We start from the raw sequence: 69,574 nt of genomic DNA on the forward strand, positions 1-69,574 counted from the left end.
CTGGCCACCATCGTGTGGCATGCTGCACCCTCCATGTGCCAAGCACCAGGCCAAGCTGCAGAGAGACCAAGGGGAGCAAGGTCTCACCGGGGCTCGGCATGATAGCCAACTTTGGATAAGGTCCCTGTAAGAGCATACCTGTTCCCGGGTGGACCAGTCAGCAAGAGGCAGTGGGTGCCCTAGCCCTGTCAGGGCCGGGCCTCTAGCTGGACAGAGAGAGGGGACAGCACCTGCAACCATTCCAGCTACCCTGCCCCAGCCCGGCCCACCAGGAGAGGAGGGAAGCCTTGAAGTGCCAGGCCTTTGAATCGGTGTCTCCATGGCAACGCGTGGGCACAAAGGGCCGGGCCAACAAGCAGGCAGTGGCTGCGCAAAGCTAGAAGGAGGAAGGGAATCTTTTATTTATGGGGAGGGAGTGTCGGGGAGCGGGGCTGCGCCCACACCCATGGCTAGGCCAAGATCTTGAGGCTGTGCTTTCTGCCCCATAGCCAGGCCCCTGACCTAGCACCCTCCCGGCACCACTGAGATACTCTGCCTGGTTAGGAGGATGGAACGTGGGCAAACGGAGGGCAAAGCCAGGGGCAAGAGTCCAGCATGCGCCCAGCCTGAGAAATGACCCCAGAGGTCCCCCGGGGGGCAAGGGAGCCCCTTTCTCCACTGCACTCCAGTCTCTATAGGGCACACGTGCCAGGGCAGGTGCGTGCAGGATGTTAGGGCAGGTGCAGGCAGTGAGGAAATACAACTGAACGGGATGCTGCAGAAACAGAACTTGGCGGGGGGGTGCGGGCGGGAGACTGCTTTACTAGGTACTAAAGAAGGATCGCTCAAAAGAGATCAGAAGGAGCCAGACAGGAGCAGAAGATCCAGTGTGCAAGGGCCCTGCGTCAGGACAGGGCTGCCAGTGTGTGAGGACAGGCAGGAAAGCCAGGAGTGAGGGGGGCAGATCCACCCACTGCAGCCTCTCCTGCCCCCACTCCTGGCCGCAAACTCCATGCCGCCGGCATCAGAGGCCTTGGGCACCGGGTGCCTTGGGTCCTGACTACTTCAGGTGCAGCTGTCACCCACTCCTGGTGTCTCGGTGCCAGTCCCACCTTCTCCTCAGTTCTTCTGAGCCCCCAAATTGTAGGAAACTGCACATAGGGTGCCATGAGGGGGAATTCTGACCCCAGAGACCCAGGACGCAGTGCAGAAAGCACCATTATGGAGCAGAGATTTTCATTTAAAAAAATATCTGAGCCAGATTGAAAGAGAGAGAGAGAGAGAGAGAAAGAGACAGAGACAGAGAGAGAGGAAGAGAGATGAGTGTCATAACCCCATACCTGCTCCCCCCATGTCCACCTACAACAGCCCCATTTCCTTTCCTTGTAAATGTCTCGACTGGGGCATTAGCTTGTGAAATTGGAGGAGCCACACTGGAAATTCAAAACCAACCGTACAGTGAGCCACGCACACATTTTCTGGTTTGAGCTGAGGGAGGGATGTGGGAGGGTGTCCACCCCCATGGTCTTCACAGTTTATTGAGAAGCCAAATCATGGAGCTTAAGAGGGGCTTGTAAGAAATGCTGTGTCCCCCAACCTGCGACCTGGCCTCGGGGTTCCTGAGAAGCTGCAAGTCCTTTGGCGAGCCTGGAGCCTGAGACCCGTGTGACCCGTCTGAACTTTTGGTACCTTCCACAGTGTTCCCCCCAACTCCGGACTCCCTGAGCACCAGCCTCAGGGCAGTTTAGGGTACTCAGAGCTTTCATTCTATCACATTTGGAGACAACGCCGTCCCACTCCCACCTCTGCCCTGAGCTAGGCTGCCTCCCTTCCCGTGGGTCAGTTTGGTCTCTCATGTGTTTGACTTTGGGGTCTGAACCATGAGGCGGGGGAGGGAGAGCTCCAGGGGACCAGGCGGGACCAAGGGGAAAGGGGGAGGAGAAGCTAGCAGACAGGCTAGGGGACACGGGCTCAGCGAGCACGGATCAGCACACAGTGGGAGGAAGGTGGCCAAGGTGGAGTGGGCAGCTAGCCCAGAGCCCATTCTCCCCATGGGCACTGTGTCTGGAAGAGCCCCTGGCCCCTTCATTCCAAAGATGGGACCCTCCAGCCCAGGGAGCCTAGAGGATGTTCCCCAAACCACACTGCCAGTAGCAACAAATGGTATCTCCCAGCTGTAGCCACTGTCCACCACTGCAGGGCTCCAGCCCAGACAGGCCCAACTCCTCCTGATGCTCAGGAAAAAAAAGGGTTGTGGCTACCGAATGCTTCCCCCCCGGTTCCCATCCACCCTTCTCCGATCCCCCTGAGGGCTTTCCCTTGCCGGGCCTGTGATGAGGCTGGGACCCTGTCCCAGCCACAGATATGCTGGGGGGAGTGTCGCCGTCAATGCCACCCAGGGCTCGCCACACCCCTGTTGGCCTCTGGGTGGCCAGACTCTCCTTTGGACAGCCGCAGCCCCCCCCCCCCCAACCTCCTCTCCCAGAGGTGCTGCTAACAGGCTGCCAGGGTGGGCGGTCTTGCCTCCTCCCCACCCTCCCGGAAGCCACCCTGCCTGGAGATACTCTCAGCTGCTGGGAGACCATGACCACTGCCCTGCACCAGCTGGAGTCCCCAGTCGGCTGGGGTTGTGGAGAACGACCCACTGCTGGGGACAGTAGAGATGAGGGGGTCCGGGAAACCCAGTGACAGGCTGAGAGGCCCAAGGCTGGTACCAGGTGCAGAGGGGGGCAGCAGGGTTACCTTACCTCCTCCAGGGAGCAGAGCCAGGTAGGAGGCCTCTGTTTGCATGCAGAGCCTGTAGCGGGGGCTCTGTTCAATTTTTTGTAAGTGAGAATTTGTTTCTGTTACTCATCAGACCCTTTCATTACAAAATGTCCTTCTCCTTGAAAACACTGTGCTTTGGAAGGAGCAAGGTGAAGCTGGGTTAGATCTGTTCCCTGTGGAGAAAGCTTCAGGTGACCACCCTGCCGAGCCCTCACTCTACGGGGCTGACAGAAGGCCTGGCGTCACCAGGATCAGGGGCCTGGGCTGGGCCCCGAGGTGCACCTCTGGGCTCATTCACCACCATGGGCTGTCACTTACTCTGCAAGTGTTTACCAGGGGGTGGGGGGGCCCACGTGGGGTAGGGGGTATCAATCCCAACACCCTGAGGAGGGAGGTGGGCTTCGGAATTTGTTTGTACCCATTCTTAAAGGGAGCTCATAGGTTTTACCAGCTTCTCAAACTCATCGGAGACCCCGCCAAGGCCATTGCTCCGCCGACCTGCCCGGCCACAGACCCAGCGCCACACACGGGGCACATCAGGCCTGGCCTGTCTTCCCGGTGCTCCCTGTGTGGGGTAGGGGGCTGCAGACTCTTGATGTGGGCCCAGGAGGGTGGACAAAGGGTGCTGTGGGGCTGTGGGCCCTTGAGGACGAAGGTGTGGATCCAGGTGCGGCAGTGGGCACAGCCAGGGGGCGTGGAGGGGCAGCCTTCCCTGGATAATGGAACAGGATGGGGGGACGGTAGGGGTCCCTCCAGAGTCTGGACCTGAGGGCCTGGGTTGAGGGCCTTCTTCTCTTCTATGCAATGACTTCCAGATGGACATCCCTGTTGGTTGGCACTGGGCCCTTGAGGGCCAATGGGCACCTCTGGGGCTCATTGTGGGCCAATGTGATTGTTCTGGGGTGGGCACCACCCAGCCCCCGCCCCGCCCCTGCTTCCTCTGGAGGCAGAGGACCTCGCAAAGAGCTGCAGGGAGCCAATTATCCCCAAGGCAAGAGGGCTGCAGATAATTGGGAAGACAGGCTTTTAACGAGGCCGTGGAACCGAGCACAGGCGTGCGTCCTCCCGAACTGGGACTCGGGGATTCAGCGGCTCGCTGTGCCCCATGGCTAATTGGGAACCCTGGTGTACCACTTTCCGCCTAGGGAGGTGGCATTTTCTTGGCGACTGAGGTGTGGCGGAGCAGATGCCTGGGGACCCTGGAAGTGAAGTCGGTACCCCCATACTCTCCTTTCTACCTCCCAGAAGCCTCCACTCTGTTCTTTCTCAGAGAACTACAGTGGTCCTTAAACCAGAGATCACCATGGCCTAGAACAGCCCCTTGTCTGTGGAGGGGATATTTGCATTTCATCCTGCGGACCATGGGGCCAGCAGCCACATTCCCTCCTAGGCCTCCTCGCTCCTAATTGGGAAACAGAAAAGGAAAAACCGAAACACGAGTTTCCTATTAAAACAGATGGAACCCTCGTCCCCTGCCCCTAACATGATTCCCCTGAATTGTCACAACACCCCCAGGCCCCCAAGAAGAGAGAAGACCAGCATGGTGAATCCCAGCATGGGTGGGTGAACCTCTGACTGCAAACCCCGGGGCTCCAGGGTGGGGGTGCAGTGCTCCAGCTCACTCTACCTCCTGGGGGGCATGGCTCTCCCAGGGCAAATCCAGTCACCTCTGACTTGAGAGGGATGTGAGAGATAAATAAGGAATGACTAGCACTCAGCAAAGACCCTGGCCAGAGTGGGGGAAGAGTGGGCATGGAGCCAGTCAGGTCTTTGGGCATGCTCCAGACCAGGACAACAAGGGCAAAGGTATTGCAGTTGGAGCTCACTTGGCATGCTGCGGAGGGAAGAAGCTTTGGCCTGGGGTAGGGGTGAGGTGGGGGTGGACGGTGATGATACATCCACAGTGAGCTTTTGGCTCCAAGGAACAGAAAACTCACTGGAAACCGAGTACGATGGTGAAAGGAACTTGTGGGCTTATGTAACTGGGAGGATTTGCTGCAGGGTGGGTTTCAGGTGATGCTTGATCAGGGCTTAGCTCTGCTCTTTGGGTTTCCCTCAGCTGTGTTGCCCTGTGGGCCCAACTCATCCCAGTAGCCCCCAGTCTGTATCTCTCACCTAGCCATCCAGTAGCCACCCTGGGCTCCATTCTTGTTGCACCAACCTGGACCATCACTGTACCCAGGGCAGGACACAGTGACTTGGCTCGCCTGGGTTCTGCCTGATCTGGACCAACTGCTGTGGCAGGGACAAGTCTGTGCTGATGAGCGGAGCCAGCCAGGCCCTGGTCCTCATAACAGGAAAGGGTCGGGCCCAGCTATGTCACAACTGCTATAGGCAGGGTAGGGGTGGTGCTGATGTGGCTAGAAGGGGGGAAGCTGAGGCTCATCCTAAGTGCAGCAGGCGGCCCTGGGAGGTTTCTCAGGCATAGGTGGCGGCAGTGGGACAGTTAGAAACTTCTGTCCAGAAAAGAGGCCAACCAAGTGAGAAGGGGGAAGAGGGGGGCAGAAAAGGTGATGATTGAAGGAGAATGGGGTGGGGGGCAATGTCTCTAGGGCCAATAGCGCTGTTTAGTGGCTGGGGAGGACAGGGCCAGGGCTAGTTTTAGAAGAGTCAGGTGTGGTGTGGGGCCAACTGGGCCCAGGGGTGGGTCCTTCGAGTGGCCAGGCTAGAGATAGGACCGTGGACCTCACTAGTGATGGTGGTAGATCCTAGTTAAGGCCAAGACACTGGATGTGTTCACCACAGAAAGAAGGTGGATGTTGAAGGGAGGGGCCTAGGACCGAGGCAGGGCCAGCAGTGGAAGCAGGGAGGAGGAGGGCTTGAGGGTATTAACAGCAAATTCTGGAACACCATCCCTGAGGCTGAGGGATCTGACCGAGCAGAGCTTGGGCTGATGGGAAGGAGCTATGGAAGGTCCTGGAACCAGCAGCCTCAAAAGGGTGAGCTCCCCTTCCCTGAAGGATGAAAAGGGACTGATCATCAGCTGAGCCAACTAAGCTCTGCAGCCCTCAAGATGCTGGGCAGGAGGGAGCCGCACGTGGGCCCAGCCCGTGGTTACCTCTGTTGGGACCCTCGCTGGCAGAAGTTGGACCCGTGGAGGCTGTCTTGCTCCGTGAAGTTGCGCCCCTGCCTATGGAGGAGGACCTAGGGTCTGTCTACAAAGAGCACTGTTGGTGCTACCAGCTCAGCTGCCAAGCAGCGGTCTCTGTGCTGTGGAAGCTGCATTCTTCGGGATGCGTGGTGCAGCAGCAACGTAGATGTGCTGTGTGGCCCCTGGGACGCGTTTGTCATGAGCACCGCCTGAAACATTCTGGAGCCTCACCCCACCCTCTGGGGCTCAGGAGTGCAGGAGGGAGACCCTGAGTGGGGCTCCAGGCTTGGCCAGGACTGTGTCCCGGAGGGTGATCCGTGTGTGTGTGTGTGTGTTACGTGTATGTGTGTGTGATGGGAGCAGGCAGCAGAATGGCCTAAAGGGGAGGTAGTCCCCAGGCTAGCAGCTTGCCTGGGGTGGGGAAAGGAAAGGGTGAGCCTTGACATCCCCCTGCAGCTATGGGTCAGGGTCTAGATGTCCTGGAGGAAGGACAACGTCCCGGTGGGGGTGGGGTGGGGCAGGGGGCTCTGCCAGGGTGGCTCCATAACCCTCTGCTGCCCTCTGCTGGCCAGCTCTGTCATTGTGGGCCTGGACCCTGCCCGCTGTGGCCCTGGATCCTTGGAGCTGGAGCCCAGGGGCCAGCGTGGGGTTGAACTGCTGAGGTCTGAGGGGGCTGGGAACCTGTGCTCAGCCCTGTGCCCAGCCTTACTCCCGCCAGGAGCTCCTGATGGATTCTCTCTGGCAGACCGCAGGGGCCAACCTGGCATGTGCCCTCTGAAGAGAGGCAGCGGCCGGAGGACCTCTTTGTGGCCAGAGCCGGGGGACCGGAAACATCACCTTGTGTGCCCTGCACTACGGCTCCCCATTCTTGGTCCTTGAGCGGGGCTCTAAGGGAGGCTAAGGTCAGGACCTCCTGCCTTCTGCCCTCAACTTCACCTTGAACTTGGGCCAAGCTCCTCCAGCCCCCTCGCATCGCAGGGCTCGCCACCCAGACCTACTGTGTGAAGGGCAGCATATCGAGGGGAGAATGTTTGAGTGCCCAGAGCTCTATGCATGAAAAAAATAAATTCCACCAATCTTAATGGTGTTTTGTCCACAGTTTTAAAAGGCCTGTGGGCTGTTCCAGGACTTCGATGCTGAGCCTGGTGCCCAGGTCCAGTGCATACTCAGTGAGTGGCACCTGCTGTCACAAGGTAGTAACTACTGTTCTCCATCTGTGTCTGTGGGGCTCGGTGGCTCTCGGCAGCCAGATGCTGAGCCGAGGCTTGGTCTTTACCTGTGGGCACAGTGGTGGGGTCATGAAGGGCTCAGGGTGGAGGCACTGGAACTCAGACAGAACCCACTAGCTGAGGAGCACTTGGTGCCCCAGGACATCCCTCCCCTTCCATGTAGTTATCACCTCCGAGGCTCCTGCTCTTCTAGGACATCGCGCAGAACCTGCCCTGCTCTTGGAGGGCTGACGTGTCACAGGTCCCCATTGCTCCAGCTCCTGATCCCACCCACCCTTGCTGGGTGGAGGCCAGTCCTACGGCAGATCCCCGGAAGGCAGCTGGGTGGGGGGCAGTGCCGAAAGGGCCTCTCGGCATTCCTGGGGCCTCTGCACCCGCCGAGCTACTATGAGCTGGCACAGGGCTGTCTGGTCCCTTGAGAACTCATCCTGGAACAGCCCCCCCTCCAACTGGGACTTGCCGTGGGTTGCAGGCAGGCCCCTGTGAGGATCAGGATGCTGTGAAAGCAGCAGGAGCATGGGAGCTGGGAGCCAGGAGGGGTGGGAAGTCCCAGAAAGGAAGGTGCGTGTGCACACACGAGCGCATGCATGATGCGGGGTGAGTGTGCTAAGTGGGCACAGGCAGGTGTGCGTGGATCTGTGTGTGCACCTGCCCGATGTGTGTGCATGCATGTGTGTCAGGCCTGCAAAGAGAAGAGACTGGTGAGAGGTACACCCGAACTTCGGCTCTGGCTTCCCACCCTGGGTGCCGGGGTCTCAGACGATGCTGCTAGCTCTATAATCAGAGAGGAAATGAGCTTTTTCAAAACATCAGGTCGTGTTCAAAGCAAGCCAAGGCCTGTGAGAGGCTAAGGGTGAGGGCTGGGTGATCCAGAGCCAGGTTCCTGGAAACTGGGGTGGAGATTAAGGCAGAAGTAGGGCGGCACTGAGGGGGGGGGGACCCTGCAGGGCTCTGTTTTAGAGCCATGTGTTTGTGTATTACATTTCTCCCCCAGCTACCCCACAACCTCTGAGCTGCCAGTCTCTGCCAGGGCTCCTCCTGGCTGCCCTCCTTATGGCCCAGAGGTGGGACCTCCCCACTGGGCCTCACAGCCCCACTCTGCCCTAAGGTACTCACCCCAGTCCTCCAGACCCACCCCTGGCCCCAGGCTCAGGCGCCCGACAGGACACAGGACCATGGTTTCCTACTTCCCCTTCAGCCTCACCAGCTGGCAGCCTCTGGGCTGGCAGGGGACACAATTCTCCTCCCCTCTGCCTCCCCCTGACCCCCTGCTTTCCCCCTACCCCACGTGTGTTTAAACATTAATCGGAGGAGGGGGAGGCCCAACCGCAGGGCTTTCTGTGATCACAGAGTCTAACACAGATTGCCAGCGGGCCGGGTCGTTTATTGCCTCTGCGGGACAGTGGCAGGATGCACGGGTGGACGTCAGCCGTGTGCTCTGCCGGGGACAAGGAGGCCAAGGTCAGCATCGCTCAGCACCTGGAGGTACAGTGTGTACCAACATCAGAGCGTGGCCGGAGCAAGGAATGAAAATCAATGCTGGGCTGAGAGACTAACCGTGGCTTCAGACGCACTCGTGCAGCGACAGGAGCAGGGACGGGGGTGCGGATGCGGAGGGGGCGCCACACCAGCCCGGGCTCCGCATGCCCGGAGAGCCTTTCCACTGACCCTGGGCACCTGCAGAAGGGGCAGCCAGTGAACAGCCCTGGGGGAACCCATCCACCACGCAGGGAGCAAAAGTGCTGACTGTGCCCTGGGGCGTTTCCCAGAGAGCAGCCAGAGGCCTTGAACAGCATCCAGAGACATCCTGGACAGAGCCAGCCAATCAATCTCAGATAAGCTACGGAGAGCCTGGGCTGAAGGGCACCGGCTAGGAGTCTGCCTGGTGGCCCACATCTCCAACTGGTCCAAATGATCACACATTGAAAAACTAAGCTGTAGGGTTATTTTATGGTGTTATTGCTTTTATAAAACAAGGGTCATCCCTAGTCTTGCCTTCCTTAGCTCGTGTGTTCTTGCCCCCTTCCCACTGCCTTTGCGGGCACACAAGTTCACCTGTAAGGGTGTTCCCTCCCTGTGTATCAGTGACGCGCCCCAACACCCAAATAGATGCTCATGTTATCATCATGAGGATGCCCCATGGTGCTCCGAGCCCTTCAACCCCAGTGGTGACATTTATTTTATTTTCTAAAAAATATTTTATTTATCCATTTGAGGGAGACAGAGAGAGAGAGAGAGAGAGCACAAGTCGGGGAGGAGCAGAGGCAGAGGCCGAGGGAGAAGCAGACACCCCGCCGAGCAGGGAGCCTGACGCGGGGCTCGATCCCAGGACCCTGAGATCATGACCCGAGCTGAAGGCAGACGCCTAACCTACTGAGCCACCCAGGCACCCTTAAATGTCACCAGTGGTGACATTTAAGGATGTCCTGAACCACCTTTATCAGCAGGTGCAGGGAGAGGCCCTGGTCCAACCCCCCCACCCCCAAGGACCCAGTGAGCCAGGCCTACTCTGCCCCTGCCTCTAGCGACCCTCAGGAAGACCTGGGCTGAAATGCCTCCCAAGCAGCTCAAGGAGCCTGCCCTACAGGAGGCCTGAAGCCCTGGGAGGCACTGGGGCAGCAGGTAAGACCAGAGCCCTCAGCCATGCTATGTAGAGTAGGGAGCCCCTTACCTCCCCCTATGCCCAGAGCACCACGAAAGGCTGTGGTTTGGCACCCTTAGTTTGGGAGCTAGGACTGATGGTGACTGCTGGGGTTGGGCTCATCCCTGCGCGGCTGGAGGGAGCTAAAGGGCATGGGGTACCCATAGCAAAGGGTCAGAAATCAAAAGCAGAGACTGCGAGCCACCCCCTCCCCCAGGACACTCTGCTGGCTAGAGGGGCAACTCAGGTTGAGTTTGGCTGGTAGTGGAGGGGTACCAGTTTCTCCATCTCCAAGTTTCACTGTGACCCCCCCCCCCGAGGCCCCAGCTCTCCCTCACCAAGCCAGAGTCCTCCTTGTCTCAACTCAGCTGTCGCCTCCACCAGGAAGCCCTCCAGTCCCTGTATGGGTACCCAGGAAACACAGTCAGCACTGAGGCCCTGGCTACCAGCCAGTTTGGCATACACAGCCAGACTGGGCCCTGGGGACAACGGACAAGCTTATCCCTGTACACCAGGGGCCACCCACCTTGGGACAACAGACTGTCCCAGCCAGGGAGCAGGACGTTCTACCTGTGCAAGGCAGCTGGCTGGATGAGGGCCATTTCCACCAGTGTCCAAAGCTATGAAAGGCTGGTCATGTAATCCAGACTCAGGCCAGCCCCTCACGAGTGTCTAGGACTTCTGCTTTGCCTTTTTTTTCTATGGCTATTATTTAAGCACATTATATATATTTTATCACAGAAGTCACTCATGCTTGTTGGGATAAAAAAGCTCAAAGTAGGCAGAGATATGCCAAGTAACAAGTGGCTCTTTCTGTCCCACCACACCTCCCAGGAGACCCTACTGGGCCTGCATTCTGGCTCCTGGTCGACCCCACAGGACACGGGTGGCACATCTACGACACCCTGCCCAGCTCTGAGGTCTCTCTCTGTAGGGGGGGCCCTTCAGAAAGGGCTGCAGGGAAGCCAAAGTCAAGCTTCTCAGGATGGCTTTGTCTCTAAGACTTGACCCAGAACCTGTCAGCCCCTCCAAAGGTCCAGGTCCTTGGTGACCTGCCACCACCCCTCAGACAACCAGCCACCATACAGGAAAGCTGTGGGTGGCTCTGCCCCACTCGTGTCCTCAGGACTAGCGCCAGCAGCAAGTATCCTCTTCCATGTGGAGTCCCCGACCTGTAACCTGCTCATCTTCAAGCCCTGCCTGGATCTCTCCAAGGCAGCAGCTAGCTTTCCCCTGAAGCTCCGCCCAGCTTGCGGGGAACCTGGTCTCCTGAGGCTTCCCTGTCCCTCTCAGGCACCCCACACAGGTGGCAAAGGCACAGCCCTGATTTGTCAGCTGCTTAGCGGGTGCCAGGCCTGCACTAAACACCTTTGGGGCCCATTGAATCTTGGCAATGACCCCAAGGGATGGGTACTGTTACTATCCTCATCTCCCCGTAGAAGTCCCAGACTCTCTCCGGTCCTAGATGCCATCTGTGGCCTGGCTCTGCTAGCCATGTGCTCCCGGTGCAGGGCTGTGCCCAGGACATAATGGGAGCTGGGGTGGCCCCTGCTGTACTTGTGTTATTCCAGTCTTCATGCGGCACACACCTACTTGGTCCTGTTAAAGGCATCTTGAGCCCTGAGCCTGCCACCTTCTTCATGTGCAGGATTCTATTTTGTCCACCACAAAGATGCACATGTTTATCCAGCCTCAACCCTGTCATTTTTTTTAAAGATTTTATTTATTTATTCATGAGAGACTGAGAGAGAGAGAGAGGCAGAGGCAGAGGGAGAAGCAGGCTCCCTGCTGAGCAGGGTGCCCGACACAGGGCTCGATCCTAGGACCCCGGGACCATGACCTGAGCCGAAGGCAGACGCTTAACTGACCGAGCCACCGAGGCACCCCTCAACTCTGTCATTTTTGCTTCCCTTCTGTTGCCAGGGGCTGAGCGTCCCTCCAGCTTGGCCCCCTTTCAAGGCCTGTGCCCATGCTGGGCTCCCACATTTCTGCTTCCCCAGCCACCGCCAGCCAGGGATCCAGTGGGAGGTGGCAGGCTCTGTGGACCTAGCACACACCTGACAATTGGAAAAGGTGATAGGAGGCTCTGGGGGCAGCCACCTTGGTTTCAAATCCTGCTGTGGGCCCGTGGGCAGGTGGCTCCTCCTCTGTGAGCCTCAGTCTCCCCCACATAAACTGGGGCGGTAATTGTAGCTCCTGTAGGGGAAGGTTGTGATTGCCACACTTGTCAGCATATGGAGTACACCCTGATTTTACAAGGAATCTGGTGGGGGAGGGATCTAAGTGCCTTTTCTCACACATGCATTGAAAGTGACCATACAAAGTCACTGGTGTGGCAAAGTGTGACTGCATTCATGTAAACATGGTACAAAGGATCTAGCAGACAATCTTAACTTCAGGAAACACAATCATGTTTTACTAGCTCTGAAAACAATGAATAACATCCCTTAGCTAAATAAAGCTTGAGCAGAATCTGTGAATGCTGGCGTGGAGTGGATAAGGGGATAATGTGCTGATGAGGGAATTTACACGACGGGGGAGCAAATACTGGCCAGTGTTTGGTGTAGGCCGATAATGGGAAAACAAGCCCCAAATTAAACAAATGTGAATGAATTCCTCTGCGAGCTGACAGAGCAAATATATCAGCAAAAATGGGTACAGAGCAAGTGGCAAAATGCAATAAATCAGAATGAATTCTGACGCGGGGGCCATGATCCGGGTAGACAGATATTCCAGGAAATATGGGTAAGAGGCACACGGCAAAATAATAACTTTGACAGAGTTCCAATGTCAAGTTCATGGCTGAAGTGAAAATAAATATTTCACCGAGTATCCATATGAGAATGGACACAGGAGGAATTCAGAGGGAGGGCTGTCTGGGAAGAGCGATGGCACATGACTGCACCAAAAGGGGGTCTGTAAGCATCCTGAGATGGCTGGGCAGGCTGCCTGCTAAGGTCTGTCCCCTGGTTGCTTCCTCCCTGGGATCCCCTGGCCCTGCTGACTGGCCCAACCTTGGGGGTGGGGGTGGTGACCAGCAGGTGACTGCCACATGACTGAATCCACTGAAGTCTGGCCCTCTAGGGTCCACCTCGGTCTTCTGAGCTGGAGGACAGTAGCCCAGCCCTCTGCCTCCCCGCCAAACTCCCACCAGGATCTCTGGACCAGGGGCCATCCTTCTTTCAAAATGTGCCAGCAGCTATTCCCAGTAGATCTGGAGTCTTAGCATTGACTGAGCACCTGTGAAAAACTCAGTTGTTTTACTTGTGTTCGTATTTGGCTGGCATCTTGCAGGCCAGCCTTGTCTCTGCAGGCACAGTCACAGGTGGGTCATCCTCATCCTCCCTGGGGACCTGGTGCGCTGTGATGTTCATCCCCATCCTGCCTCAGCCTGGAGGTGAGCGGACTATCTCAGCGAACACTGTGTGTGCCCTGCGTCTGTGTCCTCTCCCCAGGTCATAGGCTTCCTTAAAGCAAATGGCCTGACTGTGAACCCTTTGCCTTTTATAACAATTCGCATAGTATACAACTCACCCATTTTGAGGGTACAACTGAATGGTTTTTAATATAATTTGCAAGGTTGAGCAACCATCACCACTATCTAGTTCTGGAACAATTCATACCCAAAGTCCATACCTATTAGTAGCAACCACTAATTTACTTGCTGTCTCTATAGATTTGCCTATTCTGGACACTTCATAAAAATAGAATCACACAGCCCGTGGTCCTCGTGCCTGGCTTCTTTCACCTAGTATAGTGTTTTCTGAGTTCGTCCACATTGGAACATGCGTCAATACTTCATTCCCTTTTTATGGCCGAATAACATCCCACCGTGTGAGTGGGCCGCACTTTGTTTCTCCATTTGCTCATCAGTGGACACTTGGGTTGCTTCCACATTATGGTTATTGTGAATAGTGCTGCCAGGAGCCAGGATTACTTGTCACGGTCCCCAAGGCTGCTTGCCCCTGGGTGAGGGGTTGGTAGATGCTGTGAAGAAGGTGGAAATTGACTAAAATGGACTGAAATTTACCAGCTTTTTCATCCAGCTGTCCCCTGGAGACTGCAAGTGGTTTACTAGGCTCCAGAGTCCCCAAATAGTTGCCTAAGACAGTTCAATTGTTCATTCAGTGGAGAGATGACTTCCTGGAGCTTCCTACTCCACTGTTTGACTGCCACCATCTTCGAATCCTTTGCTTATGAGCCACAGGCTACAGAATGAATGTTTTACTCTAAGACATGAGGTGATAAACCCAATGTGACCTTCCACCTGCCTGAGGCTGGACTGAACAGCCCTAGAGACAGTCCCGGGTGGCTGGGGTGCCGGTGCCAGGACAGGCCCCATCACTGACCACTGCATGACAATGGCCACCTCATCTGTGAGTTTTGCCTGGACCTAGCCTTGACCTTGTCAGCTTTGTTTTGGCTTAGACTCCACTCTGGTATTTCCTGAGTCGGAGCAGGAATGGAGATGCCTGGTAGGTCGGGGGAAAGATGCATGAGACCGTTAGACTGTGGGCTGACCTGGCATTTCATGTGCTCGATCATTTTGCCAAAAGTATACGTGATACGGATAGTTGTGAGCCTTCTCCGTTATCAGGGCAGTGACAGGTGGCACAGCTGGTGGTGCCAAGGTACTTCCTTCTCCCTGCTCCTAATATGAGTGTATCAGAGGGAGGTCGCTGGGCAGGAGCAGATAAAATCAACAAGATTATCCCCCAAATGGGCTGAGCACAGTACTGGCTCCTGGTGGGGAGGATCAGGGTTAGGGTCCACTCTTCCCACCCTCCCCAGCCCTGGGTTTGCATGTCACCAATCTTGACTGGTGTGTGCACCTGTCCACGAGGCAGGACTGTGCCTCCTGCTCAGTTGCACTGTTTCTCCTGATGCACAATGCCTGGGGGGAGTCTGAGTGCTGAGAACCTGGGTCCAATTGTGGTACCTGGGTACAGATGCTCTTGGGGGAACACCGCAGCCTGGGCAGTTGGTGTGCACAACAGAAGGACAGAATGTGGCATCAAAGGGATGTCTGCTGGAAAGCAGGAGCCAGGATGCTGGGCAAGGGGTGGGTTTGGTCCAAGGTGATTCAGGGATCAGGGCAGGGCCCAGAAGGCGTCTCAAACCCACAGCCAGCAGCCTAGAGCCTGAGGTCAAATTTCCCACATCACACATGCTCGCTCCTTCCTTCATTCAATAAAGACACATTAAGGAGGCAGTGTGGGGAACAGGGCAGATGGCTGGGACTCTGCATGCAGGGTCACCAGTGTGAAAATTAATAAAACGGAAAGTGGTTTAGAAATGGAGTCAGGAAGCCAGCAGGGGGAGCTCCCACGCCCAACAGGAACAGCTGCTTGCTGCAAGTCCGGGCGCTTTAGCTGCTTCAGTTTGCCAGCAGGAGAAAGGTTTTTCTCCTCCTCCAGCAACCACCAGCTAATGAGACTGTCACAGCTCAGCCAATGAAAAGCCACTATACTTCAGACTCCCTGTTTATTCCAAAGGACTTTTTTGGTTTATAACTGTTCCTTCCAAATTCCTCCCTCTCCTCTATAAAAGAGCATTCTGTTCCTTTGTTCTCCCAACTTGCCTATGGTTTTGCCACATCTTCCCTGTCCTGAATTGCAATTCTCTGCTATTCCCGAATAAACCCATTTTTGTGTGTGTGTGTGTAAAATAACTGCAAGCTTTATTTTTAAGATTTAAAGCCAGCAACTAATGCAAGAAGAGGGAGTTGTAGCCGGGGACATGCCTGCCAAACTGACCCTGAGGAGTAGAAGGAAGGAATCTGGGGTGCGGGGGAAGGACAGGTACCCGAGAGCAACATGCAAACAGCGGCCTGGAGCTCAGAGGGGGGGCTGGCAAAATGACCAGCGTGGGTGAGAGAGGCATGGTGGGTGTGGGCAGGTACCCGGCTGCTGATGGTGGATGAACTAGACTGAGCCATGCAGCTTTGTCATGATGGCAGCAGAGAGCCCCTGAAGGGTGTTCAGGAGGAGGGAAGATTATCCGTGAAAGGAAAAAGGGGGAGTCTGGTGGCCACGGCCAGCTGCCAGGCTGACCTGCTCTTGGTGAGCTAAATTTCTAAGCTGCTGAAGGGACCCCTGAGTTCCTGCCTCTAGGCCTTGGCTCACCTGTCTCTTTTGTCTCTCCCTTTTTTTCCTCTTCAACCCCAACAAGAGCAAGAGCGGGGCAGAAAAACCATGACTGCCTCGGATAGCCTCCCTCAACCTAGAGCAGTGGTGATGGTGTCCCCCAGGGAACCATAAGGTCTGGGGGGAAGGATCCTACAGGCATCGGGTCGGTAGAGGTCAAGGAGCCTGATAACTATCTTGCAATGCACAGAGCCGCCCCAAAACAAAGAGTTATTCAGTCCCAAAAGTCAACAGTGCCGAATGGGTATGTCCCGAACAGGGCATCCAAAGCACCAAAATGCATGAAGCACATAGTGAGCCAGGCGAACCAGGTGAGTGAGGCTGAGCGAGGCTGCCACCCACAGTCAGACCCAGCACCTGTGGGGGTGCCCGAATATCCTGATGAGATGTAGGAGGGGCCAAGGGGTGAGTCATAGGGAAGAGGGTGCTATGGTTGGCAGTCAAGGCAGGTCCCTCCCTGGAGATGCTATCTGGAGCTTCGTTGGCAGGTCACCCACGATGTTGGAAGGATGGGCATCGGAGGCAGAGGGGCAGAGAGCGGGAAGGCTTTTAGGTGTGAAGGGAGGCCTGAGGGAGGTGACAAAGCGGATGGCTTTGCTGTCAGCCCCAACGGCAGCAGCACTGAGGGCCTGAAGGGGAGGCTCGGGGTAGGAACCGTGGGGGCTGCAGGGGTTCCAAGGGGAACTTGGAGGTCCGTGCCTGTGCGTTGGGTTGGTGGTGGGACTGGGAAGACGGAGAGAACAGAACTGGGCAAGCCCCTAAGGAGCCTCCTTCCCACGCTCGCGCCATAGGCCTAGGAATGAGGAAGGACGGCTTCCCAAACGCCCCTGTGCAGGAGAAGGGGCATCGCCTTCCGGCCTTGCAGACTTCTACACCCTCCCCGCCTCAGCGGAGGAGCCCGGCTGCGCAGGTGTGCGATGGCGCTGACGCGCAGGCTCCGGACCCATAGGGCCAGCCTAGAGACCCGGGAAACCCAGGGGGAGATCGCACGCCTGGTGGCGTATCCGGTCCCGGGAGGCGCGGGGTCTCCTAGGGGAAAGATGGAGCCGGGGATAAGCAGCCAAGGCGACAGGGTCTCTTTCGGGGATGTGGCCACAGGCTGAGAAGGGGGGTTTCAGGCGCGCTTGGCGCCGCTGTGTGGCCGAGGCGGCCACAGAACGCGCTGCAATCGGGAACTCGCAGGGGTCCGGCCTCCTTGGGAGAGGGCGCGGCTCGGAGCGCGGGGCGGGGCCTCCCCAGCGGAGGGCCACGGTCCTAAGGCAGGGCGGGGCGAGGCCTCCTGAGGAGACGGAGCCGCGGGGGGCGCCGGGCGCGCTTTTCCTAGCAGGGGGCTGGGGTACTGGGGCAGGGCGGGGCCTCACTAGGAGTGGGCGCGACTCGGAGCGCGGGGCGGGCTTTTCCTAGCAAGGAGGCTCGGATCCTAGGACGGGGAGGGGCCTCCCAAGGAGAGGTCGCGGCTCAGGGCCTCCCAACTTGAGGGTCTGGCTTAAGGGCGCGGGGCGCGGTCTCCCGAGGAGAGGGCGCGGCTCAGGGTGCGAAGCGCGGTTTCTCGGACCGAAGGCGCGGGCCCTGGGGCGAGGCGGGACTTCTTCAGAAGACGCGGCGCGAGGCGCGGGGCGGGGCCTCCCCACGGGAAGGCGTGGCTCAAGGCGTGGGGCGGGGTCTACCGGGGAGAGGGCGCGGCTGAGCGCGGGGCGGAGCCGGCGGGGCGGGGAGGGGCGGGGCCGGAGGGGAGTACTTAAGCAGCCGTGGAGCGGGCAGACACCCCGCTATGGCTCTGAGGCGCATCGTTTCTGTGTTGTGCGCCGGCACTCCCCGCCTCGCCCCGCTGTCCACCGCGCCGGCGGCTCGGGAGCAGGTTGCTGCAGGGCGGCAGGCAGTGCCAGGATGCGGGGCCGCCGAGGCCGCGCGGCCGCCGGTGCCCGTCGTGGACTTCGGCAACACTCAAGAGGCGTACCGCAGCCGGCGCAGCTGGGAGCTGGTGCGCGGCTTGCTGGTGCTGCGCCTGTGCGCCTCTCCCGCGCTGCTGGCGCACCACGAGCAGGTGCGCGGGTAGGCAGGTGGGTGGGCGGGCAGGTGGGTAGGTGCGCATCGCGGCGCGCAAGCAGGGGCACGCGCCGGATCCTCTGTGTGTTCCCGGAACCTTCATGAAGTTTTACTGTAGAGCGGGAGCCCCTTGAGCATCGCTGGTAGCCGAGAAGTCAGGAAGGGAGTTGTTTCCTGCATTCCCTTTTGGGTGTCGTGAATTTTCCGGTTATGCCAGTTACCACTAACTGAAAACGAAGACCAGTTTCTGAATTTTTAAGCTATATGCTGCTTGCAGTAATGCATAGTTGCCACCTGAAATTGAAATGGAGTGTCTTCCATGTTGCCCAGACGGAAGTCTTAGTGGTATTGAAAGGCTCATGGCCTGGGAACTCCGAGTTCTCAGAAGATGTGACTAGACAGAGCCGTTCGGAACAGTGTTGGGGAAAATGGGAAGTTACTTGAACTACAACTTTTATTACTTCAACATAGTAACTTGTGAAAAGTGTGAGTGCTTTGGGGAAGTAAAAAGAACCGTCTCAGCCACTGTCAGTCTGGACGTGTGGGAAAGACAGTTTTTCAAGGTGATCCTGGGAACAGTTTGTAAGGGTGCAGTTGTTGGTGCTAAGGGTCTGGAAGGCTCTTCATGTGGGTGGTGGCGATTTCTCAAGTGAGACTGTGCTGAGTGTATGGTACTGCCTTCCTTGGCCCCTGGAGGAGGCTGGGGAGGCTGGTCCAAAGAAGAGCACCAAGTCACACTTCAGGCTTAGGTGAAGGTGAAACCACGGTGGGTGGGAAGTGAGGGTACAGTCCACAAAGTCAGAGTCGGGAGGGGTCTGAGGGGACTGTGAGGCCAGCAGAGTGTTGGACTGGGTCTCCAAAAGTTTTACTCAGATGCAGCCTGGGACTGATGGTGGGAGGGGAATGCAGAGGAGGAAGGGGCCGAACTGGAGATGTGGAGGCTCCTGGGAAGCCATCTGTGTTTGTGATAGACTTGGATGCCCTGTGGCAAATTTGTGGCTGTGGAGTGCCCAGGCCAACTGGAGAGGAGGATGGAAAGTGACACTCAGGGGTCAAGGAACCTGGTGGGAGGGTGAACGTGATAAGAGCCCTTTGGGGAGCACCAACGTCCGAGGGGCAGCCTGAAAGGAGCAGCAAGTCTAGAGGTGCAGTGGTCAGGAGGGAGGAGGCAGCTGGGGGGGCGGGACCGACTAGGGGAGGGAATGGCTGGCTGTGAGGTCTCTGTGGAGGGCAAGGACAGGGACCTGGCTCCTGCGGTCGGGCATGATGGGACTGCTGGGTGGGACTGGGATGCGTGGGGCCGGAGTGGTGCAGGAGCCCCGCCTACCGCCATGTGGCTGGAAGGGAGGGAGTGAAGGCTTGGAGCCAGCCAGGCCCTATTTCTCCCATCTCAGCACCGAGCTTGCTTTCTTGGGATCAAAGCCAGAGGAGAAGCCAGCAGAGCTGGAGACCGTCGGGTACTGTGGGTGACCACTGTCCAAGTGCCAGCAAGTGCTGGGGTGCAGGGACCACCGTGGGTGCTGGGAGGCATGGAGGCTTCTCCCAGCCTTCCCTCCTGTCCGACCTGTGCCCTGAGGACGCCTTCGGGGAGCCCACTAACGGCGCTCTGTGTGCCCCCTGTGGGACCTGTTCCACCACAACATTGCTAGTGGTCACACTGGTGTCAGTGGCCTTGGTGCGTGGCACTGGAGGAAATGGGGAAATGGGGCAGGGGCCCGGCTGCAGGGTTGTGGGCTGCTCACCAGAACCAGTGCTTACCTTGTCCTCTGGCCTGGGGTGGAAATTCCTCCTGCTGAGCGGTGCGGGTCTGTGCAGCACTTGCGGGGGCAGTTGGGGATCATCAAATCTGTTCCCAGGGAGTGTCAGCCTGAAGGAGCCCTGTTTGAGCTGCTGCATTGGTTTGGGACCCGGTAGGGTCCCTTCCTTGCCAAAAGATAAGGGTTTAGAAAACTCAGGTCTTCCATGACAAAGGCTTCTGTGCTTGGGTGTAGGCCAGTGCAGAAGGGGGTAACAGAAAAGGAAGGGGACAGGATGGATGGTGATGGTGGCCTTGGGGGACAGGGAGGAGAGAGAACTGGCTTTACCCCTCCTTGCCCTGCACACATCTGTTTGAGTCTTTTACAGTGGAAACAAGTAATGTGTTCGTGGGGCAAGTTTCTAAACCCACGAAGGATGCCCCCACCTGGAGAAGAGTGGGGGCTGCCTTCATCTTAGGCTGTGCTACCCAGGGATACACCTGATGCCAGGATATTTTTCAAGGGATGGCTTTGCTCTGGAGTTAGCTTTAGAATTGCCAGTCCTGCCCCGTGTGCTTCCATAGCCCTCTCTGATGGGCTGGCTTCCTTTTGCCAGAGTGAGAGGGTGAGTGACTGGCTCCGTGCCCCGGGTGGCCTTGCCTGCCCTCCCCTCTGAGCCCCGCCTCCCCTTGGGGAGCTGGTCAGTGCGAAGTGCAGGCTTTGTGGGAGGTTACCAGCCCCGGACTCCCCTGGGCCATATTCCACATCTGCCTTGCTCCTGCTTCTTTGATTAATGTTGACTGTGGCTACTTTCGTGCTTCACGTGCAGGGTTGAGTAGTTACGACTGTGACCACGTGGCCTGTGCAGCCTACATTATTTACCGTGTGGCCCCGGGCAGGAAAATTTGCTGGCCTGAGAGTAGATGGCTGGCCCCTTTCCACATGCAGTGGTTCCTGACAGTTCTCAGAGCTGACCCGTTCGATGTCAGGGGTTTTCCAGAGCCAGATGATGGTTTTCAGGTGTCCGATTCTGCCCCACCTACCCCTGGGGTGATCTTTGATCTAATCAAGATCCGGCTTTTCCTCTAGCAAGGCCGCTCTGGCCCATAGATTCCCTGACTGGAATCCGCTGGCCCTGGCTGTGTGGGGCCAAGGCAGCCTGCCCCATTCTCCCTTGTCAGGCTTTCATTTTCCATTTCTCATCCTCTTTATAAAAACAATGAGATGCAATGAAGCCAGGTGCTGCAGAGAGGCTGTGGCAAGGCAGAGGGGATGACCCAGAGACCCTTGTCCTCTGGACGCCCTGCGGCGCCCCCACCAAGCACCAACCTGCGATTCTAGGTATGTCTCCCTTCTGGCCAGTGTGGGGCTGCTCGGGATTGGTTTGGGGTTGAAGGTGTTTGATTTGCTCATACTTCTGCTTAGATTAGAGATTGTTCCCTGCAGCCCTGATCCCAAGAGATGTTCCTCACAAAAGGGGCTCTTTTATCAATTGGGTTTGACAGACCTCAGGCTTCTTCTGTCTTGGAGCTAAGTGTGGGGGACAGTGGACACACAGGAATTCCCAGACAGGTGGCAGATATGCCCTCCCAGCACCATTCCCTTCTAGCCTCAGGGGACTCCACTGTCCTCATTCCTTCCTGCCCTGGCTGTCGCACTGTAGGGACTCCATGCCACCTCCATGCCTTGGCAAGCCACCTCCCCGCCGGATCTAAGTTAGCAAACATCTCCCACCCATCACTCCCTCACCCCTGTTCTGAATCACTTGTGGAGGTGCCTTGCTCTCTCCCCTGCTAGGATGTAAGCTCCTTATCAGTTTTGTTTAGCCTAGAATTATACTGGGCACAAAGCAGCAGCTCAGGACTTGGAATGAGTGATGGCAGAAATTGGGGATGTGGCAAAATGTGATTGGAGGAGAAAGCTGAGTGGTTTATGGGCAGCTGTCTTCCCCCGGGGCACATCCACTCGAGTTGTGGGTCTGCTGTGGCCCTGGATGACTGTACTGAGTCCCCACTGGTCCCACAATGGGCTCTCATCTGACAGACTCTGTAGATGCTCACCTGGCTTATTGTTAGCCTAAGGCTTGCTCCAGCTGAAGTTAGACTCCTTCTGAATTTAGCATGTGTTCATCTGCTCAGCAGCCACTGGAGGGCCGGCCCCTTGCCAGGCACTGTTTGAGGGACTTGGAATAAGCAGTGAACAAAACATTGAGAAATCTGGGTGCTCGCCTGCTAGAAAGTTGTACCAAATCCTCCTCCTAGCCGGCATAACCCACTGAGGTGTGGACACAGAGAATGTTATGATGAACACACCTGCTGCTATTCCGAGAGAGACCTGCTGTTCATTTCTTTATCCATCAAGTGATGGTCGGGCAGCCACTGTGTGCCACTGGGGTCACCTGTGAGTGTGCAGGGCAGGGAGGTGAGTGGCTGTTGGCGGGGGTGGGGGGTGGGCACTGGGACCTCTGCCCTTCATGAGGAGTGGATTGACAGTAGCTACAGGCTGAGAAGCAGGCTGCTGCCAGTGGTGTCCACTGTTAAACCAAGGCCGGGAGTCGGGTTTGGCCCTGGGGAGGAGAGTGTGTCAAGGCTTTATGGCTGGAGCGAAGGGGGTGGGGGAACAAGGGTGTCCTGCTGGGGACAGGGGAGGCCGGGCAGCCAGGAGATCCCCTTCCTTCTGTCTTTCAGCTGCTCCATCTCACCAGGAGACTTCTGGGGCAAAGGCTGTTCGAAAAGCTGATGAAGATGACCTTCTACGGGCAGTTTGTGGCCGGCGAGGACCAGGAGTCCATCCGGCCCCTGATCCGGCACAACAGGGCATTCGGAGTGGGCTCCATCCTGGACTACGGGGTGGAAGAGGATCTGAGCCCTGAGGAGGCTGAGCGCAAGGAGATGGAGTAAGGCCCACCTGGGCATCTGGTCGCCACCCCAAAGCGTCCTGGGGCCAGCTGGGGCTGGGCTGGGTGGAGGCCCCCCAAGGCTAGGAGAGCTTGGTCAGCCTGCTTACCAGCGGCCCTCCTGGGTTCTGCCTGGGGTTCTTGCAGTTTTGTTCTGTGAGAATGACAGCTCTGGGCTTTCATAAAAGGTCTTGTGTGCACAAGGCTGGAGGAGGGGCAGGGATTGGGGACGGCAAACTACAGTCCACAGCCCAGTGTGGCCCACCTGCCTGGTTTTGTGTGGTCTGCAAGCTGAGATTGGTTGATACTTTTTTAAATGGCTGAAACAAAACAAGAATAATATTTTGTGATATATGAAAAGGATATGAAATTCAAACCACCTTTGCCCTAGAGGGGCAGAGTTGAGTAGCTGTGGCAGGTGCCGTATGGCCCACAAGGCTGAAGATAGATGCTACCTGAGCATTTACAAAAGATGTTTGCTGACCCTGGTGTAGGAGGTGCTGTGGCTTCCTGATGTGCTAAAGCATCTCTTTAGAGGGGTTGCTAACCTGCTGGACAGGGGCCCACTGCCTCACCCTTGCCTAGCTCCTGGGAGGGTTTTCTTTTCTTTTTTTTTTTTTTTTTTAAATTTTCTTTAATTTTCTAAATTTTCTTTTCTTTTTTAATGTATTTTTATTTTTATTTTTATTTTTAAATTAATTTATTTGACAGAGAGAGACACAGCGAGAGAGGGAACACAAGCAGGGGGAGTGGGAGAGGGAGAAGCAGGCTTCCCGCTGAGCAGGGAGCCCGATGTGGGGCTCGATCCCAGGACCCTGGGATCATGACCTGAGCCGAAGGCAGACGCTTAACCAACTGAGCCAGCCAGGCGCCCCACCCCCCTTTTTTAAAGACTTTATTTATTTATTAGAGAGAGAGAGAGAGAGCATGAGCCAGGGAGGGGGGGCGCAGAAGGAGAGGGAGAAACAGACTCCCCGTTGAGCAGGGAGCCCGATGTGGGGCTCGATCCCAGGACTCTGGGATCATGACCTGAGCTGAAGGCAGGTGCTTACCCAACTGAGCCACCCAGGTGCCCCTCCTGGGAGGGTTTTCTAATCAGCAGGTGGGCTTTGCCTGGTGAGTGTGGAGCCTGCCAGGCCTGGTGCATACCCAGGGGTCCCAGAAGGGAATGGCAGCCAGGAGCAGTGTGGCAGGCTGGCCTAGGGCCTCTTCCGGAGGTCACCAACTTGCTGCAGAACCTGTTCTCTGGGCAGTGAGCCTGGGGACAGATGGGTACCTCCCTGACCCACCCTTCTGGGCCACAGAACAAAATTAGAGAATGAGACCACCCTCTGCTTTCCTGGGGAGGTGGCCGCACAGGAGATCCAGGCAAGACCAGCCCTTTCTTTGCAAAATGCCCGGTTCTTTTTTTTTTTTTTTTTAAAGATTTTATTTTATTTATTTGACAGAGAGAGAGAGAGACAGCTAGAGAGGGAACACAAGCAGGGGGAGTGGGAGAGGGAGAAGCAGGCTTCCTGCTGAGCAGGGAGCCCGATGCGGGGCTCGATCCCAGGACCCCGGGATCATGACCTGAGCTGAAGGCAGACACTTAACGACGGAGCCACCCAGGTGCCCCAAAATGCCCGGTTCTTACGCTGGTACCTGCAGCTCTCCGTGTCAGGCCTTTGCTTGCCTTTGGGACCCTAAGTTCTGACAGCAGCTGTGCCTCACTACGTGAGGCTTGGGACAAGCCTGCTGAGTAACCTGTCCTGTCTCAGGCTGGAGTGTTTGCTCTGGCCTGGGGACAAGAGGCGGGGGGAGGAAGGAGAAAGGCATCACATGAGGCTCCTGCCCTGGGAACGGAATGTCCAAGCCAAGCAGCCACAGTGGCAGCGGATTGGCCTGGGGAACCCAGCCCCTGCCTAGCCATTTGCTGTCTTAAAGGCGGGGTTCTCCAGTTTGGCACCCCTCTGTGTATTCCTAGTGGGGCTGCCTGTTGAATGGCTAATGAGCTCTGTGGCCCTGCTGTGTTTCTCCATTGAGGGCTGAGTGGTTTCACAATGGCATTTTCTCCCTCTGCTCGGAAGACTCCTTTCCCGGGGTGATCTGGCTGGCTTCCTGCCTGTTCTGCAGGGGGAGCATCGGGAGGTGGGCCGGCCTTGCCCTGTAGTGGAGCCAAGGCGCCTGTGCCCCAGGGCCACCCTGATGTTTGCGCCCCCGATGCTCTAGGAGCCCCGCTTGGTGGGCTTTGGGACGTGAGTGTTGCTCCCTCCCATCCTAACATGGTGACCACCCTCCGATGTCAGGGGCAGGTGTCCAAGACTCATGCCTGGCTCTGCTGCCAGGTGGCCCAGTGCCTTTGGAGAGGCCTGGGCTGAGGGGGCAGAACATCTATACTGTCAAATTGCCTGCCTGGCTTCCTGGGTGTTCTTGGTCGGGAGTGGCTCCAAACCATGCAGCCCCCGTCCACACAGCCCCCGTGCAGAGAACTGCTGCTGTGTCCTGGGGGGCGGGGGGCAGAGGTCTGTCTCGCTAATCTTGTCATGAGGCCCATAGACCCTGCTCTGGGGAGTGATATAGAGGCCACCACCCCAAATGAAGGCCCCAGGAGTTGGGGCAGGGAGGGTACAGGTGGTGCCGGGCCTGCCCTGGGCATAACCGTGTGAGACACAGAAAGGATGGAGGTTGTCTGAACGCACAGGACGCCCAGCAGGCCTCCCGAGGGTCTGAGTAGGGGGCCCACGAAGGGTTCCCTGGGGTAGGAAGCAGGAGGTGGGAGGCTGTAGGTGCTGGAGGGAGAAAGTAGCCATCTAGGGCTGGGGTGGGATGGTGTTTCCCAGAACACCTGGTAGAAGGCAGAGGCTGGGGCCCTGGCTCTAGGAGAGGAGCCCCACAGGATCTCCGCAGCAGGCTGAGAGCTGTGGGGATAAGGGGCTGATTGGCTCTGATGAGGACACCCAGGGACAGTGTGGATGGCAGGTGCATCTGTCTTGGCTATGCAGACCCAGGGCTGGCTGGAGGTAGAGCCCCAGGGTGGTGGCAGCTCTTCTGGGACTGGTGGTGCAAAGGGTGCAGAGGACTTGGGTGCTGCCTGGAGTCAGGGCCTGGGGGGCCAGGGAGGTAGGTGTGCAGATGGGAATGAGCTCCATTGGGCTTCTCTGCACATCACTCCCCCCTGCCACCTGCATTTCCCCACTGCGAGAGCCCTCACTAGCTCTCCTCACTTTCTGCTTTTTTCTAAAAGGCAGCCAGCCAACAAATCCCCCAGTGCAGCGAGCTGAGCTTGGAGGCAGCCAAGGGGATGGTCGGGGCCTTCCTGCCGCCTCTCCCCTGGGCCTCTGGTGTTCCGGTGTTCCCCCTCCTCTGCCCTCCGCCCCTGGGCGCACTCTCTTCCCTCTTCCACATCCTGGGCTTTGCAAGTGTGTGTGTGTGTGTGTGTGTGTGTGTGTGTGTGTGTGTCGCGCGCTCCCAGGGTTCTTCCTCTCCCCACTGGTGACATGACCTTCCCTCCCCTCCACTGCGCCTGGCTGCTGCCATCTTGGTCTTCTCGTGACCCACCCGCCGGGCCTGGTTGAGAGTGTGACCCTGATCCTTGCTGGTGCCGTCTGCCTGGAGACAGGCCTCTGTGCCCTGACCACACGGCAGTACCGCCAGCCCGGTTCCTCTGCTCGGTCAATGCTAAAGTGCTTGCCGTCCGGTCAGGGGGCTCAGCGATGGAGACAGCTGCAGTCTCTGCTTCCCCTGCTGGGCCTGCTGGCGGTGAGGAAGCGAGTGGCCCATGCTCCCTGTGCCTTTGGAGCCTGGCTGGGGCTTGGATGGTGGATAGGCCCGCTGAGGGGTGTTGAGCAGGATCCTTACACAGTGCTGGGCCACGGGGGGCCTTTTCAATAATGGTTTCCCACGTGAATGGAATGCGGCCTGCCTAGAAGGCAGGAACCTTCGAGAGGATACTCCTGTTTCTCTGAGCCATGGGCTGTGTGGTTCCAAAGCAGGCCCGAGTCCCCAGCAGCCACCATCCTTGCTGACGATACCCACGCCTCAGTGTAGATGGTGGGGCCCGAGTCGGGCTTTTGCCTGGTTGTACCTGGGCCACAGCCTGGGGCTGGTCTTACAGGTGCACCTTGTTCCCAGCGGGGATGCTGTTGTGTGGGCCGACCCCTCGCTCATGTTACAGAGTCAAATATTGTCACACAGTGACACCTCACCCTCTTTTCTTCTGTACATCAAGCGCATGTGTCTAGTTGCCATGAAGTGGCCCCTGTCCCCGGGTTGGGGCCTTGTGGGCTGTGCAGCAGGACGTGGAGCCCCCAGCCTCTGTGGGCTGGCCCAGCTACTGGGACTCCTGGGTCCTGACCTGGGCATCCTGGCTCAGAATCGCCAGATATGGGCCCTGGGGTCACACAAGAGCCAGGGTCCCAAGGGAGGGCTCCTTGGAGGGTGGCCAGCAGCCCCCGACTTGCTGTAGGAGCACGGAGGTCAAAAGCTGCCTTGGCCCTCTGACTCGGCTTGAGACCACCGCAGGTGCACTTACTTCTACCTCTGTGTCAGGTGCGAGGCCAGGGCGGCTGGGCTGAGCCTGAGCGGGGGCAGAAGCAACCATGGTCTCAGGCTGGCCTCACTGTCCTGTCCTCATGAGGACTGGGGGTGTTACTCGGGTGTGATGGGAGGACTTGGTTTTAAAAGAAAAATTCTGGCTGTTGCTTGGAAGACACACCTAAGGGGCGAGACGGAGGCAGGGGGCTGGCAGGCAGTGGCTGAAGGTGGGGCCAGCCGTGCGCGCGGGCAGGAGCCCAGAGCCCGGCCTGGGGCTCCTGGCGGTTGGAGGGGCCTGGATGTAGGGGGTGCATAGAGCAGAGCAACTTCAGGAGTTTTGTGCGCTGGCTGTTGCCCGGGTCCATTCCTTATCAGCCCTGACTGGCCCCGAGGCTCTGTCTTTCCTTCAGAAGGAATGCCCGCATAGCCAGCTTTCTTCAAGCACCTATTCCGTGCCTTGGGCTGTCGGCTAGTTTTACTCACTCCTCACCTACCTGTAAGGACTCTGAGGCTTCTCCAAGGTGTAGAGCCTGTGGGCCAGGCCGGTCCGTGAGGCTGCTGCCCCACCCTGCTCAGGGGAGGTGACCCTGCAGGCCTGCGGTGGGTGGGTGAGGAGGGAGGTGGGGCACATGAGTCACTCTCACCTGCCCGGGCTACCCCAGCCCTTCTCCTACAGCCCTCCTTGTCAGGTCAGGGTCAGGGCTCAGCGTCTGGCTTCCTCTCACCTCTGCCTGCTCAAAGGGAACCCATGCTTGTCACTTGCAGCCTGAGGTGGCGTGACCGACCCTCACCCTCTTCTTCCTTCACACAGGTCCTGTACGTCTGCTGTAGAGAGGGAGGGCAGTGGTGAGTAAGAGAAGGCTATTCAGGAACAAATACTCTCTCTACCTGTCCCCTCCCCCGCCCCCAACCCCTCCTCGGGAGACCTTGGTTCAAGGGCACAGGCGAGACTTGGGGCCAGGGCTCCCCCCTGTGTGCACCCAGGCCATTGCTCCAAGTCTGCCGACATCCTCAGGCTGCTCCCGGGGGTCCTGGTCCCCTTGGCCCTCAGTGGCAAACCCTGTTCCATGTGACTAGGGCTCAGCCAGGGAGAAGGAACAGTGAGTGTAGGAGCAGGGAGTGGTGGGCAACACAGTGCAGGGAGGCCGTGGCCGCCAAGGAGCCAGCGCCGAGGGCAGGGGGCTGTGGGCCATCAGCAGGCCTTGCCGGATGCCGGGGAAGCCCTGTGTTTGCCCAGAGCTGGGTGGGAGCGGAGCACAGCACACAGCCTCTGTGTGCTCAGGCCGTGTACCTGCCCCTCCAGGTACGAGTAAGAGGGAGAAGCAGTACCAGGCCCACCGGGCCTTTGGAGACCGCAGGGATGGTGTCGTCAGCGCCCGCACCTACTTCTATGCCAGTGAAGCCAAGTGTGACAGCCACATGGAGACATTCTTGCGCTGCATCGAGGCTGCAGGTGGGGCCCTGCGCTTTGCTGGCTGTGCACCTGCCGGGGAGGGCCAACCCCTACGTGTGGAGATGCTGATGGGTGAAAGCGAGGCCAGGCTGGAGCACTCGCCTGGGGCTTCCTCTCTAGGTGGCCCGGACAGTCATGAGGATGACTGTGGGTGACACTGGGGAAGCCATAGGCTGGGCTCAGGTCATACCGGGGTCACGCCTGAGCCCAGCCCTGCGCAAGGAGCCCGGCGCCTCCTGCCTCTTCCCGGATACCAGTGCCCAGCTGTCCGCAGGCTGAGCAGCCTTCCATCCCGGTCAGGGGCTCGAGCCTAGCCACACGTGGCACTTGGGTTTGGCAGCTACGCTGTTCCAGGAGCTGGTGCCACGGAGGACTCCTCCGCACCTGGCCTCTGGGTGGAGCGCTCGCCAAAGGAGGCGAGTCGGGGGGAACTCCCCCAGCCACAGCGCAGCCCCACCGCGTGGGCCCGCAGCCCTTCCATTCGTGGACTCTACCTTCTGCACACTGGGAGGGGTGGGAGTGAGTGGTGCTCGGCAGCGGCCTTCTGAGAGTGGTGCTGGGGAGATGCCAGTGGTCAGGCAGAGACTCGGCCACGCGGGTCCAGAGCAGGGGCGCCTCCTTGCCTCTGTGCCTGCTCTGCCTGAAGCGAAGGTCACGGAAGTGAGGACGGGTCGTGGGTTCCTGGAAGGGAGGAGAGGGGCGAGTGGGGTTGAGCACCTGCTGTGTTCCATGCTCTGTTCTGCTGGGTGTTTCTGCGTTCTGTGAACCCTTCCCCTGCCCCCCTCCTCTCCCCTGCCCCCCTCCTCCCCCCCACCCCCGCCGTGGGCAGCCTGGGGTGCCAGTGGCATGGGAGAGGACGTGGGGCAGGGACAGAAGGGGCCAGCTCCTTTGCCCACCGACTTCCTGGATCCACGTGGCTAATAAACCCTGCCAAGTTGCCTGTCCCGCCTCCGAGGTGGGGTGCGCATGTGTATTCATGGGCTCAGTAGGAACATTGTCCTTCTGCCCATAAGTGGTTAGCCAGCCAGCCCAGGATATGTGGCTCCTTGGTGGGCTCTCCCCTCCTGTTCAAGGGTGGGGGGGCGGGCTGGGTGGCTGGCAGGGGCCCCTGGCGCCATCCACCTTAGCCTGAGATGGCCAAGCTGCCACTAGGGCTGCTTCCAGGGAGGGTAAGGCAGGCATGCTGGGGAGCGGAAGGCCCGTCCAGGAAGTGCGGTGCTGTGCTAGAGCCGGGTGGGGAAGGGAGGAGAGATCTGCTGGTGCCACTCCGTGGTGGTCTTGGGGCCCATCTGGAAGGGAGAGCCAGGACTGTGTTGCTATAGGTAATTGGTAGGAATGGGGGCCATGCCAGCCATTCGCAGTCTGTCACGAGTCTGGTGAGATGTGTCTAACTCCTGGGGGGCACAGATTCTGGGCACGGGCTCCTGGTCCTCCTCGTCCCCCTCTGGAGCCCTAATGGTTCTTCCTGTGGCTTCTGACAGGCGGAGCCAGTGATGATGGCTTCTCAGCTATCAAGCTCACTGCACTGGGGAGACCTCAGTTTCTGGTAAGTGCCAGAACCTTCCACGTGCAGAGTTTGTGAGAACTTGGGGTGCTGTGAACATTAAGGGAAAGCTCCTGTGCTGGTACATTGGTGCTGGGAGCCAGGCACACAGGGAACCAGGAGGGGGCCCAGGGGCTCTGCGGGGGTCCTGGGGGCGGGAAGCTGGGCGTGCGCCAGAGAGGGAGGCTCAGGCCTGCACTTGCAGCTGCAGTTCTCAGATGTGCTGACCAAGTGGAGACGATTCTTCCACCAAATGGCTGCAGAGCAAGGGAAGGCTGGTCTGGCTGCCATGGATACGAAGTTGGAGGTGGCCGTGCTGCAGGTGTGAAGCCTTGCCCGGTGGGTGTGAGTGGGTGGGCACTGTGGGGGCTCGGGGAGGAGCCCCGGCCAGTTAGTGTGTGCGGTGGGTTCCCAGAGGCCTGTAGCACCCGCCCCCCGCCCCCCCCCGCCCCCCGCCACACAGCAGCAGCTGGGGTCTGCTGGGAAGGACATGCTGGGGGCGAGGGTTCGAGGAGCGGGGTTTGCCCTGCAGGTGGCAGAGTACTGCTTTGGGTCCAGGAAGGGGCATCAGGGACAGGTAGGAATGAAACACAAACCAGAACCGTATCCTGTTCGCACTAATGGTGTAATAAAATAAAGTCAAAAGAGCAACGCGGATGTTGGGGGGGGGGCAGGAAATGTTAGCGAACGGGGCTGGGGCGGGTTCATGGGACTGGCAGCTTCTTACTTCTCAAGGAAAGTGTGGCAAAGATGGGCATCGCCTCCAGGACGGAGATTGAGAACTGGTTCACTGCGGAGACCCTGGGCGTGTCTGGGTAAGAGTAGCCCCCGAGCTGGGAGTTCCAGAGTGTCTGCCCTGATTCAGCCGTGGTTCCAGCAGAGCCCCAACGGCTTCTCCCAGTCCTGGTTGCCCTCCTGGAGAGCATGGGCCTGGCGTGACAGTGCTGAAGGACCTTTGCCCCGAGACACACAGCAGGAGTCGTGGGCCTGGAGGGGGCCTGGAGTCCACGGGGCCGGGGCCGCAGCTAGCCCAGGGCTAGTCCAGACTGTAGCTGCGTAGGAGCACCCCTGAACCGGCAGGGCCGCTCACAGAATTATTTGGGTCCTAGAGTAAGGGTGCCACACTCAGCCCTCCCTGGGGCCCACATGGCAGGCAGGCTGAGGGTCAGGGCAGCTGAGATCCTAGAGGGGCCCACACCTCTTTCTGAGGGGTCTGGAAGCTGGGACTGAGATCACCAGGGCCCCTGGGGGCATGGGTAGCAGCTGTCCCGTTACATGCAGGGTCTGCCTCCTTCCTGGCCTCCCATGTTTGGCTCTTTCCCAAGCCTGACATGGCCCATGGTGTCCTTGGTGTTCACCCCGGGTTTTTAGCAGCTGCCGCCGCCCCAATGCAAGAATATTCTGGTTTTGGTTTCCATTTTGTAAACAGAGGATAATGTTAACATTTTATCTGTCTTTTAAAACTGAACACTGAGGCGGGTTTTGCGGGGGTTGGGCTAGGGGTGCTCTTTTAAGGCATGGGCTGGTTTGGGGACTGGGCCCCCCTGACAGATCCTAGTGACCCCGTGCTGATGCAGCTTCTCCCACAGCACCCTGGACCTGCTGGACTGGAGCAGCCTCATTGACAGCAGGACCGAGCTCTCCAAGCACCTGGTGGTCCCTAACATGCAGGTGACCACCCCTCACCCCTGAGCCCTGTCGCACTGGGGTGCGAGGCTGAGAAGGGAAATGCTCCCTGTCCCTCACCCTGGGGACACAGCTGGCTGAGACCAGCGTCCTTCCTGGCCACACAACACCCCTGTGGTCCGGAGGAGGAGGACAGGTCCCTGAGTGCCCCACAGAGGGGGACAGAGACCCACGTCCTCTATCCTTGCATGCTGGGTCGTCCCAAACCTCAGTGGCCTGAAATGGCAGTAATCCTGTTGTCCTGCATCGCAGTTCTGGACTGACCAGTTCTAGTGGTTCTAGCTCAGGGTTTCCCTTGCAGTTGTTCTCAGAGGGTGCTGGGAGCTGGGCTCATTGTGGAGGGGCCCCACTCACATGGCCAGTGGTGGATGCTGGCCGTGTGGGGCGGGGCTTCCTCGCCATGCGGGGGCTGGGCTCCCAGGGTGAGTGTCCCCTGAGAGCCGGGCGGAAGCATGGTCACCTTTTCCAGCCTCACCCCAGATGTCCCATGGCGTCACTTGTGCCCAGTTGTGTGAAAAGTCACTAGGCCAGCCTGTGTTCTCGTTCTCACCAGGGAATGAGAGCCCCCTTCCCTGCCCTTCCTGCCTGGGGGAGGTGCCAGGACTTTGCACTCTGTTTGAAACCACCCCTCAAGCTGGATGTAAAGCAGCAGAAGCGCCTTGGGAAAACATCCCGCAAACAGTGCCTCCACAAGCCCCCGGGCCCAGCTGACCGAGGGCCCAGCCCCCAAACTGAGACTCTGAGGGCCAACAGAGGGGCATGCTCCGGGCCCCCCTGGGAGTGCCCTGGGCGGGGTTAGCGGGCATGTGGTGCTAGCAGAGGGCCCAGTGCCCTGTGGGCCTCCAGGATAGGTACCCCTGCCGACCTGCTGCCTCCCCGAAAGCCACCATCTGGGGATGGTGCCTCTGTCCCCGCTGCTGTGTTGTCAGTCTCCTGCAGGCTGTCCCTGTCTGCCTGCGATTGCCGTTCTCCCTCCAAGCCCTCTCCTTGCTAGGGGCTGAACCCTTCTGGGTGATTGGATGGGCCAAGGGTTATTTCCTTACCGTTGTGTGGGGGCAGAAGGGGGATCCCCTTCCAGGGTCCTGGGAGGCTGTGGGAGCAGATACCTTGGGTGCAGGCCTGACCTGGGGCAGCTAGCCCTGTGAGTCAGAGGGTGCTGGCTGGCAGCGAGGTTCTGGGGTGCCGTGTAGCCAGGTGGCCTCAGGGCAGGGCACTGATCTTTGCTAAAAAATGGGGAAGGGGTGGGGATGAGGTGGCCTTGCGGGTCCTGGGGACCATGCACTGGGTATTGGTAGGCCCTGCACATGGCGGTGGGGGGGAGAAGGGTGCCCTTGGGCAGGGGACGTGGTGGCTTTGAGAGGTGGGGGCTTACAGCCCTGCTGCGGCCTGACTACATGCTGCCCCAGACAGGACAGCTGGAGCCTCTGCTGTCACGGTTCACTGAGGACGAAGAGCTGCAGATGACGAGGATGCTGCAGAGGATGGACATCCTGGCCAAGGTCGAGGACCCTGGGGCGTGCCCAGAGAGGGGGCCACGTGTCTCACCTGACCCCGGTCAAACCCTCTGTCCCACCCCTGCACCTCTTAGAAAGCCACGGAGATGGGCGTGCGGCTGATGGTGGACGCCGAGCAGACCTACTTCCAGCCGGCCATCAGCCGCCTGACCCTGGAAATGCAGCGCAAGTTCAATGTAGGGAAGCCACTCATCTTCAACACGTACCAGTGCTACCTCAAGGTACAGCCCCTGCCTGCCGTCTCCCGGCCGGCCCTCGGGTGAGCGGAGGCCCCTCGTGTAAGTCCCGTGCTGGTGTTGGGGAGAGGCCTCTACCTGAGCATGATGGACTCCGAGCAGGAAGAAAGGCCCAGGGCCCTGTCTCCAGCTGTGTACCGGCCCCTTCTCTGGGCCTCAGATCCCAGACGGGTGTAGAGGGGTAGGAGGAAGGTGAAGGAGCCTTTTTACGGTCTGCTTCATGTGCCTTAATCCCCAAATTTTGAAGGCCTCACGCGTCACTGGTTTTTCCTGCCATTTTTTAGTTCGGGTCCCATCGGATCAGATGGTTCATGGGACTGGCAACTTCTGGTTGCCTCCTCACAGAAAGACTTGCTCAGGATTTTGCATGTACCTCTGGGAGCCCCGGGGTGCTTCAGGGTGGGATTGCTGAGCACGAACCTGGGCTGGGCTGCTCTGGGACCAGGCAGGTATTTGGAAGACAATGGTGTGGGATGGGTGTCAAGGCTCCAGCGGTGGGGGGGGCGGGGGAATGGCGGGGGGGGGGGGCCCGGGCGGGTGCCCGTAGCATGCAGCACCGTCAGCCCAGGGAGACTCTGGAGTGCACCATGGCTTCTGGCACCTCGTCTGTCCCCCAACAGGGTTGTCCCAGGCTACCCAGAAGAATCCCCATTTCTAAGAGACAGAGGTCAAGGGGCCTTCCTCACCCCTAATTGTCTCCCAGCTCCCCTAAGCACCCGCAGGTCAGGCAGCTCCTGCTGGCCCTGGTGTCCCACGGTGACTATACCCTGGGAGCACCTGGGCCTCAGGGGACACAGGCTGGAGGGGGCCTCATCCTGGTCATCATCAACTTTTGGCCCTGGTCCCATAGGACGCCTATGACAACGTCACCCTGGACGTGGAGCTGGCTCGCCGCGAGGGCTGGTGCTTTGGGGCCAAGCTGGTGCGGGGTGCATATATGGCCCAGGAACGTACCCGCGCCGCAGAGATTGGCTATGAGGACCCCATTAACCCTACGTACGAGGCCACCAATGCCATGTACCACAGGTGCGCCAGCCCTCCTTGGCCCCGAGGGCCTCATGGCTTCCTGGGCAGGGGAATGAGAAAACAGGGCCGGGGTGCTGGCACTGACCCCACAAGACGCCCATCTGAAGGGGGAGCAGGAGTGAGACTTATGCTTGAGGCCAGAACTGATTATCTCCTCTGCTTTTAACTTAGTGTTTATTTTTTGAATCCTCTGTTGTTCTACTCTTTCCAAAAACTATTAAGGTGCATTTTTAGTACAGAAAAGCCTACTGAATAAAACTAAACTGGCCCAGGTCCGCCAGCTGGCTCTTGTTGACACTTAGGACAAGGGAGATGCCCCGGGTGGCCCTCCTGACTTGTATAGAGCCCATTTGCTTTTCATATTACACACCGGGGTCATCAGCTGTTCTGCATCTGCTTTTAGTGTGTTTGTCTTGCCAACATTGTCATGCAGCAGGGGCAGGCGGAGCGTGTGTTCTCTCTCTAGGGGGTTGTGTGTGTGTGTCGCAAATTCAGACCCCTGGCGTCTGCCTGGCTCCTGCGTCCTCCCTGGCAGTTCCCTGCTACTTTCCCAGAGCTTCTGAGTATGCATGTGCGTACCCGCCTCGGCTTTGGCATTGTGCACTCAGCCCTGTGCCCTTGCTTTTCCAGGTAACACCCATCGGGACGCCCCCGTGTCAGCGTGAGGGCCCCCGCTGTTAACCCAGCGGCTAGCAGCATGCCCATCCCCGTCAGGACGGTAGCGACCCGTAGCACACCTTGTCCCCACGTACTCACGGGCAGGGACACGGTTGTGGCACATTCCTAGCAGCCGAGTTGCTGGGTCCAGGACATGCACCTTCGCTGCCAGACGGTAGCCCCCTCACACCGTGCGGGGGGAGGCCCCCCGCTCCCGCCAGGCCTTTGATTTCCTTGTGGACCCCTTCCCGGAAGCGAAGGCGTACGTGTCACGTGCCGGGGGCACCGTGCCCCAGCCAGTCCCGTCGCATGTCTAGCCCTGGGTGCTGCTCGTGTTTTCTTTCTTAGCCACGAGGTGCTGAGGAATGTCAAGTGCAGCCGTGGTCCTACTGCTGTGGCCACGCTTGGGAGGAGTGGGCTCGCTGGACGGCCCTGGGCCTGCCTGTGGCCCCTGCGGGTTGGGGCTCACGTGGCACTCCCCCCAGGTGCCTCAACTATGTCCTGGAGGAGCTGAAGCACAACACCAAGGCCAAAGTAATGGTGGCCTCCCACAATGAGGACACAGTTCGCTTCACGCTGCGCAGGTAGGCGCCCCCCCCCAGCTGTGCGGTGCTCCCCGGTGGGGGAGGGGCTCGGGACGAGGGCCGTGGAAGCCTGTGCCGCGGGGTGACGTCTGTGCGGGGAGCAGGAGGGCAGCTGTAGTGTCCTGCAGGCCCCCCACCCCCAGACACTGCAGGAGCAAAAAGGCGATTTGTAGTTACTTTGCTTTTTAAAGTTAATACCTGACTTATTAAAGTTGCAAATTCAAAAGCTAAATTTCCTTAGGCGCTTACTGAACTTTGTGCTTGCAGAAATGCACAAATACAGTATGTAACGTCAGCGCCCCTCGGGAGGCCTCTGGCGTGTCACCTCGTTTATCAATAATCTCTCTTAACGCTTTAAACTGCATTTGGAATTGAATACAGTCTGTTTTCTCTTTAAATGCCTGTCCTGTGGAGCAAAACTTTGGTAGAATCCATACAAGTCAGATATAGGACTAAGGTGAAGTAAATTCTTAAATATTCCAGTGTCATTACCATGTTTCTGTGTTCTCCATCTTCACCCAGGCAGCACCACACGGCAGGGGGGTCCTAGCCCCAGTCGCCACCTTCCTGGGCCGGAGGCCCCACACAAAGCACGGCGGCAGCCTTTCCCGGGAGCAGAGCAGGGTGCCCGAGGCTTGTGGCCGAGCCGGGCTCCGGGAAGGAGGGATGAAGGAACAGCCAGGGCGGGGCGCGGCCTGATGAGCGCGCTCTGGTCACTCCACACCCACTCAGTGACGAGGCGCTGCCTCTCCACCTGTGATGGCGCTGCTTTCACACAGCCCGCAACTGCAGCTGACAGCCGTGCTTTCTCATGCGCAGCAGTCACGGCCATGGGGTGGGGACAAGAGCGCCGAGGCCACCAGTGCCACCTGGGCTGAGTGCAGACTGTGATGAGCCTCCCTCCCAAGAGTCCCTGCCAGGGCCGGGTCTGACTGCTCCCGTGGGACGGGTGGGGGGCCAAGTGGAGTCCCAGCTGGACAGGGCTGTTCCGCCTTCTCTGCATCCCTAGGGACTTCCCAGGTGCTCATTTCCTGCCTCGGATGCCCCATCCTTGTCATTGGATGTCAGAGGGCCAGGGGCACCTTCTGCGCTCAGCGCAAAAGGAAAAAAAAAAAAATAGGTCTAGCCTGACTTCTAAAACAAACACCTGATTGAGCTGTAAATCTTAAAACCTGTTTTCCCCTTAGACTTAAAGATACTACTCTGTGATGGAAACTTGATCAAAGCTTGAACCCTCGGGCACCAGGGTCCTCCACTAGACGATGCACACCAAGAGCCTCCCCGCACCCCCGGCCCAGCACTTGGGAACCCACAGCCCTGCCCAGTGGCTGGCCCCTGTGTGGGTCAGCGGCGTGGAAAGTGGCGCCCTCCTAGGTTTCAGTTACGCGCTCAGCCGGCTCTGTTGGCCACTCACATCTAATGCAGGGATCACAGTCCACTCAGACACCAGCTACACACAGGACAGTGGGACTCGGAGAGGTATAACCTGTCCTCAGAAGGGCTCCCTTCCTCCTGTCTTCTCAATCTTCCCCCCACAACATGTCTGTTTTCACCATCTTAGTGGACACGGCTTCCCCCCATCTGGAGTACCCTCTGAGCACGCTCTCCTCTCTCATAGCCCCCTGGGCCTGCGCCAGGCTCCACAAATACCACTATCGTGGAGAAGGCTCAGCCCCCAGTCCGTGGTTCTGTGGAGCCCACAGCAGCTTGGGCTGGCCCTCCCCGAGGAAGCGGTGTGGGTCTCTGATGCCACATCGGGGATCTCCGTCTGAACAGCTTGGGTCAGCTTTGGCCAAGTGGCAAAGCAACCCCAAACTCAGAGGCCTGAACAGCAGTGTATCCCGTGGGCCAGCAGGGTGGGCTGGGCTCTCTGGGGGCTGCTTTTGCTGGCCTTGCCTGGGGCCTGTCTTGCATCTGTGGTCAGCTGAGGCCTGACTGGACCTAAATGGCTTCATTCATTGGCACATCCTCAGTCCCTCCACCCGACTGGGTCTGCATCAGCAAAGGGGACTGCATCACATGTCCAGTTTCCAGTAGGCCAGGCCAGGCTTTGCCTCATGGCGGTCTCAGGCTTCCAGAAGCCCTGGAGAGGGCAAGCCTCTGCCCACGTCACATTTGCTATTGTCCTGCTGGCCAGAGGAAGTCAGGAGGCCCAGCCTAGATGGCCAGTGGAGAGCCCCCATCTGCTGGCGGGGAGCTGCAGTCACAGGGCAGAGGGTGCGGAGAGGGGTCAGCAGCCGTCACTGCGGGAGCCACCGGAATGTCCCTACCGCCAGTAGTCAGGAGGCAGCCCTGCTCTAACAGGGTTCACGTTCCAGTGGGGCCCAGAGATACCTAAACCGGAGACCAGGACAACCTGGTAGAGACTGTGGCCTGCTTTAGACTGGGTGGCCCCCACACTGGAGCCAGACTCTGAGGGAAGGAGGAAAAGGGCTTGTGTGATGACCCTCATGTCAGGGGAGCACACTCCTGGCCAACAGCCTGGGTGCGTGTGAGAACCCAGGCTGAACATGCCCCTGGAGGGAGGTGGATGAGGGCAGGTTCCAGAGTGCTGGTGCAGGTATGTTGAGTCTGGACACGCGGATACAGGAAGCTGGAGGTAAAAAATGTGGGAATCCTCAGCAAGTAGACATTTCAAACCCTGGGAATTTTTGTAAGATCCTACAAGGGGAGGTGTGAGGACAGAGAGGATGCTGGGCAGAGTTGGGGGCCACCACCCCAACATCTGAGCGGCGCTAATAGAAACGTGAGCCTCATCTATTCTAAATGTTCCACTAGCCACACAAAAAAGATAGTTAATTTCAATAATACCTTTCAGTTAACCCAACATACCCAAAATATTACCTGTATTCAGCATTTCAGAGAAACAGTGCATTCTTTTTTCCAGTTTTCAAAATTCCATTTGTGTGTAATACTCGCAGCCCGTCTCCGTTTAGGCCAGCCGACTTCTAAAGACTCCGTGGTCACCAGTGGCTGGTGCCGCTCTATGGGACAGAGCAGCCAGCAAGGGGAGGACAAGAGACCCGGTTGGGTGGAGGGACTGAGGATGTGGCACTGAAGCAGAGGAGCTCAAAATGGGGCAGGGGAGGGCCTCTGAGAGCCTCCCTAGGCCACACCTTGGGGCAGGCTTGCCTTGCTGGGTCAGGGTACCAGAACAGAGGTCAGGACAGACGAGGGAAGGGAGAGAGCACACAGAGGAAGGGGGAGGACAGAACTTGGTAGCCACGGGCTAAGGTGGGAACCAGGGCAGAGGCCTGGTTTGGGCAGCACAGAGCCTACACCCATGCCCATACTGCAGGGGATGGAGGCTAGAGTGTATGCTTGAGGATCTGGGAGTGGCAGTCGGGGGTGGGGGCGCGGCGGGGCTCACCTGCCACACTCTGTCTATAGGATGGAGGAGCTGGGCTTGTACCCTGCCGATCGCCAGGTATACTTTGGACAGCTACTGGGCATGTGCGACCAGATCAGCTTCCCACTAGGTGAGAGAGGCCTCCCTGGGGAGCAGTGGTGGGGCTGGCTGTCCAGGGCTGGGACTCACTGCTTCTGCCTGTGTACAGGCCAGGCAGGCTTTCCCGTGTACAAGTATGTGCCCTATGGCCCTGTGATGGAGGTGCTGCCCTACCTGTCCCGCCGTGCCCTGGAGAACAGTGGCGTTGTGAAGGGCGCCTGGCGGGAGCGACAGCTGCTGTGGCAGGAGCTCAAGCGGAGGCTCCGCACAGGCCACCTTTGCCACCGTCCAGCCTAGTGTTCGTGGGCTACCATCGTCATCCACCTTCAGACTCGGCCTCCAGCCCTTGCCCTGTGGGGCTCTGCGTGGCCCCTGGGCCGGTGCACAGCTATAGCCCAACCCCAGCCTCACGTGGATTCACCTTTTTATGCCCCTGAGACCTGCTGGAAGTGGGGCCTCAGCGCCCCTCTGGCCCCTGCTCAGGATGTGGGCACTCAGGCTGTGTCTGATGCCTGCCAGAGCCACTGGGAACTGTCCAGAACTGCCTCTGAACAAGCGGGCACGACTCCCATCTCTGCCAGGCCCCAGGACCTTGGACCCGAAAGACCACTTTCTGCCAGGGTTCATCTAGCCCACCTCCCCCCCTGCCCCCCGCCCCCCGAGCCCAACAGGTGGGCAGTCGCCAGGCTGGGGAACCCGGCCTGGTCAATAAACCACTACTTCTGCAGCCCTTAACTTCGTGCCTGCAGTGCTCTTTCCCTTGCACCATCATGTGGGGTCAGCATCAAAGACAGAGTGGCGCTGATGGCCCTGCCTCTCTGGCACCGTGTGTCCCTGGGGGCCAGGCCCACCGTGGGTGGGGTGGACCCCCCAATCCCTCCCTCCAGGGTGTATCACAGATTCAGCTAGGTCAGGTGCTGGACACTCCCACCCCTGGGCTCGGACCAGTGCAGACAGGATGCTCCTAGGGGTGGGCTTGGTGCTTCTCTACCTGGGGACTCTCTCCCCCAGGCTCTTCCTACTGTTCTGTGCCCCTCGCCCCAGCTGCCCCGTGACCCATGATGGCTGCCTGCCCCCGCCTCCAGCCTCCCCGAGCAGACTAGATGCGGTCCTAGTCCCTTGGGGCTTCCCCAGGCTTCCCCGGGTATGGCTGAGCCTGCTGCGCCATGAGGGAGCCCCAGAGGGGGTGCCCCTGGGAGAGCCTCTGTGACAAAGGGGCGGGTGGGGGGCCTCTGCTGATTCCTCCGCAGGCCACGGAGCTACAAGGCGAGGGCCCTAGTTGGGCCCGGTCACGGCAGATACCACAGAGCTATCCCACAAGGGACGTGCAGGCCACACTGAGGTACCTTTATTTCTCTGGGCCTCACAGGGCCTGGGCCTTGGAGTGTTTCCCACTTACTCAGGGGGCTGCACCTGCCAAGGAAGGGGCTGAGACCAGAAGATGGGGCCTGGCCAACGCTGGGGTGTGCCCAGTGGAGTGAGAAGGTGCTAGGACCTCCAGCCCCACTCTCCCGACTCGGGGGCAGCCAGGGTCCACCTGGCCTCTCCTCAGAGGGTCGACCCCTCGTGCAGGCAGCTGGGAAGGTGGTGGCCAGGTGTTGGGAAGACAGGTTCCACTCAGCTTTCTGCTGCCTGTGGTGACAGGAACAGGGCTGTCTTCTCAGCCATGACGGGCAGCAGGTAACTGGCAGAGACCCCACCTGGTCACAAGGCTGTCTTCCCCTCCTGGCGGCCCCTCTGCTGCAGCTTCCTGATGAGCTCCAACAGGTTCATCTGCAGCGTCAGCTCCTGGGGTGCAGAAGGGCTGCTGTGAGACCAGAATGACACCTGGTCTCCCCGGTCCTGGCAAAAGCTCCCTTTCCCATGGGCCCAGAGGCAGATATTGGGGCCTACAGAGTGCCAGGCAGTGAACCCATGGGACTGACTTCCAGGGACTCCTGGCCACGGCTTGCTAGAAAGGGACAGAAGCAGGGACGTCACCCCGCAACAGAGCCTGCAGTTGCCCTGGCTCGGGGCACAGGGCCTTGTGAGCAGCAGGGCCTGGGGAAGGTGGACAGTGCTCCCACAGCCAGCTGGCTTGCCCTCCTGTGGGCAGAGGCAGTGGGACCCGCCTTACTAATTCTTCCCTCCTCCCCTTCCCCGACACACTCTGGGCCTGGCTCCCCAGGGACCAGTGATAAAACCCCAGAGGGAACTGGGCCTTTGGGAACCAGCACCCCCTGGGCTGTGCCAGGGCAGGCCTGAGGCACTGACCTGTGGGTTGGTGGTCACATAGAAGCCAGCAACCCCAGCCTTCTCCAGGGTGCTCTGCTGGTCGGCTACCTTCCGGTCCAGCTCCAGGACAATCTTCTGGTCCATTGCCCGCTGCTCCTCCCGGATCCGGTGCTCCACTGCCTGCACGGTGAGGGCGGCTCAGGGGCTCAGCCCCCTGCCCACCACACACTGCCTCACACACACCCTGGTGGCCTGCCATTTCCTCCAGCCTGCTCCCCATTCCCAGTGGCTCCAAGACCATCAATGGTGCCCTTACTGCAGCCAGGTTGCTCCCTTCTCGGTCACACTGAACCCTGCAGAAGGGCTCAGCTGCCCTACCCGGAATGCTGTCCCTTCCAGGACCCCCAGCCAGGCGTTCTTCCTTTGCTGTGTCGGGACCGCCATGAGCTGGCCAGATGCCAGGTCCACTTCTGCTTACTATCAACTTGCCAAATGTCTCTGGGCCTTTGTGTATGTTCCCTCCCCACTGGGGCTACCTGCCGATCCCAGCTCAGCACCTCTTCCCTGTGCACCCTGGCTCCAGGCTGCTTGGGACCCTGCATAAGCCTTTCCATGCACCCCTACCACCCATGGCTTCTTGGTTACATACGGGTCTCCTGGTTGTCCTGGAGCAACCTGGAAGCAGACTGGGCTTCTGCTGGCTGGCCCACCACCCACCATTGCCCCGAACAGGCCCAGCCCTTGAAGAGCTATGGTCTTGGGAAGCAGGGGGATCACACTCTCTACCTGGTCCTTCCACATCCCAACCCCCAGAGTGAAGAGCCACATTCGGGGACTCATCAGGCCTCCAACGGCCCACCCAAGTTGAGGCCCAGAGCAGCCAGGAGCTCCCAAACCACCCTGAGCCCTCTTCACCACAGCCCAGGTGATACCCACCCAGCTCACACCCCTACCTCCAGCTCACGCTGCTGAGCTGCCTGGAGCACGGGCAAGTTGTGGGGCCGGCAGGCCTGCTGGGCTTCCTGGTGCTTCTGTCGCAGCGCCTGCCTGAGCACTAGGAGGAGATGAGACCAGAGAAGTCCAGCAGGTGGTGGGGGGCGAGATGGAGGGGGGCAGGACACACTTCTTGCCTCGGCACCTACCCTGGCTGTCCCACCATGGGGCAGCCAGGCCAAGGTGCAGAGGTGAAGCCCTGGCTGATGACCCAGCCCATCTGAAGCCCTGCACTAGAAGCTGGGTGGAGTTCTGGGGGACGCCTAGTCCCCTAGCCCACTCAGTCTTGCCCTCACCCAGGGCAGGGCCTTTCTCTAGCAGTGAGGATCCAGGGGACTCTGGAGGGTGCAAGGCAACCGAGGAGGTTGAGACAGGGCAGGTTGGCCAGAGCTATGGCCAGTGCTCACAAGACCCAAAGGAGTGGGAGATTAGTCCAGAGGCTTCTGGGCTCAAATGGCCACAGGCCAGCAGTCCTGGGTGTGAGCTGCCCATCACCCATGGGACGTTCATTGAGATGTCCACCTGAGGGTCCACTGTGAGACCATCCAGGCAAAGTCTGGAATAGGAAGGAGAGGAGTCATTGTGCCTAAGCATGGCATGGCCTCTGCCCATGGTGGCGTGGTGGTGTCATTCCCTCAGTGCTGCCCTTGAGGGTGGGCAGAGCTGCCCCACCCCATCCATAGCTCCCAGAGGGGGTAAGGTGGGTACAAACCCTGGGAGGCCCAAGGATGAGATGAGCCTTTAGAGGCCCTGTGCTGGGGAGTCTGTGTTGCTTCAAATGGGGTTCACCATGGCCACTGAGAAAGCTCCCAGTTGCCATTAAATCATACCATAAATAGAAGCAAAATTGTCTACTGTGATAGGACTGGACAGAGGACAAAGGTACCATGCATGGAATGGAAAGAAACTGATTACAAAACAGAATACTACACAGCCCAGGGCCACCTGGGTGGCTCAGTGAGTTAAGTGTCCAACTCTTGATTTTGGCTCAGATCATGATCTTGGGGTTGTCAGTTTGAGCCCCACATAAGGCTCCGCACTGGGCATGAGCCTGCTTAAGATTCTCTCTCTCTCCTCTCCCTCTGCCCTTCCCCTCCCCTGCCCACCACTCTTTCTCTCAAAAAAAAAAAAACAAACAAACAAAAACAAAACACAAAACCAAACCCCAAAAGCAAAACAAACAAAAAAAAACACTCAAACAACACAGCCCAAATCCTAGACCAGTGTCAAGTGGCCAGATCTCCCCTATAAGGAGTGGTCCCTGGCCATAAGGAATCACAAACCCAACATTATGTCTTAAGCAGACACCTCTTAGCCAGTAGTTTGGCACCTCCCGTGCCCAGAACCTTCCCAATCTCCTGTTTCTTGGCATTCTGTGCACATCTCAACAAGCATTTATCACATTAAATGAGTCTGAAACCAAGAGCCACACTTAAGACACCTTCATAAACACAGGGCCAAGGAGATGCTTCCAGGTTAACGTTTATACCCCTGGAGGCAGGATGGGAGAAAACAGATAAATGCAGGGATATGTCATCTCCTTTACTCCGTTTATGAAACATTGCTGCAAATCCCAGGACAACTCCCAAATTCCACTGGGTGAGCAACCATAAGTGAGAAGAGAGCTGTGCCCACTGCCCAGGTGGAAGGGGACTGGCTTTAGCAATGACCAAGGAAAGCAACGGCAGCCAATCCACCACCTGCTGAGTCGGAAGGAAAAGCAGAAAGTCACAGGGTGCTTACCCACTGCTGGTGGCATTAAAACCTGCCCGAAACTTCCAAAGGACAAGGAGCAAAGTGTCTAGAGGGTTATCAAAAACTCCCCATTAAAAGGAACCAGGATTCTGTGAAGAGACTGCTGCCCACCCCCTACTTTTATTATTCTGAGTGCTTTACTGGCTCCCTGAACTAGTAACCTCTGTGGAGATAAACAAAGATCACCCCCAGGAGAACAAGAACTACTTACTGACAGCAAGACAGTAAGTGACCACCACTGCCTGCATTTGGCAGAGACTCAAGCACAGGCAGGAGAAGTGGGAAAGCTTTATGGTGGCCGAAGGGGAAGGTGCATCCTGACGGGAGGCTGCTGGAGAAGCTGGAGGGGAGGAGGCAGGCAAAGAACAAGAAAAGATGAGCCTACACACCTTCCTGCATCAGAAAGCAAGGAAGTGCTCCAAGAATGATGGGGACACATCAAAAGGATAGAGGAGCCAGCCCAAGAGCTCTGCCACTGACCAAATGGGGCACCGTTTGAGCATCACAAAGAATAATGGGCTCTATACTTTGGATTTGTGACCGTATGCATGCTACACCTCAACAGAAATGTTTACAAAGACAACCACTCCAACAGCAGGGAAAAGGTAATACCAATTATATAAAAATGCTTCTAGAAAACAGAAGAGAACACTTCCCCCAACTCACTCTATGAAGCCAGCTTTACCCTATTACCCCATCCAAAGACATTATAAGAAACTACAGATCAATGTCCATTATGAACATAGAGGCAAAAATTCTTAACAAGATTTTAGCAAATCAAATCCAACATAATAAAAAGGGTAATACATCCTACCAAACGGGATTTATCCCAGGAATGCAGTTTATCCCAGGAATTAAAAAAATGAGTGTAATTCATCGTAGTTAACCAAAAAGCCATGTGATCATCTCCATAGATGCAGAAAAAAGGATTCAACAAAACCCAATATCCACTCCTGAAAGAAACACTAGTTTTTGCCACAAACGTGTAAGCTGCCTATCATCACGCCTGGACCTGCTGTCCAGCTGACAGGAAACACAGAGGGTGGAGAAACAGTTAAATGACAGCATGAGGAAGCAATCCGACAGATCCAGAATGGGGACATTCTACAGGCAGAATGCCCCAGACTCTTCAAAAAGCCCCATAGTAAATGGGACTATTCCAGAAGCAGAGACCAAAGTAACCAACTGCGATGCATAAACCTACACTGGCCTCACAAAGCGACAGTTTACGACAAGTTGGATAATGTGATTGTAGACTGAAGGTCAGAAGACACCCTGGAATGATTTAAGTTTTCAGGACGCTGTCCACCGCGCTCACATTGGTGAGTGTTCTTGATCTAGAGCGCTGGTTCTCAATCCTGGGCCAAGGTTGATCCCCAAGGATGTCTGAAGACATTTCTGATTGTCACTGCGGGGGGGCGGGGGGTTGCGGCGGGATGTGCCACTGTCATCTAGCAGGTGGAAGCCAGGGATGCTGCTGAACAGCTTGCAATGCACAAGACTCCGTCTTACCATTAAGACTTGTTCAGCCACAAACAACAATGCTGCGCTTTGAAAATCCCAGTCTAGAGGAATGCTGAAGACTCATGGTGAAGCCCTATGGTGCTGCATATATTTGGGGGTATTAAGGCTTTGGCAAAATGTTAATTACTGAATCTAGCTGGAGAGGATACGGGTATACATTACGCTACTCTTTCAACTTTACTGAATATTTTAACTTTTTTTTATATATAAGTAAGTTGAGTAAAAACAAAATAACAAAGGTGGGAAACTGATGGGGCAGGGAGAGCAGCCCAGCATACCTTGCAGGAAGGGGCTCCAGGAGACCTCTGAGTGGGGATGCCTGGGAGGGGCCAAGGCTGATAAGGCTTTGGCTGAGGGTGTGGCTCAAGTGAGGAAGTTTTCAGGTCCCAAGGGTCCACAGGGCATAGTGCAGGGGAACTCAATGTGTGGGTGGTGGTGTGGCCCTCGGCGCTGCCGAACGGGGAAATGACCCTAAAGGGCACGGCAGAACCGTCAACACTTCGGGACATCATTGGGGGCGGTCAATGGCTACCGCTGACCGCCACTACTGGGATCTGTCGGTGGACTGACCAGGCAGGGAGGCCTTGGGCCATTCTGCTTGGGGGAGGGTGGAGACACGGGCAAGTCCGGGCAGGAAGTTTCTGGATATTATGCTAACAAGGGACCGTGCAACTGAAAAAATTAAACTGCCTTGACCCCTTTGTCACCAAAAAACGCTAGCAGTCTCCGAGCCCTTGACCTGGTCAATTTTAGGGACTTCATCTGAGCGACACCCAGGGCAGGGCTCGGCCTGCACAGAGACCGAGAGCTAAACTCCCGGAGGAGAAGCGTGCGTCGTCCCGCCACCCCGCGCACCTCGGTGCTCATTCTGCAGCCGCAGGCGCTGGTTGTACAGGCTCTTCTCGGTGAGGTGCTGGATCTCCAGCAGCCCTTGCACGATCTCGAACACGGTGCCGTCGAGAAGCGCCAGGGCCAGGTCGCTGAGCGTGGTGTAGGACAGGCGCTGCTGGAAGGAGCTGAGGGCAGAGGGGCGCGGTGAGCGCGGGCCGGACCCAGGGCCACTTCAGCCGCCCGTTCCGCCCCGCGGCCGCGCACCTGGGCAGCTCTTTCACTAGGCCCTGCAGCGCGGACAGCAGCTGGTAGTGGCGCTCCTGCTGCCGGGCCCCATCCACCGCCTCCTCGAAGGCGCCCGTGTAGCGCTCCATGGCGCCCGAGCCCCGCCAGCCGCCGGCTAGAGCAACGCGTGCCCCCTCTGCGTCAGTTCCTAGTGCGGCGCGTCCCGCCCATTTTACGTCCGTTCGAACGCGGTGCGTTCCGCCCCCTTTTACAACAGTTAAGCACGGCGTGGCCCACCCTCTGCGCCCTGCAGAAGGAGGCCCTCTCCGCTCCTCCGCGGAGGTTCCTAGGAGGGTCCCTCGTTGTCCCCGCCTCTTACCATGCCATTTTGCCCACGCGACTTCAGAGTACGCGTAACCATAGCGTCCAAATCGCGAGATTTCGAAGAAGCCCGCCCTGCCTGCACAAAGTGGGGGCGGACCGAAGCCCAGCGCCACTGGGGATGTATGGCTGGGCTGGGCTGCGTCCCGGAGGGGAAAAGGTAGGGGGGGAGTGGTCTCGTCCAGCGCATGCGCCTGCTGGGGCCCCGGGGGGTCGCGGCTGTCGTAACCTGCTTTCTCCTGTTGCTCTCCCAAAAAGGGCTTGAGTCACTGATCGCCGAGCTCCGCCAATACAAGCGGCGTGACCTGGAGCCATTTTCGTCACCTTCAGGCCTCAGTCTCCTTGTCTTCCATTCATAGGACGTTTGTCGGGGTTACCTGTCAAGAGAGCCCCCACCCCAAACACACACCTGCGCAGGGTGTGGGCGCTCCAGCAGCGGTGATGTAGGCAGGCCCTCCGCGCTGGAGGAAGCGCCTGGCTTGGCAGGGGCGGTTCTCTCCTCCCCCCTACACCTTCCCCAACTACATTACTTTGAGGACAGTCCCGTTTCCCGCCTCGCTTCTGCCTCCACCAGGGTAGTCAACATGTGGAAGAAAACCTGGCCCAATGTCTCAGTCCAACCTTGAGAATAATTTCCTGGAATCCACAATTACGGTTTTCATAAGCCACAAAAATCTACAAAACAAAGTTTCGATTGCTGAATATCCTGCTGGGCTCAGGGGGGCAGGGGATTCCCGCCATGGAGAACCAACATTGTGTCTTCCTCATCTCAGTAGGAGGGTGTTCAGTGCTGCTAAAAATTGGGAGGGGGCTGCTGTATAGTGACATGCAAAAGTAGGTAGACTCCTGAAGAAGACAACCAGAAAGAAGGCTTGTGTGGCCAACTCGAGCAAGAGAATCCAACCGGCCTTGGATAGAATGCCCAGACCTCTTGAGAAGAGGGCGTGCTGACCCCCTGGGGCTCTGTAGGGTCAGGGCCAAGGAGAGGAGTCAGCCTTCCCTTGATGATCCCTTGATGGAGACTCGTTGACCAAACTTGGGGCAGGCTTCTCTGAGCACTCCTGACTAGGCCTCATGCTTGGTGATGTGGGAAACAAAGGCAGAAGAAAAATTATTAAATTTCCTTACTATTTACAGCCCATCGACAAGTCCTTGAAACAGGCAGGGACTGTTTCATTCCTCTAGGGACTCAACTGCCTCAATGTTAATACTAAGGGCAAAAAACAATCCTAGCCCCCCCCCTCCCCAAGGATCCTGTAAGTCTACTTTAACATATAAAAATTCCTTTAGAAATTTCCTTTATCTCTAAACCCCCCCAAGATATGTGTTGGCAATCACCCCTGCCCCAAGCATATGGCCTGACAATATATATCTGAAGGGTCTCATTATTAAGGTTTTATTAGACAGTAATAAATGACCTTTTCCCACCAATAGCTAGCCCCCTCAAGGTCCTGGAAGCCTTGCTTCCAAGTTCCTTAGAGACTTACGCTATCCCTAACCTCTTTCCAACTTGAAAGTATATAATGGGCCACTGCTCATGACCCCAGTGCAGCTCTTTCTGCCCACGGGTCCTGTCCCCATGCTTTAATAAAACCAACTTTATGCACCAAAGATGTCTCAAGAATTCTTTCTTGGACTCAATGGCTTTGAACCCTAACATTCTTTTTTTTTTTTTTTTTTAAAGATTTTATTTATTTTTTTGACAGAGAGAGACATAGCAAGAGCAGGAACACAAGCAGGGGGAATGGGAGAGGGAGAAGCAGGCTTCCCGCAGAGCAGGGAGCCCGATGTGGGACTCGATCCCAGGACCCTGGGATCATGACCTGAGCCGAAGGCAGACGCTCAATGACTGAGCCACCCAGGTGCCCTGAACCCTAACATTCTTTCCGTAAATAAGTAAAAATAAAAAGAACATTCATGTCCAGGATTTTGTGTGGACATAAGTGTTGGGCCTGGGGGTGGGGTCCTCCAGACCACCCTCAGGGTGGATGCCTCACTCCCTAGAAAGACTCACGGGGGGTCCCTCCCTCTTTGGAAGTTTTGTGCTATCTCTCAATACACTTTGCTTTGCTGCCCACCACTCTTCATCTGGTCTACCTCTTCGTTCTTCAAGGTGGCGTAACCAAGAACCACGGACACGAAAGGAAAAATCTGCAACATAGTCATCCTGGGCCCCGCACTGAGAAGTGCCATCTCATTTAGCCCCAAACATAGTAATGATGTGGAGAACAAAGGCAAAAGAAATATGTTCATTTCTGGAAAAAAAAAAAAAGACTCACAGGACTCTCACAGGACTCCATGGAGGTCAAAATGATTCTGCATGGGGGTGCCTGGGTGGCTCAGTTGGTTAAGCGACTGCCTTCGGCCTCAGGTCATGATCCTGGAGTCCCGGGATCGAGTCCCACATCAGGCTCCCTGCTCAGCAGGGAGTCTGCTTCTCCCTCTGACCCTCCTCCCTCTCATGCTCTCTGTCTCTCATTCTCTCTCAAATAAATAAATAAAATCTTAAAAAAAAAAATGATTCTGCATGGCCCAAGTTCCCCCCCACACAACGACCACCACAAATCACATTATTGGCTTAAACTATCCAAGGCCCCAACTAAACAAAGACACTCTTCTCGGGCAAGACATTCCAAGGGCTTAGGGCTTTTCTCCCAGGAGCCAGGTAAGGTCAGACCTTTCTTTGGAATGTGCAAGTTCTAAACATGCCAGACCTGCTGAGTCAACCCTTGACTGCACTGAATCCATTTTCATTCCTCTGGAATAGATGCCTGGGATTGAGATTCTGGGTTATACAGTACTTGCATGTTTTTATCGTTGTTGTTTGCTTATTTGTAGAGCGGGGGGAGGTGGAGGGCCTCCTCCATCTTTATACCACTACCAGCGATGTGTGAGTGACCAGTTCCTCCACATCCTCAACAGCATCTGGGACTGTTTTCCCACATTTTGTCTAAGGCATCCTGGTAAATATGTCATGATACTTCACTGTGATCTTAATTTTTTTCATGTGCTTCTTTATCATCTGTATCCTCTTCAGTGAAATGCGTCTTCATGTCATTTGCCTATTTTGTAATCAGACCTTTTGTTTCTCACCAGTGCATTTTGAGAGTTTTTGTAGCTTCAGATACCTGTCCTTCGTTGGATGTGTGATTAATTGGATGTGTAACTATTTCTCTTCAGTATGTACTTTGTTTTTCATCTTCTTAAAAGGGTCTTTCACAGAACCTTGGTTTTTACTTTTAATAAGCTCTAATTTATCCATTTGTCTTGATGGGTCACACTTTTGGTGTCAGGTCTAAAATCTCTTTGCCAACCCTAGATCCCCAGTTTTTCCCACAGACTTTTATTCTAATGTTTTACATTTTATAAGTGTGTGTTATCTATTTGGAGTTAATGTTTATATGGGGTGTGAGGTTGGGTTTTAGTGTAGTTTAGGTTGCCTCTGGATGTCCGCTTACCCTACTTCCATTTGACAGAGAGACCATCTTTCAGCCCAGGAATTACTTGAGCATGTTTGCCAAAAATCAGTTGCACATATTCGTTTGGCTTTCTACTGTTCCATTGATCAACATGTCTATCCCTCTGCCAATACCACACAGGATTTATTAACTATGTAATAACTTAAAATAGGGGAGATTTTATCCCTGTTTTTCAAACTCACTTTAGCTATTCTTATTCCTTTGCCTTTCCATGTAAGTATTTTCTTAAGATTTTATCTATTTATTTGAGAGAGAAAGAGCTCACAAGAGCAGGGAGGAGCGGGGCAGGGGCGGGGGAGAAGGAGAAAGAATCTGAAGCAGATTCCCCGCTCAGCACAGAGCCCCACACAGGGCTCAGTCCCACAGCCCATGAGATCATGACCTGTGCTAAAACCAAGAGCCAGCTGCTTAACCAACTGAGCTACCCAGGTGCCCCCACCCAAGTATTGTTTTAAAGTGCATATTTTTTTCAAGAGAAATTCTACCATTTGCTGTTTTCATTTAGCAGGTCATCATCAAAATCTTCCCATGTCAGTACCTATAGATCTGCCTTTTCTAAAAAGTAAATATAAAAATAAAGTAAAACACAGATTCATGGTGTTGATGTACTGGAATTTATCTAAACCGGTCCCTCTTAAGGGCTAGTATTTTTTCCCCAGTTTTGTTATAATAAGTAATGCTGAAATCAGTATCGTATTCTGCATGTATTTGCACAAATGTTCCCCACCCCATTGTCATTTGACTTTGCTTGTGCTATGTGCAAAGACCTGTTTTGTTTAAAATTTGTGAGGCCAGGTTTATCGATCGTTTGCTTTATGGCTTCTGGGCTTAATTATAAATAACAATGATTCATCCATGTGCTCTAGGAGTACTTTCAACATTTCAGTTTCCCAGTCCTTGCCCGGCTGAGCGCTCGCAGAATTGACCAAGTCTCCCAGGAGCCCGGGAACCGCCTGAGCTGCTCCGGCGAGAACCTAGGCAGCACTCCCTGGCCTGTTAGCCTCACCGGGAAATGTTCCAAGTTCCCCCTTGTGCTCCTGGGTAGCGCCTTGCGGGCTAGGAGCTCCCAGGAGGACGCCCCTGGATGCGTTGCGCGCCCACCGCCCGCCCCTAACCCAACCCCTGGCGGAGAGATGCGATCCGGGGCGCCCCCTAAGGAGATCGCGCCTTTGGGTGGCGGCGGTGCGCCTTTGGGGGCCGGCGATCCGGTGCCGTCCCTCTGACATGAACGACGGTTGTGGGGAGCCATCTGGCGGCCGCTTTTATATAGTTTCCCCCCGGAATTCCGCAGAAATCTGCAAGGATGGGGTTTGGCCAAGGGACGCGAGGCAGAACTCCAGAAGGCCGGTGGCGCTAGCGGAATCTTCCCGGTCCTACCGGGAGTCGGTGCGTTGGCGCATCATCCATTCGCTGGAGAATGGACAGGCAGGGTTTTGGGGGAGTGGCCGTCGCTGGCCTCCCGGGTGCGGGTATGGACCAGAACCTGCTGGTGCCCCTTCGCCCTCGAGAACCAACCGTAGCCGCTGCGGGATAATGGGAAAGCGTGTGACCCGGCCTTCTGGTCTTCATGCTTTCCTTTTTTTTTTCCCCCTCTCCCGCCGGGAGGTGGGACCCGGCAGTTCCGGGAGGACCGGATTGCGCATCATCGGCTCAGCCGCAAGCCCAAGTGGATCCCAGCTGTCAGAGGCACCTGCTGAAATTATTTTCCAAGCTTCCATTCGTAGTGGCACACCGGTAGGAGCCGTCTGTGCGGGACAGAACGGGGCCCTGGCTGGGCCGCTGTCCTTCGCGAGGTCCGGTGGTCGGAGGTGCCTCCAAGATTTCCCAAGTTCCCCTTCAGAGACACGGACCGGCCCTACCCACACAGATGGCCTGGGAAGGTGTATCCGGGCCTGGAGACGGGCTTGCGTGGGTCCCCGTCGCCGGACTTTCCCATCAGCTTTTCCGAATCCCGCTCTGGAGGTGGAGACCAGCTTGAGCTCTATGGGTGAGTTTAGGTAGGACGCCCCATCCATTGTGCGGGTCTGCGTGGGACCCGGTTTTCGGAACGCCCCCAAATATTCCAAGTCCCTTCTCTGGAACTGCGGCCTGGCCAGGATGACCGATGCGAGGAGGCCTGCGGAGGGCTTTACTGGGCCTCCACGTCTTGCTTCCCATCATCTCGTCGTTAGGGACCGAGACGAGGCCAGGCCCACAAGGGTGGCGGTGCTCCCTCTTGGTTCTCGGGACCCAGATCCATCCGGGTTCGGTTCACCTCGGTAGTACTGCGCCACCTGGCGGCTTTTATATAGTTTACTCCCTGCGCTCTGGTTGAATGGTCAAGGGATCTGACTCTGCCGCGATGCCCGAAGCAAAGCCCCGAGATGCCATCAGCGAGGGCGGGGTCGCTCAAGTGGCCTCCCGGAGCCGACTGGGAGCGAGCCCGGAGATTGGACCTGCAGCTCTGCGGGGGAGCGCCCGTTCCCGCCACCTTCCCAGGAGGCTCGCTGGCTTGGCGCTTTAAGGGTCCACCAGCGCAAGGTGCCCTTCACCGCAGGTGGTCCACAGGCCGGGCCGCGTACTGCCTGGGCTCCAGTCGTTGGAGGTGCTGCTCAGAAAATTTTCCAAGACCCCATTCACAGGGCCGCCTTGAGTACTGGGAAGGGAACCCCCAGCGTGGCCGTTGTACCTTCTGGGGCCCGTTCTTCGGAGGCACCTTCCGGGGAACTTTTCCAAGTCTCACTCCAGGGACACGGATCAGCTCCTGCCCCCGGAAGTGGCTGGCGGGGGGGGGCACTCCTTGCTGAGAAATACTGAGCTGGGCTGGGAGGAGGACCCGTAGCGGACCCAGAGGAGAAATACATTATTAAGGTAGGTGATTGAAGGAGTTTACTGGAATAGAGAATGGAAATCCTGAGATTTATAAGAATGATTGTTACTACTGACGTTACTATTATTCATCATTATCGTAATTGTTAGTTTTTTTCTGGTTATTTGTAGTTGGAAAAACACTGAAGTTTCTCTATCCAAGAAGACTGTCTGATTGACTTAAAATGATGAAGCATGGGTTCTGGTCCACAAAATTTGTTAAGAATTGAAATATAATTGACATAACATTGTATATTAGTTTCAGGTGTACAACGCAATGATTTAATATTTGTATATTTTGCAAACAGATCACCACCATCCAGTTAATATCTGCAACCATAGTTTATAGGACTTTTTTTTTCTTTTTTTTTTTTTTTAAGATTTTATTTATTTATTTGACAGAGAGAGACATAGCGAGAGCAGGAACACAAGCAGGGGGAGTGGGAGAGGGAGAAGCAGGCTTCCCGCAGAGCGGGGAGTCCGATGTGGGACTCGATCCCAGGACCCTGGGATCATGACCTGAGCCGAAGGCAGACGCTTAACGACTGAGCCACCCAGGCGCCCAGGACTTTTTTTTTCTTGTGATGGGAACTTTCAAGGTCCATTCTCCTAGATACTTTCAAATATGAAATATGGTATTATTATTCTTTTTTTAAAATTTTATTATGTTATGTTAGTCACCATACAATACATCATTAGTTTCTGATGTAGTGATCCACGATCCATTGTTTTCGTATAACACCCAGTGCTCCATGCAGTACATGCCCTCCTTAATACCCATCACCGGGCTAACGAATCCCCTCTAAAACCCTGTTTGTTTCTCAGAGTCCATAGTCTCTCATGGTTCATCTCTCCCTCCAAATCCCCCCGCCCATTTTTCCCTTCCTTCTCTTAATGTCCTCCATGTTATTCCTTATGTTCCACAAATAAGTGAAACCATATGATAATTGACTTTCTCTGCTTGACTTATTTCACTTAGCATAATCTCCTCCAGTCCCATCCATGTTGATGTAAAAGTTGGGTATTCATCTTTTCTGATGGCTGAGTAATATTCCATTTTGTATATATAGACCACATCTTCTTTACCCATTCATCTGTTGAAGGGCATCTCGGCTCTTTCCACAGTTTGGCTATTGCGGACATTGCTGTTATGAACATTGGGGTGCATATGGCCCTTCTTTTCACTACATCTGTGTCTTTGGGGTAAATACCCAGCAGTGCAATTGCTGGGTCATAGGGAAAAATATTCCATGCTCATGGATCGGAAGAATAAACATTGTTAAAATGTCTATGCTACCCAGAGCAATCTATACCTTTAATGCCATCCCGATCAAAATTCCAATGACATTTTTCAAAGTGCTGGAACAAACAATCCTAAAATTTGTATGGAATCAGAAAAGACCCTGAATCGCCAAGGAGATGTTGAAAAAGAAAAACAAAGCTGGGGGCATCACGTTGCCCGATTTCAAGCTGTATTACAAAGCAGTGATCACCAAGACAGCATGGTACTGGCACAAAAACAGACATACAGACCAATGGAACAGAATAGAGAACCCAGATATGGACCCTCAACTCTATGGTCAAATAATCTTTGACAAAGCAGGAAAAAACATGCAATGGAAAAGAGAGTCTCTTCAATAAATGGTGCTGGGAAAATTGGACAGCCACATGCAGAAGAATGAAACTCGACCATTCTCTAACACCACTCACAAAGATAAACTCAAAGTGGATGAAGACCTCAATGTGAGACAGGAATCCACCAAAATCCTAGAGGAGAACATAGGCAGTAACCTCTTTGACAACGGCCACAGCAACTTCTTTCAAGATACATCTCCAAAAGCTAGTGAAACAAAAGCAAAAATGAACTTTTGGGACTTCATCAAGATAAAAAGCTTCTGCACAGCAAAGGAAACAGTCAACAAAACAAAGAGGCAACCCACAGAATGGGAGAAGATATTTGCAAATGACACTACAGATAAAGGGCTGGTATCCAAGATCTATAAAGAACTTCTCAAACTCAACACCCAAAAAACAAATAATCAAGTCAAAAAGTGGGCAGAAGAGATGAACAGACACTTCTCTGAAAAAGACATACAAATGGCTAACAGACACATGAAAAAATGTTCATCATCATTAGCCATCAGGGAAATCCAAATCAAAACCACACTGAGATACCACCTTACACCAGTTAGAATGGCCAAAATGGACAGGGAAAGAAACAACAAATGTTGGAGAGGTTGTGGAGAAAGGGGAACCCTCTTACACTGTTGGTGGGAATGCAAGTTGGTACAGCCACTTTGGAAAACAGTGTGGAGGTTCCTCAAAAATTTATAAATATGGTATTATTAACTATAGTCACCGTGGTGTACAGTGCATCCCCATGACATTCATTTTTTATAACTGGAAACTTGTACCTTTTGACTCCCTTCACCCATCTGGCCCCCCTGGGGCCTCCATTCCCTCCTCAGGCAACCACCAATCTGTTCTCTATATCCATGAGCTTGTTTTTGTTTTGTTTTGTATTTCTAGATTCCACATATAGTGAGATCATACAGTATTTATCTGTTTCTGCCTAACTTATTTCACTTAGCATAATACCCTGAAGGTCCATCCAGGGACCTTGCTACAACAAAGGCAAAATTTCATTCTTTTTTATGGCCAACTAATGTTCTATTTGGTCCACAGAATTTTCTAAATCCACTCAGGAGCCCAGGAGCCTGGTTGCTCCAACTAGCAAGGCCCCTGGCCTACAAGCCACAGCACCCAGCTTAGAAGGTCAGACCACACTTTCTGCAACAACTGCCCCCAAGAGTCAGGACTTGATCAATAGCTGACAGTTTCCCTCAATATTGCCCTGTCCTCCAACACAGCAAATGGGAGAAAGCCAAATTTGCCCCCCCCCCCCCACAAATCATGCCTCTCTTTTAGTCAGCCTGACCCTCCCATCAAGAAATGCCTTCCTTTGTTTCCCCACCAGAAAGCTTTCCCACTCCTCTGCCTGCCTCGGAGTTTCTACAAGTGCTGGTGGCTGACCCCTGCGCCACACAGAGCAAGCTCTCAGTAAATGGTGCTTGTTCTCATTTGGGAGGTCTTCTTGATCTCAGTGCCAGCTAGGTGGCAGTATCTTGTGGGGATGAGGCAAGGTTCTCCAGAGGGTTGTATATTTTTTGAATCAGCGACCAACATATATGGTGCTGTTTTTCCAATAGCCAGAAGTCATAGGTCCAGGAAGCAAGGGATGTAAATAGGAATGGCACCACTCCCATTACCCTAAGTCACCCACTAGCAAAATTTCTGATTCCTAGTCCCACAACCTCATGTTCTACCAGCCTGGAGGTCTTAAAACACAAGAGGGCGAAAGGCTCCTACAAGGAGACACAATGATTCCATTGACCTGGAGGTTAAGACTGCCACTCGGCCACTTTCGTCTCTTCGTGCCTCTGAATCAATAAGCAAAGGTAGGGAATTGTGGTGTTGCCTGGGGTGACTGATCCTGACTACCAAGGGAAAATTGGACTACTACTCCACAATAGAAGTAAGGTACAATATGTCTGGAATACAGGAGATCCCTTAGGGCCTCTCTCAGTTTTACCATGCCCTATGATCAAGGTTAATGTAAAACTACGATGACCCAAGTAATAGGCAGGAATGAAGGGCTGGGTCTACTCACCAGGTAAAGAATAAAACCAGCTGAAGCACTCACTAAAGGCAAAGGGAATACAGAAGGGGCGGTGAAAGAAGGTAACTGTAAACGTCAGCTACGGCCACAGGATCAGTTACAGAAACAGAAACGAGGACCACAATCATCATGAGTATTTCCTCCTTATTTTACTATGAATATGTTTGTGTATATCTTTTTTTTCCCTCTCTTATGCACTTATCATGTAACATAAAATGTACCAATTTTTATCATAGGATTTAAGTATGCCAATTCCACATCATAGTGTTTAAGTTACATGATATCAAGGAGAAAAGAAAACATCACTCAAGGACCTACCTCCTCTTCTAGGGAAGGAGTTAGTGCCTTTTCCGCCGTACAAAGGTTGTATCGTGTTAGGCAGAATCATGACCCCTTTATTTGGTCATAAGTAATTACTTATGGCTTGAAGAGATGTGTATGGGTGCCAAGTTGACAAGGGGTAGACTTGTCATGGGTAATTTTATGTGTCAACGTGACTGTCCATGGGGAGTCCAGATTAAACAATATTTCTGGATATGTCTGAGGGCATTTCCAGGTCAGAGCAGCATTTCCATTGAATCAATCGATTCCAAAACATATTGCCACCCCCCACCATGTGTGTGGGCCTCATCCAACCCACTGAGGGCCTGAGTAGAAAGAACAAAAAAGAGGAGGAAGGAGGAATTCAACCCTTTTTTCCTTGACTTGCTGTTTGAGCTAGAACAACTCATTACATCTCCTGCCCTCACACTGGGATTTATACCATCGGCTCCCCTATTCTCAGACCTGCAGACTCACACCGAATTACACCATCAGCTTTTCTGGGTCTCAGTCTTGCAGATGGCACACTTTTCAGCCTCTATAATAACATGAGCTGACTCTCCACATACTCACTTCATGAAAATCTACAGCACACACTGACAAACCAATCACATGTTTGTCCTTGCCCCACACACCAAAAAGGATGACAAGGAAACAAAAGGGCCAGAAGCGCAGCACGGGTTGTGGGACACCCCATCACTGAGAAGCCCATTCCCCATGGCAGCGGAGGGTTTTATCAGCTGCAACTCTATTCTGAGGGACTGGGCAGGGAGTACCCACCTCAGAAGAGCCCCTAGGGGAATCAGGGGGTGACTGAAAAGTGGCCTTGAAAGAGGCCTCCACAGGCCTCCCCCAGTGTTCTAGAGGGATCACAGATGTTCTGCCAAGACATATCAGCTGTGGTTCATGCCTTTGTCTGCGTGGCCTATGTGGATGTGTGCAGGGCACCAGGACACCAGAGCAGAACCATGTCTCTATACACACAGCAAGACCCTCACGTAAAAAAAAGTCACAGGATACAGAGGCCCACACAACACTCAAGGACCAATGGCTATAAAAACCGCACAGCGAAGCCTTTAGCCCCACACATAAACACACACCCCTTCAGAGCACAGACTCAGCTGTGCCCGTCCAGTTGTGCAGTCCGACACAGGGACTGCAGCTCCCCCAAACACAAAACAATCAGCCGTACCCACCTGACATTGAAGAGCCAGTCCGGTGTGTTCCAGTCACCGAAGTGTTATTAGCCAGCTTCTCCGGCTTGGGAGGCCAAGTGGAGCAAACAGACGGTGGCTGTAGAGCGAAGGTTCATGGTAGACATTACCCAGCATGTGTTATGTGGCCCCACTGAGTCCACACACACACGGGACATGTATCCCCACTGCATGTCCCATCTACATGCCAGCCCCCTGTTCCTACAGACGTACCTCCCAGGGTGCCAACACTGTCAGCCCTAGGGGTCTAGGGAGTCAGAACCCCCTCCCTCCAGATCAGGCCCTCACTGGTAACCCAGAGGAGGCCCAGAAGCCCACAGCCCAGAGTGACCCACCACCTATGTCCACACTAGAGAGGAATGCTGCTAACGCAGGTCAGACCAGGGTTGCCAGAGGAGACCTTCCTGCTCCAGCAGCAGAGCAAGGCTGTGGAGCAGCTTCCACACCCAGACCTGCCTGACTTTGCCCACCCAGACTTCCCAGGACTTGGAGCAACCAGGTACACCGAGCTTGCCTGGGCAGAGGGGCCTTGTGGTCACCCACCTGGCCAGAGCATGAATCTCTATCTCAGACCCAGGCTTCACGCAGATGCCCTTCACAGATGGGGAACTGAGAGGTGGGCCCAGACTGAAACCCCAGCACCTCCCGCCATCTAGGTCTCCTCCAGGACTCAGGTGGGCACCCTCACCCAGATGCTGTGATCACCCACTGCCTAAGATCTCCAGGGAGGTGACAGTGCCCAGGCCTAGACCCAGCCCATTCCTGCAGCCACTCAAAGCGGCTCAGCTCCCACATGGCAGCTCCGGCTCTTGTCACCAGCCAGGAGTCTGGTGCAGGGTGCCAGGGTGCTCTCCCCTGTGCTCATTCTATTCACTTCTGGTTCCAGGCCCAGAGGGATCACAAGAACATGTGGGGAAGGGAGAGGCAACCCTGCCCGGACTGAGGAAACACCCTGGAGAAAACTGTGAGGACCATGTGGGGACTTCAGTACAACCCCAGATGGCTCTAGAACCCCCCCCCACCTCCCTGTGTTGCCCTCCCTCCACCCTTCCCCAGTTGAAGCCCTGTCATCTCAAATCCCACCGTGGTGGCTACTGAGTAACTTGTGAAAGGCAAATCTGATCATGTCTGTGCCCCTAAACCTTCAGATCCCCCTACTGCTCTTAGGACAAGCCCTCAGGAGCCTCTGTAACATGTACCCCAATACACTCTCCCTTTGGCTGCTGCGGCCCAGCCTCATGGGTCCTCTTGAGTAGGGGACAATGAATTTGATCAGTTTCAAGGTCAATCAGATATCAAGGGTAGGGGCTTCTCTCTAAAGTGACTTAACAGGATTCTTGATACAACTAGACCAGGCAGGCTGAAGACGGCCCAAGTGATGTAGGAAAGCTAGAGAGAGAGAGAGTGCATGAGCAGTGAGGAAGAGCAGAGGGAGAGGGAGAAGCAGACTCCCTGCTGAGTGGGGAGCCCGATGTGGGGCTCCATCCCAGGACCCTGAGATCATGACCTGAGCCAAAGGCAGATGCTTAACCATCTGAGCCCCCCAGACCCCTGGACATGAATGCTCTTAGCAGCTCTGTTCATCACAGCCCTCAAACTAGAAACGACCACAGCAGTACTTCAAGGAGTGAAATGTTAAACAGTTGGGTGAAGGGGTGGGCACAGGGGTAGTTGTGGAAATGGAGAGAAGTGTTTGCAGACACATATCAGAGGAAGAGTGGACAGGAGAGGGCAATGGATTGTCTATGACATGGGGAGAGACAGGACGTATAAATGCTTGTTGAGGTTGGATCAGGATCGCTAAGTTAACAGTGGTAGAATCTATTCAGATGCGATGTCTGGGGGACTACCAAGGCAAGGAAGAAGGGTTTGTTAACCTTCAAAATAAAACTGTCGGTTATTTTACCAGCAAAGTGGATTTATTTGGGAATAGCAGAGAATTGCAATTCGGGGCACCCAAGCTACAGTAAAACCATGGGCAAGTCTGGAGAATGAAGGACAGGAATGCTATTTTATAGAGGAAACAAGAGTTGGGAAGGGCTGGAGTAAACTGGGAGTAAACTGGGAGTCTGAAGTACAGTGGCTCCTCATTGGCTGAGTTGGGATGGTCTTCCGTTGGCTGGGCTGTTGCCTGCCGGGTTAGTAGAGTAGGCCTCTTCCTTTGGGGAATATGAGGGAAGTCTAGTCCTACTGGGACCTCCAATTTGCCACAAGTGGTAGGGTGTGAGAGTTCCCCCTCTGGCCGTCCCACTCCATTTTAGTGAAGTTTTCCTTTATTAATTTTCACAGGTTGGACTCTTTTTATTATTTAATTATTTACTTACTTATTTATAAAAATTTTATTTATTTATTTGAGAGAAGGAGATAGAGATAGTGACAGCGAGAGAGAGTACAAGTGGGGAGAAGAGGGGGGAAGCAGGCTCCCTGCTGAGCAGGGAGCCCAAGACATTGGGGCTCCATCCCAGGACCCTGGAATCGTGACCTGAGCTGAAGGCAGATGCTGACTGAACCACCCAGGTGCCCCTGGTTGGACTTTTTTAATATGTCATATCTGTAAGGTCTCCAACTCAGAAAATGTAAGAAGTTGTTGTATATCTAATTCTGGATGGAATGAGAAATCTAGAGGTTTTGTAAGCACAGAGTTAATAATCAATGCCTTAGGAGTAGACTAGATCACACAGAGGTTATTATTATTTTTTAAAGCATAGTTATAAAAGAATAGGGCCCAGTGTTGATCTATCATGCACTTCAAACTTAAAAACCCAGGGCCTATGCCTGCAGCAAATAGTGCTGTGGAGGAGCATTGAGAGATACAGGAATAAAAGGAGAAGATCTGGTGTCAGGAGTCAGAACAAGAGTGTCCCCAGAAACACAGGTGAACCACCCAGCCTGCTTCTCCGCCCCTGCCCACCACAGTCTCAGGCAGGCAGTGCCATCCCAGCCCTTCTTCCTTTCCTTTCCACTCAGATCCAGGGCCAAACTGGGTGGGCGGATCCTGAATCCACAGGCCTGGACTCCCTGTCTCCTTGGCATCACCCCACATACCTGGCACCCTTAGTCATTCACTCACTGCCCCAACTGTCCAAACCAGAGGCTGGCGGCCCAGACCTACTGCATCATAGCCCTCTTTGCAAGAATTGGGCTGCTTTCCCAAGGGAAGGACATTCCCTTCACTTGGTGGGGACAACAATCCTTTTGTACCTGGACACAATCTTCATGTGTCTTGCACATGAGAGCAACTGAGGCCTCAGGGATGAGTGGCCTGCTCATCACTGTTGCTCTCATGAAACAGCCCCAAGACACAGAGAGGAGCTTTTGGCTGGTTGGAAGCGCTATGCAGGAGGAGGAAAAACAGACAGCCACACAAACATTCACACATCCTAGGGGGCTTTGGTACTCTTGCTGGGGGCAGCAACAGTGGGAGCAGAAAATGTTTCAAGAGGCAGTGGCTGCCAACTTCTTGGGTCCCTGGGCTGACAGCCCTAGCTGGTTCAGACAGATTCTGGTTGTTTTACTGATGTTACTCTGGAGGGGGTGAGGGCTTGGAGCTTCCTAGTCTGTCATTTCCTGACCAGCACCGTACATTTTATTCTGTCCACTCTACTCTTTCTCCTCAATACACAGTCAAAAATAAAACAACAATAATCTGCATACATTGTATTCAATTTTCAAATTTGATCAAAGTTTAATAACAGAGGGAAACAGTTGTGAACAAGTTTGGTAAGGGAATTTTATTTATCTTTTTCAAAGTTATCAAAATGTTCAAGTAAAGTGTATAAAAATTTTAATATGTTTAAAATTGGAGGAAGTAAATAAACAATCCCTCATGGTTCTTTCTGGCCCACCCTTTCTTTCTTCCACCTCCAGGCTGCACAGCCTCCCCGCAGCACCCGTGACTCACCTGATGAAGCATCTGCCTTCCCACTGGTCTAGAAACTTCTCTCATTCATCTTTATCTCCTGTGTTCCCCACATGCCTAAGGCCACTGCAGTCACTGACATGGTGAATTATTTCTCCACTGAACCCAAGGGCTGGATGAAAAAAAAAAGGAAGAAAGAAGAAAATCTCTACTATTTGTTCTGTGAAGTCATAACCTTAATGGAAGCTGGAACAATTGAGCATAAATGTTTGGAAAGAGATTATTTCCACATCAGCCCCTGACCTGCCATACGGCTAATGTGGCAGTGAACATAACTGGTATTATTGACATTTCCTGGGTGAGCTTAGAATATTCAGGCTCAAAGGAGAAACCTGACCATTTGGCCAAAGGTGTATCAACTCAGGAGTAAGAGCAAGTCCTTATTCATTATTTCATTGTCAGGAACTCAGCCACCACTTCTCCTCTGTATTCTCATGCAGGGACATCTGGAAACTGAGCAGATAAAGCTGAGAAAAGAGGAAGAAGCCATGGGAGAATCCAGTCTTTTAAAACATAAAGGACCACACAGATAGATAGTATTGCTAGTCCTGAATCCACAAACGTTCACCTGGAATGACCCCCTTCTAGTCCAACCCACAGGTTATGTGCAGAAGGATCTGAGACAGACAGACAGACAGACAGGGAGCCCTCTCCTCTCCCCAGGGTCAAAAGGAAGAAAGGATTGGCTACTCTTCACATAAGGAAGACATTCATATCCCCATTGTGCAGATAACAAAATGAAAATCATAGACTGTATGGACTAAAGTATGTCCTCCAGGACTTCATATGTTGAAGCCTGAGCTCTGTGCATGACTATATTTGGAGATGGGGCCTTTAAGGAGGTAATTTAAGTTAAATGGGGTCATAAGAGTGGGGCCCTGATCCAATAGGACTGGTGTCCTTATAGGAAGAGGAAGAGGCACCAGGAGTGTGCGCACACAGAAGAAAGACCATGAGAGGACACAGCGAGAAAGCATCTCTGCGAGCTGAGGAGAAAGGTCTCTGGAGAAACCAAACCTGCTGACACCTTGATCTTGGACTTGTGACCCTCAGAACTGTGAGAAATAAATATTTGTTAAGCCATCCAGTCTGCTGCGGCAGCCATAGGAAATTAATATATATAGGGTTTTATACTTTAATTAGACCTGTTCTGAATTATTATCACCATTTAATTCCTAAGATTAACACCAAATCCTAGGAAACCCTCATACTTGTCACATGGGGATTCTTGTCTCCAAGGTAAGGACCCCACTCTGGAGTTTCTGAGTTCATAATTCCTGGTTAGGTATGCATTGCTTCTCTAACACCCACCCTAGTCCTTTGGAGCCACCCCCTCCCTGCTGTGCCCTGCCCCACCCTCTGAATGCACCTGCCTTCAGTCATCTTGGCTCATCCACATGTGGATTTCAGGCAGCAGCAGGACAGCGACCCCAGTTCTGCCCTCCATAGCCTTGGACACATGGCCAGGCTACTTTAGATCTATTTAATGGTGGAAGGAACAATCCAAGAACTCATGTCTTGCTGGAGGTTTGGTGACTCTCATCACGCAAATCAGGCACTAAAAACCCTTTGCAAAGGTAAGAAGCTGGAGGACAAACATCATGAGTCTACTGCTGGGTACCACAATCCCCATGGGGCAGACAGGCTCTGCAAATAGAGTGAAGTTCAGTTTGGGAGGAAATTGAGTTCACTCTTTCAGATATCTTAGTGAAGTGGTAGATGGAGTTCTGTTCTAGCATATGAAAGCATTTGTAGACTGCAAAGTACTACCTAAATTAATGTTAATCATTAACTGGACTGCGTGGACAAATATTGTTAGAGTGTCAGGAACAGGCGTAGATGGTAACCCTTTGACCTGGGAAATGCCAAGAGGAGAAACCATTTCTGATACTGCTGAGGCCCTCTGATTGGGATTTACATATATTTGCTCATTTAGTCCTCATTATAAGCCTGCTATGGATTGGTTATCCTTTTGGATTGGTTATCCTTTTAACAAGGACAAGAGCTAGGTTCAGAAAGCTTTACTGAAATGATGAAGTCATATGTCTAGAAAAATGACAGAGCTGGCATGTAAGCTTAGCTCTGCCTGTCTCTTCATCTCCAATTCCCAAACATGCTGGTCCCAAGGGGTGGATCCCAGACCTAGGTTTTCCCTGGATATGTTGCCTCTGTAGGTCAGAGCTCAGGGACCTTCTGTCTTATCTCACCCTTCACTGTTCACACGCTGACACCAGGTGCCCAACTTCTCCTACCACAGAGTACTCTCCAGGGTGCTGACCCAACTTCCTAAACCAGCCCTACCTCTCTCCTCAGTTCCTAAGATCAGTCTCCCCCACCAGGACAATCCTCAGCCCTCCTGACCTTTCAGTACCCATGCTGGTCCAGCCCCAAATCCAGATGACAGGAATATCTCCCCCTCTTGGAGCTGCATCTGTCATAGCCCCAATGTATTCTATAAATATATGGCATCCTTCTAGGCCTTGGTGATTAAATTATTCTTCCTGCTTTATAACATTTTAGACATTCCCCTTGTCTTTTGAATCTCAGAAATTCTCACCCATTCCTTCACTTTCAAAATGGACTCCCCACCAACCACAAAGATGAATTAGACCATCTGAAGCAAAACTGCAGCTCACGGCCATGACCCTACAAACATTCCTGTATCCTTCCTCATTTGTTAGTCTTCTTCTGTTTAAATTGAAGGTCATATCTATCCCTGGATAAGTCCAGTTTCTCAAATGTATCCCCTTCTCTCCTCTTCTCTGGAGAACTTTTTATTTTTTTAAGATTTTATTTATTTATTTTGACAGAGAGACAGAGAGAGGGAACACAAGCAGGGGGAGTGGGAGAGGGAGAAGCAGGCTTCCTGCCAAGCAGGGAGCCCGATGTGGGACTCGATCCCAGGACCCTGGGATCATGACCTGAGCCGAAGGCAGACGCTTAACGACTGAGCCACCCAGACGCTCCCTGGAGAACTTTTTATTATTAATTAGAAGCTAATCTCCTTTACGGACCTCTTCCCAATCCAGCCCTATAAACTCCTTTAGTCTCTTCTTTCTGGAAACAGATCCTCCTCTGAACCAGTTTATCTCTAGTTCCTGCCCAGTTATTTCCTCCCCTTCAAAAGTGAACCAAAAGAGCTGTGCTCAGCAACAGTCCCCGCCTCCCCTCAGCCTCTGGAGGACTAAGGGTGAGCTCCATGAGGATACTGATCTGCATATTTACAAATCTTCATAACATCACAGTTACTTCCCATAATCAAATCAGATGAATTTTTCTCAGTCTTCCACTTGGAATCAAAGCAGAAGTGGACCACTACCTCCTTTGGGGAAGTTCATGTTTCCTAGGATTCTCTGACATCTCAAACTCCTGACTGAAAAACTCATGCAATCCAGTTTTCCATTGTTGTCTCTATAATGACGATGTCTAAAATTTCATTTCTAGATTTCATTTCTGAGGAACCATCTATACATGCCATGTGGAAACAGGCACTTAAAATGAAATGCATCTCACACTGAAGCCAATAACTTCCTCCCCCAAATAAAAATTACTTCTCCTCTAGTCTCTAATCTTAGATTGTGGCTCTGCTATTCATTCAGGGACTCATCTTTGATAGACCTCAGGACCATACAAACACAATCAAGCATTGCCTTTATCTCTTCTCTGAGCACCATTATCATCATTCACTTCCAACCCAACACCTACACACATACCCCTGCCTGCACTCCAATGCTTCAGTTGCAGTTTCAGTGTCCGTTCTCAGGCATTCCTTCTTTAAATTATTCCCTAAGTGTCTCCTCCCTGTTGTCTTGAATAGAACCTGTAGGACATTCACCTAATTTCTCACTGTATTTTGTTCTTTTCTTTATTTCCTGTATCCCCCACTGGCCGACCTGCAGAAAAGTCAGCTGCAGATTCAAAAGGCAAGTTTCCCTTGACTATTACATGTGAATTATAAACTCACCAATTCCATGTACACAAGAGCCTGACCTTCTCTCAGATGACCTGTCACCAAAGGCCTGTAGCCAAATTAAACCATCAACTTCAGATTAAAAATTTCTTGAACAGGTGTTGGTGAGGATGTGGAGAAAAAGGAACCCTCATGCATTCTCAGTGGGAATGCAAACTAGTGCAGCCATTGTGGAAAACAGTATGGATTTGAGGGTGTTCCTCAAAAAGTTGAAAACAGAACTACCCTCTGAAACCCTCAGTTTTTATACATGAACAATGAATCATGGAACACTATATCAAAAACTAATGAAGTACTACATGGTGACTAACATAATAAAAAAATAAAGTATATGATCATAAAAAAAAGAAAATAGAACTACCCTACAATCTGGTAATTGCACTACTGGGTATTTACTCAAAGAATACAGAAACACTAATTCAAAGGGATACATACACCCCTATGTTTATAACAGCATTATTTATAATAGCCAACAAATAGAATCAACCAAGTGTCCATCTACAGATGAATGGATAAAGATGATGTAGTATATATCATCAATGTAATATTCTTTCAGTTTCTGTCTGTCCTGAAAGCTCTTTATTTCTCCTTTCATTCTGAATGACAGCCTTGCTGGGTAAAGTATTCTTGGTTGCATGTTCTTCTCATTTAGTACCCTGAATATATCATGCCAGCAAGTTTTTGTGGATAGTTCTGGTGTTAGTCTGATGTTCCTCCTTCTGTAGGTAAGGAACCTCCTATCTAGCCTGCTCTCAGGAGAGCTTCCTTGGCTCTAAGACTTGCAAGCTTCACTATTTTATGTTGGGGTGTTGATCTATTTTTATTAATTTTGGGAGGGGTCCTCTCTGCCTTTTGGACATGAATGCTTGTTTCCTTCCCCAGATTAGGGAAGTTCTCAGCTATGATTTGCTCAAATACACCTAGTTTCTTGAAGCCTTTCTTCATGGGCTGTTAGTTGTTTTTCTCTCTTTTCCTCAACTTCCTTCTTTTCCATCAGCCTATCTTCTAGATCACTTACTCTCTTCTGCCTCAATCACCCTAGCTGTTAGAACAAGCACCCTAGCGGCATCTAAGTTGTAGCATTTTAGGTTTGGCCTGATTAGATCTCATTTTGCCCTTAGAGATTCTGTACTGTCTTTTATGCTTCTTTGAAGCCTAGCTATTAAGTTTATAATTGCTATCCTGAATTCCATCTCTGAAATCTTATTTATATCCATATAGATTAGATCTCTGGCAAAGGACCAAAGGTTCTTTTTTTGTGAATTCCTCCTTCTAATCATTTTGCCCAGGGAAGAATGGGTGAGTGGGTGAGTAGAGTCCAAAATATCTACCTCGACCCAAGCAAAATTCACCCTAGACAAATCCGAAGTGATCAGAAACCAAAACAGAAAAGCAAACAAAACCAAAGCAAAACAGAAAAAAAAAAAAAAAGAGAGAGAAAAGAAAAAAGTGGGCGGGGGGCGGTCAGAGAGACTAATCTCACAGGGTGGATAAAGCAGGGTGATGCCCTTGTTCCTGAGTATTTTGGTCTGTGTGTGAGAAGACCTAAATTTCAAAGTTGCAAAGAAGGCAAAATATATATATATACAAAAATATAATTGAATAGAGCGAAAGAGACCAAAAATGAAGCATATATCTATAAATTGTAGATGTAAAAAATAAAAGTTAAAAAGTGACTTAAAAACCTTTGGCAGAGGGGTGCCTGGGTGGCTCAGTCGTTAAGCGTCTGCCTCGGCTCAGATCATGATCCCAGGGTCCTGGGATCGAGCCCTGCATTGGGCTCTCTGCTCCGCAGGAAGCCTGATTCTCTCTCTCCCACTCCCCCTGCTTGTGTTCCCTCTCTCGCTGTCTCTCTCTCTCTCTCAAATAAATAAATAAAATCTTAAAAAAAAAAGAAAAAGAAAAACCTTTGGCAGAATAAGAAACTAGCTGAAACAGGAAAAAAGAAAAAAAAAATGAAATGGGAAATTTTAGAATGAAAGATAAATGAATCATGAGAAAAAACCTCTAGCTCAATATACTATTTTCCCCTGGTGCTGGAGTTTTACACTCTTGTGGGATCTGTAAACTAGTTGTGCACCTGTTCTCTCAGTTTGTCTTCTGGGGGAGGGTCCTGCTGTGCTGCTTCTCAGTTGTCTTTGCCTGGGAGAAGTTGCACCGCTGGTCCTCCGTGTGGCTTTTGTTCCCTGGAGGCTTTCCGTGCGTCTTTAGAGGATCAGAATAAAAATGGCTATGCCTGCTCTCTGGCCCCTCTAGGGCAATATCACTTTCTGGTACCCGGTTTATGGAAGACTCTCCCTACCCTCTTTATCTTCTGATATCTCCCCTCAGAGTCACGTCTCTGCACCTCCTACCTTGAAAAAAGCAGTCGGTTTTCTACTTGTAGAGTTCCAGATATATTTTCTTGCATCTCAGGCTGAATTCATGGCTGTTCAGAATGGCTTGATAGATATCCAGCTAAATTCAAGGGACCAGATGAAACAATGTCCCCTACTCTTCCGCCATCTTGCCTGTTGGATCCAACTGCGCAACATTTCCAATGTGCCTATCATCCGCAAACATTCTGCCTTGTGGAACTAACCAATGGTATCATAAAATCCCAACTGGCAAAACCCATGGTGTCTTTCCATTTGTCATGGCCAAAAGCTTTTCCCTTAATACCACTGAATCTTAGGTCCACTCTCCATGAGAGACCTAAACTTTCACCATTTGAAATAATTACTGGAAGGAGATTTAGTCAAGGGGCCTCTGAATCCAGCAACTTAAAGGTGATATGATGACTTACCATAAGGAAGGGCAGTTGTAAACAGGTGCTTCAAAGAAATGAGAAATTGGTGGAATAGTCTGTCCACAGCATATTCCTGGGAAACAAAGTCATCCAGCATTATGGCCTCCACCACACCTCCAAAGACTACACCAAGCCTCTTGAGGGTTCATACCAGGTATTGTGAATCGCTAGATAGAAGGCATTGACTCATAGATTCTTGTCTATCATTTCTTTTGAAAAAGTCTGCAGCATCCAACTGGACTACC

The 69,574-nt window shown here is 54.5% G+C and overlaps 2 protein-coding genes across 2 annotated transcripts; one reads left to right on the top strand and one right to left on the bottom strand.

Annotated features, from left to right (window-relative positions):
- The first annotated feature begins 17,614 nt into the window (after window positions 1-17,614).
- Window positions 17,615-39,665, top strand: LOC110581125 (proline dehydrogenase 1, mitochondrial). Its single transcript, XM_021690864.1, has 14 exons — window positions 17,615-17,896; window positions 22,322-22,530; window positions 27,854-27,888; window positions 28,346-28,495; window positions 29,977-30,041; window positions 30,244-30,360; window positions 30,774-30,853; window positions 31,628-31,709; window positions 33,131-33,223; window positions 33,313-33,459; window positions 34,325-34,500; window positions 35,643-35,741; window positions 39,132-39,220; window positions 39,299-39,665. The coding sequence occupies exons 1-14, from the start codon at window positions 17,624-17,626 to the stop codon at window positions 39,484-39,486; spliced, it is 1,803 nt and encodes a 600-aa protein (XP_021546539.1). The 5' UTR covers window positions 17,615-17,623; the 3' UTR covers window positions 39,487-39,665.
- An 850-nt stretch (window positions 39,666-40,515) lies between these two features.
- DGCR6L (DiGeorge syndrome critical region gene 6 like) lies at window positions 40,516-47,020 on the bottom strand. The gene is made up of 5 exons (XM_021690855.1): window positions 46,771-47,020; window positions 46,531-46,691; window positions 42,357-42,457; window positions 41,443-41,583; window positions 40,516-40,977 (listed from the first exon to the last, which is right to left on the bottom strand). The coding sequence occupies exons 1-5, from the start codon at window positions 46,878-46,880 to the stop codon at window positions 40,894-40,896; spliced, it is 597 nt and encodes a 198-aa protein (XP_021546530.1). The 5' UTR covers window positions 46,881-47,020; the 3' UTR covers window positions 40,516-40,893.
- Window positions 47,021-69,574: the final 22,554 nt, after the last annotated feature.

Source organism: Neomonachus schauinslandi, chromosome 14 (genome assembly GCF_002201575.2).
Source record: "Neomonachus schauinslandi chromosome 14, ASM220157v2, whole genome shotgun sequence".
Lineage (NCBI taxonomy): Eukaryota > Metazoa > Chordata > Mammalia > Carnivora > Phocidae > Neomonachus > Neomonachus schauinslandi.

Bases quoted from the DNA above. Each gene is read 5' to 3' on its own strand.
- LOC110581125 (XM_021690864.1), top strand. From the start codon at position 17,624: ATGGCTCTGAGGCGCATCGTTTCTGTGTTGTGCGCCGGCACTCCCCGC. The intron at 27,889-28,345 runs GTGAGTAAGAGA...CTGCCCCTCCAG, and splicing joins TGTAGAGAGGGAGGGCAGTG to GTACGAGTAAGAGGGAGAAG. The intron at 33,460-34,324 runs GTACAGCCCCTG...CTGGTCCCATAG, and splicing joins CGTACCAGTGCTACCTCAAG to GACGCCTATGACAACGTCAC.
- DGCR6L (XM_021690855.1), bottom strand. From the start codon at position 46,880: ATGGAGCGCTACACGGGCGCCTTCGAGGAGGCGGTGGATGGGGCCCGG. The intron at 42,458-46,530 runs GTGCGCGGGGTG...ATCTCCTCCTAG, and splicing joins GCTGCAGAATGAGCACCGAG to TGCTCAGGCAGGCGCTGCGA. The intron at 41,584-42,356 runs GTAGGGGTGTGA...CTCACCGTGCAG, and splicing joins CTCAGCAGCGTGAGCTGGAG to GCAGTGGAGCACCGGATCCG.